The sequence below is a fragment of the Phyllostomus discolor genome, chromosome 4 (genome assembly GCF_004126475.2).
Source record: "Phyllostomus discolor isolate MPI-MPIP mPhyDis1 chromosome 4, mPhyDis1.pri.v3, whole genome shotgun sequence".
In the NCBI taxonomy this organism is placed as follows: Eukaryota; Metazoa; Chordata; class Mammalia; order Chiroptera; family Phyllostomidae; genus Phyllostomus; species Phyllostomus discolor.
This window is the reverse complement of record NC_040906.2, coordinates 121381619-121448120: the sequence shown is the minus strand read 5'-3', so window position 1 is coordinate 121448120 and position 66502 is coordinate 121381619. Positions and strand designations below refer to the sequence as shown.

At 40.0% G+C, this 66502-nt stretch overlaps 2 protein-coding genes across 3 annotated transcripts; both read left to right on the top strand.

Annotated features, from left to right (window-relative positions):
- Positions 1-7871: 7871 nt before the first annotated feature.
- ADGRF2 (adhesion G protein-coupled receptor F2) lies at positions 7872-33134 on the top strand. Its single transcript, XM_028510202.2, has 10 exons — positions 7872-8024; positions 10308-10408; positions 14828-14870; positions 15579-15730; positions 17663-17899; positions 18843-20204; positions 25504-25545; positions 28721-28780; positions 31226-31305; positions 32412-33134. The coding sequence occupies exons 2-9, from the start codon at positions 10337-10339 to the stop codon at positions 31271-31273; spliced, it is 2016 nt and encodes a 671-aa protein (XP_028366003.2). The 5' UTR covers positions 7872-8024; positions 10308-10336; the 3' UTR covers positions 31274-31305; positions 32412-33134.
- A 2434-nt stretch (positions 33135-35568) lies between these two features.
- Positions 35569-59118, top strand: ADGRF4 (adhesion G protein-coupled receptor F4). 2 transcript variants are annotated; one of them, XM_036024216.1, is made up of 11 exons: positions 35569-35964; positions 37156-37195; positions 43954-44062; positions 45165-45216; positions 48012-48163; positions 49332-49583; positions 50411-51790; positions 53920-53961; positions 54389-54448; positions 55475-55531; positions 58340-59118. In XM_036024216.1, exons 3-10 carry the CDS (start codon positions 43976-43978, stop codon positions 55520-55522), a joined length of 2073 nt encoding a protein of 690 aa, XP_035880109.1. In that variant the 5' UTR covers positions 35569-35964; positions 37156-37195; positions 43954-43975; the 3' UTR covers positions 55523-55531; positions 58340-59118. The 2 variants fall into 2 exon arrangements, with proteins under 2 accessions (XP_035880109.1, XP_028364249.1); XM_028508448.2 differs by lacking the exon at positions 37156-37195.
- The last annotated feature ends 7384 nt before the right edge of the window (positions 59119-66502 follow it).

Below are 66502 nucleotides of genomic sequence, written 5' to 3'. Positions count from 1 at the left end.
AGCCAATAATTCCCATTTTCATATTTATTTAAGGATTAGGTTGTCAAACCTTATTGCTTCTGCATATCATTCCTGAAACTTCTGATTTCAATGAACAAGCTCCTAAGTCACACTACTTTAAGCCCCAAATGTGGTTTAATTAGAATGGCATCAGGGTATGAAATACAGGGTCCTGTGAGTCACCAGGACCGTTGAGGCACTGGCCCCATTTTGTCCTGGCCGTCCTACTGCCTGCAGTCAGGCTGCCCTCTGTCACACATTGTTACCACCAGAGGCTGTTTTCAGTTGTGTGTGCTAATATCACCTGGGGAGTTTTTATGAAAAGCCTGTTCATCCCTGAATTGTACTGATTAGTACAGTCTATGTGAAGAGGTATGTAGGTCTCCACTGTACTCTGCTTTCAACTTCTCAGCAGTAATGAAGTTATTCAAAATATAAAGTTTGGGGGGCAAAATCTTAGTGTCCAAAGCCTTACCACCAGAAGTGGATTCAGTGGCCCTGGAGTAGGGGCCAGGCTGGTAGTTGTTTTAAAAGCTCCTCTGGGAATCCTAATGAGCAATCAAAGTTGGAAATTGCTGTTATAGGGATTCTGTATCCTTCAACTTCTCTGAGAGAGGGTCCCTTTTTTGTCCAAGTTTGACAATTCCTGGGGGAGTCTGGGGGGCCCAGCTTGAATCAGTAGCTGCTGACTACTAACCCAGGCAGCAAAGATGAGGCACACCATTCAGAATGGCTGCAGGCATAGTAAAAAAGGCAGGTAAACACTTTCCAGATAAGCATGGAGGGGCTGAGAGGACAGCTAGACAAAATGAATAATAATAACAATAACAACAACAAAGTATCCAGTGTACTCCTCCAACAGAAATGCAAATTGAGTTCTGAACTGCTAAATCTGAGAACATCTGGCTATTGATAAGCTAAAGCCATTATTTCTTACTATAGTGATATTTCAAATTATGGTTTTTAAAATGATGGAATGATGGAGAATTATTCTTTATAAGTTTGAAAGTTTTGTATAGCAAAATACAAATTAAATATATCAATATTTAATAACAAAAATAAAAACTCTGCCCCTGGCAAAGTGGGCCTTACAAATTGGTATGCATTACATAATATATATTAATAAATACCATTAAGGAAGGTCACCTCTAGGCCTAATGTTTTCATGTAGCAGGTATGCATTTTACTTAATAACACATCTGGTCTTTACAATTTCCCATGTCCAAAAGGAAATTCTCTACATCAGTTAGTAGGTTCTGAGTCACCACACCCCCCACAACTGACTTACAGGAAATTCTATCTCAACTTTGTCTTTGAAGGGGCAGCCTCTTGCCAAGGGTCTGGCAAGAATTCTGAGAGCCTTAAGCAGTTTCAAATTGTCTCGTAGTTGGAAGAGAGTGACACTGTCACTTCTGTAAAAGCTTGGGCATAGAGACCTTTTGTGACAGTCCCTATCACCATGGACCTCAGGTTTCCTGTCTTCCTTACACCCTGGTTCTCCCACAGAGGTCCTGTCACTGTCTAGAGGCATTGGGTTGTCGATGACCATGGAGTCTCTTCTCTGGAAGAATGGTTTTGGTGCTGAAAAGCAGGAGATGGATGTATAAGCTGATGCAAAAATGAATGGTGACATTTTTCTAGCTGGTTTTGGAAAAAGAACTGGGCTTTCTTAGCAAAAACTGGACTTTTGGGGGAAAGAAAGGCTCTGTGATTTTTAAGGGAATCAGAGCAGGAAGAGAAAGGAAGAAGAATACTTGAAGATGGATGAGGAGTTTTCCAGGCCCTGGGAAGTGGCTGAAACTGGGTCTGACCTGGGCTGTCTTTGCTTATCGAAACAATAAAGCATTGGTGACCTTCCCAGGTCTCTGTGGACCTGAGAAGTAGAGAGAAAAGTGGGGCACAGACGTTTCAGTGTGTGCAAGGCAAGGCCAAGTACTGAGACCCAAAGCCCAGCAGAAGCTAGCATAGAGGGAGGCTTATCTTTGCATGCCTCTCTCCTGATGCTGATGTCAGAATATTATCATCCCTGGGGAGAAAGGAAGAGGAAAAGAAAGAGGAAATGCTGAATTGATCAAAAGAGACCTAATTTAGACTGACAGTTGATGAGTTTAACATGCATGGGAAAATTTTCCATCATTGGCTCAATTAAGGAATCCAGTACAGATTTAATTTGGTTATAGTGCAAAAAAAGTCAGTTTCCTGACTGCTAAATGTGTACTACTACACATTATCATCATGGTCTTTGCATACTTGTCCTAACTATAGACTTTAAGTACCGATTCTTCCTCAGCTGGTTGATTCAGAAGGCCAGCTTCCCTCCCAAATGCTGGCTGTACCTCTGAGATGCCTGTCCCTTTCACTGGAGCCCAGTGTGCCTTAGTTCTCCTTGGCTGTGGTTCTCCTTCTGGAGCCTTATGTCTTGACAACCACTTCAAAACTTACTTGGTGTAAAAGTCTCTTCCTGCCCAAGAACCAAATTGTAAAGAAATTGCTCTTTGAATAGAAACATTGATGCTTTGGCCATTCTCTTGTTCATTTAATGTGGAGAATGAGAGTAAATTAATATTTTCTGACATTAAAAGATTAAGAGAGTTCGCCGCTCAGAAACCTTCATTAAAAGAACTTTGAAAGGATACAACCCAGTAAGAAATAAAGTGAATGGGGAGACAGGTATGAAATATAAGAAAGAATGTGAAATGCAAGGCACTAAAGGATAAGAGGTGTCTTTTTTTCATTGAACTGATGAAAATATCCTTTCAGGTTTAAGAGTTAGATAGTTCCTTGTTTTTATATTGTTTTATATTTTTGAAGATCAGCTTGGGGGACATTTTCTCTTTCTATTTATACTGGCAAATAATTAGTCGTGACTCTTTCATGTACATGAATTATGAATAAATATTTTCATATATAATATAAATGAGAGAGAATACCAAATGTCAAATGAGATAAAGTTCACAAAATATCATAAAACTACTTCAAAAGTAATCTGATACTCCAATTTACCATCTAATTAAAAGTATCTGGCTGAATAAATATTCATATTTCAGTTTGATCATTAAGGTACTGAGTCAAGAAGTCCACATTTTTAATCCTTTTACTGCTGTACTGATCAGAGGAAAGATGCTGTTTAAAATTTCCTACTTTAATATTCTCAGTTTTGCAAAAAGAAAACAAATTATCACTCATCAATGAGCATAATTGAGGATTTGTACTATATAAATAGTATAGACATCCATATATCAGAAATTATTCTAATGTGATGAGCTGTCATATATTTTTATCTTATAACAGTTACTTTATAACTATTATGCACTTTTTTACACTGTTTTTTTTTTTCACTTCTGAGTCTTCACTCACGTGAATGATATAGTTCTGGGATGCTTTTGCAAAAGTAGTAAGCATTGCAGCCTGATGTGTCCCACTGTTATCAGTTATGGATAACAAGATGGGTTTTTTTAAAGATTTTTATTTTATTTATTTTTAGAGAGGGAAAGGAGGGAGAAAGAGACAGATAGAGAAACATCAATGTGCGGTTGCTGGGGGCCGTGGCCTGCAACCCAGGCATGTGCCCTGACTGGGAATCAAACCTGCAATGCTTTGGTTCACAGCCTGCGCTCAATCCACTGAGCTACACCAGCCAGGGCACAAGATGGTTTTAATAGTAAAAAAAATGCTGAAGTCCATTGAAATCTGAACAATGGTAGAAGTGCTTCAGGCAAAAATTTGCATTGATGGAAATACATAAATCTTGAAACAAATTTTTCCAGCTAAATGCAACTTAAATATCAGCTCAACTATCTCATTTACTTCTCTTCATTTTGAGTCATACTTCTCCTTCTGTATTTCCTCCCTCAATTAATATTATCCAAATTCTCCTAGATGCTTAGTCTAGTATAATCAACATCATCCTTTTCTCTGTTACATTTCCCATATGCTTTCTTCCCTAAACTTTTGCTTATTTTTCTAAATCCAGCCTTTTATAGTATAGACACTTCACTCCTTTTTCTGACTCATTTGGTCATGATAACTTCTGAATCCATCCCCCTGCCGTTTCTGAGGTTCTGGACCTTGTTGTTGATCACCTGGATGAGGAACGGCCTCTTCACTGGATCCTGGTGCACACTGTAGCCTGGAAGAGAGAATGCCCAAAAGGAACCATAGCCAGAGGACAGCAGTCACTGTGGATGGTGACCCTGAGGGAGCACATACTCCCCATGTCCCAATTCTCCCTGCTCTCCCTAACTTGGTGATGACTTTCATTGGAAGAACCCAAATGAAAGCCAGAAGTAGGCTCAGCCCTGTTACTGAGATTTTGTTAAGTGTCCAGTACCAGAAATGACTCCATTTTTCTGGGTGGTCTAAACTAATAGCAGATGTTCTTGGTCTCTGTATTGTTTCCCTGACTTGGGTTGCTCTGGAGTCTTTATTTCCATCAGAGAAAGTCAGTCCCTGTTCTTTTTCCCATTTACAGTGTGTCTCCAACACGCAATTAAAAAATTGTCTAGTTAGAAGAGGAAAAACAAAAGGATTATTGCATTTTTCTTTGCTTTAGATTTCTGGGTACTAGTGGATTTTCTGGACCTTTTTTCTATTCTGTCATCTGACTAAAAGGGTAAAAAGAAAAGGACAGTAAGGGTTAGGAGATGTGCCCTACTTCTACATGCTACTCTAGTTCAAAATTTTCACTTTCTTTCTTTTAGCAGTTTTGAAGTTATTCCCTTAAATTGCACTGTTTTTTCTCATTTTCTTGCAAGTAGTGAAGTTTTCACTGGTTTTTAATATTTTGTTAGTGTTAGATGAACTCTTCTATGATTGATTTCCAGCCAAGCACCTTAACTGAGAAATCCCACTGATGTTTTTTCAATGGATATTGTATATTTTACAGAGCATCTTGGTGACTGTTCTTCCCATTAATATTATAAAATTATAATATACTACTACCTGATACCGACAGGTTATCAAAGCTCTTCATACATGTCGCTTTAATGTTTGTGTAATTTTAATATCAATTTATCTTACTTTCTATCGTTTGGTGATTGTTTGGCATCTATTTTGTTTCCATATTCCTGTTTTTGCCACTTCATATGCAACTGCCATCATTGAGCCGGCATGCTGTTTTTTTCATTTGTATTTGGAGGTTTCTGTATGGCGGAATCCCAGAAGTTGTGCAGCATTGCAATAGTTTGGGTTTCCAAATATTTTATACCATTACAGACTTTTAAATTTACCCTGGAAGCCTTTGACTGTCAGACTGGATTCTCTCTTGGTTTTGTGGTGACTCGAGAGGTCCTCGGGCACACCTTTGCCCAGTGTCCGATGTAGATGCCACAAGTACTTGCTCATTCCCATTTGCAAGTTACCTCCCAGGTGTGAGGGCTCACCATTACTCATCGTTGCTGGAAACCTGCATGCAAAAGAAAAAAGTATCCAATTCCAAAGAGATTTAGAGAAACTGGCCAAGGCTCAGGGGAACCAATGAAAATTATTTCAAGTTTTAAAAAACGGGGCTTCTGGAGAAAAATGAGGATTTATTTAAACATATGGGTAGGTAGCTCTGTGGATATGGGTTGGGACATGGAGAATCATACTTGCTCCCAAAATAGGTCAGTGCCTAACTTTCTGCTGTTGGAGAGGTTACCTCTAGAAAATCCTTGTTAAAATCTATACTTACTTGAAATGACTAAAATTAAAAAAATAGTGTTTGTGTACACATGACTGATAGCTTATTGGATTAGTTAACTCTTCCTTCTTGGCACTCAGGAGTTCTGAAAGATCCAAGAAAGGAAGACTTTGTTATGAGAAAGATTGCTTCAAAAGAGCTTTGTCCCAAAAAATATTCTAGACTGGAGCCAAACAATTCTAGACTGAGACCCTGAGCATCTGGACACAGCATGGGAGATGATCCAGGATAAAAACAGAAGGAGTTTTGAAGGCTATTCTATTTAGTGTGTAAATTTCTTTACGGTTATTTAAACCTAGATATCTCTCTCTGCCCCACCCCCATTCCACTCTCTGTGTCTCTCTCAGTCTCTGAGTGTACATGGATGGATGGATGGATGGATGGATGGATGGATGGATGGATGAATGGGTGGATGGATAGAAAGATGACAGATAGATAGATTTGGTTAGAGATTGTGATCTGCCCTTTCACATTTCCAGTGAGTACAGAAAGAAGGACAGGGATAGAATGATGTAGTTTTACAAAGCCCTGGATCAGGGGTCCAAAGAGAGTCAGGTTCCTCCAATAATTTGGGTTGTAAGCTTGGGAAAGCCACTTACTATCTGGACAATCTCCTCTTTGATAAGAAAAGGAAAATGATAACTTCTCTGCCTACCTCATAAAATCTTATGATGTCAAGGTAAAAGTTACATGTGAATATGTTCTGAAAGAATTAACCCCATACAAAAATCAGCTCTTTATTATTTTAGAAAAACCACATGACATAATGAAAAAAGTCACAAACCTGGGTTCAGATCACAAATGTGCCACTTAGTACCTGTGAGGGTGAGCAGGGTCAACTTTTAGCCCTTTATTTTAGAACGGTGTGGAAATGACTTCAGTTGCACAGAATTACTTGATGGCATTAAAAGAGCTAATGTGGACACAGTGCCAGACACACAGTAAACAAACAATAGTTATTTGTTATATTCTCTTTCCTTCCATAATGTCTGCATCCAGGCAGAAGGGGTGGGACTGGTCATTTGGTCATTGACCAGAGGTGAACTAGTGGGATGGTTGAATAATAGACATTATAGGATCTTTCACCCCTGAGATCATCTGATAGGTATCCCACAGTCTGTCTGAGAACTCTGATAGCATTTTGTGGATCTCACTTAGAGCCTCAGGAATTCATTACAAAACCTAATTATGCAAGTGGTAGCCTCAGACTGTCAGCTGACAAAGCTGGTGACTTTTGGGTGGCTGATAAAGTTCTGTCTAGAGTTTTGTTTGCCTTTGTTTGTGAATGCTGTGATTGCTAGGCCAATAATTTCTTTCTAATTAAGATAGAAGAGTTCAAGTTGTAGAGCTTCTTTTTGGTTGTCTTTTTTTTCCAAAATCACCTCATAAATTGCTCTGGTCTCTAGCATTTATGTGGGTAAATGTGTATTTAAATTAAGCAAATGTTTGTCCTGAGGTAGCCAGCCACATGCCACTCATGTTTTATTTCTGCCAGTTTTGTCTTTCACTAGCAATCTGTGCCAGTTGCCAGACAATGATATGGCTTTGGGTGGAGGAATTCGACATGGAGATAGAAGACATACTTTGAACTTAAATTGTGCACAAAGATGACAATTGTTTTGTGGGACCTGGTACTTTGGAATATTTCCTGTCATGTCTGTTACACTAGCTTTGACTCTGAGGGTCTGCAGGTCACTAGGGAGCAAGTCCCATCCAAGTTCCCAATCCACTGGTGGTGCCTCAGTAGCCCCATCACACTGTGACCTCTCTGAGGTGGTAAGGAGGCAGAGAAGAAGTCACTCTTATTTAATTTCTAGCTGTTAAGACATTGCCTGGAAATGAGGGACTCGTTTTCTTTCTGCTGAATAAACACATCAATGAACACCTTAACCACCTTTGTCAGATTTGGAAAGCAGGTAACAGAGAATGGTAAAACATTCTAGGTTGGATGGTTGGTGATATCTCTTTGCAATGTGATCATTGTATACTTTGCTCTTCCATTTTTCTTTTATAAGGGAAGTAAGTGAAGCAGCTCTTGATTTAAAAAAAAATCCAACACTTTGTATTTGGCATATTTTACTTTGTAGAATTGCAGTACTGATATAGTTACTTTTCTTCCTCTTCTTCTCCTTCTCCTTCTTCTTTGGTGTGAATTACCAGAGGTGACAATTTTTTTAGGTTGTATATTTTTGAAAAATGAGCTTTTTCTGAAGTGAATGTCTCTGATGAATGTTTTGGCTTAGGCTACATGGAACCAACATTTCAAACGTTTGTTTGAGAGGGAAGAGTTATACTCCAGCTACCCCTGCATTTCAGAAAGGTGTGGGCTGACCTGGGAAAGGAGGTGTGAACCATTAGAGACCTATGGCTTTTCAAACCAAAATGGGTACAAAGGTTCTAGGGGATGTGGGGAGAGTGAGTGGTCAGATGATCAGACTTGTGCTACTATACCCTTTTGCTTCATCTAAATGTTCCACTGTCATGGAACTATAAAAAGAGCTAATGTGAAAGAAGATTAATATGAACATATCTGGATGAAAATGGTTCTATTTAAGTTCAGATTAAAATATGCCACTTTATTTAAAGAGCAATCAGTTTTATAACCAAAATCCAGAGTCAACCTTAGCAAATATTCCTTCTAGTTAAAAAAAATGAAAAAAAGTTAAATTTGCACTAAAAATTAGAGTCACACTTTTGCTGAAACTTGGGGAAAGAAAATAGTGTAGAATTGTCATCCCAGTTATTCCATGAAAAAGTAGACCTGGATTGTAAAAACTGTATTAGAAAATTCTGGGTAGCAGCATAACTATCAAAATAGGCCATTCCACAAAATCTGGTGAAGGTCATTACCACATAAAACACAAAGTGCTTATTTTATCATACAGGGAGATATAATTTTGGTAATCAAAAAGCATTTTGATAAAAATGAAAATTTCACTATACTTAAAGTTTAAAACAACATGACAATGTAATAAACAAGAAAATTCTCAATACAACATCTTAAACATTTTAAGCAAACAGAATGATTTTCATGTAGGTTCATCAACCTTAAATAATCATTCAATTCCTCCTCCATTTTTTTAAAAAAATGTATCTATTGAGTATTGGGCTGAGTACTGCTAACTCCATGAGTTTGTTGTCTTGAATCATTCCTTAAATCACTTTTTAAAGATTTTTTTTTAGTTAAGAGAAAGAGCATTCTGCATGATGGAAATTTTAATATACAATTAATGCAATTCAGAAAATGTGGAATCATGCTCAGGTTTCTTGAGAATTGTGTCAACAAATTCATCAGTTTTAATTGTTTCCATTTTTGATGATTTTATCCAGTAACTGCTTTGGTGATGATCCTTATAAGTCACATTCATGATTTGCATCCTGAAATTTCCATCCATTGAATGACTGAGATTGGAATAAAGCACGCAAACATGACTGCCATTTACTTAAAATTGTGTGACCATTTGGGTTGCTACTAAATTCTTTAAAAGTACTGATCAACAAAGTAGTTCCTTTGCTTAAATAACTGTAGACCTTCAGAAAACTGCATTGATAATAAGCTAAAACAGATAATACAAAATATTTTAAACAATCATTGAATTTCAGTGGAATTTCAGCTAGTCAAGTATTTCAATTCAAGAGCCATGGCTTAAAAATACACTTTGCCTAATCTTTAAAATAACGTCATTGTTTGCTACAGAATTACACATGGTTGGGATCAAGACTATTCCCTTTTAGCTAAAAATGGTCAAGTAGCAAATATCAACTATTGCAAAGCCCCTGACCTTTGTTGATGACATCCAAGCCTTCCAAATCATTATGTCTGAAAACAAAGAAACAGCAAATGCCTTTCAAATGGGCTCTCACTCAAGATAAAAAATATTAAAATAATTAAAGTTATGGATTGAAATTTTCAACTTATGTGATTCCTCTATAGAGCATAGACCTGATACAAATTGTCAGCTCTTCCCAACCACCTTCCCCCTCTTCCTCCTTTCTTCTTCCTTTATTGAATATACCATGTTCCTGCCACATGTCCAGCGCTGTTCTAGGTGACAAGGTATTATTTTGATGTCAGTGTTGGCAGAAATACATTGCTTCCTATCTAAGAAAATACCGCTCCAGGGTTAGGTGGGAATGAGGGATAATAGACCAAGCCCAGTGCTTACTCTCCTTAAAAATATATTTCTAGGCGGAGTCTGCACATAAGAATTTCAATTCACGTTTCACCAGAGCCACCCACACATTTCTCAGCCCTGCCTAACCCAGAGAGTGAGCCATCATTCCCATCCCCCGAACCTGGGCTGTTATTTATTACACCTGGGCAGGTAGCTGCTCTCAGAGGGATTCTCCCAGTAGGCATCACATGTAGGTCCACAGAAGATGATTGATGGAGGATATCTCAGCAAGTGCTTGTGCCTCCCAGCGCCAGCTGATGCTCACGTGCAGCTTCCTGGTGAAGTCTATGAATGGGAGACCCCAGGGAGGGTGGCCACCTCGGAAGCAGGGACTTCTTAGTAGACAGCACTAAGGACAGAACCCACTCTCATAGGCTGACTGAATCTGCTGTGGCATTGAGTTTTGAAATATTCAGATTGGAAACCTTTTGTCTTTTCATTTATTTTTATAGAAGCCAGAAAGGCAGCTGTGTTGAAGACAATGACTCATATGTTTTTGCTGTGCTGCTTAGTGTTTCTTTTGCCCACAGAGTCCTGTAGGACATTATGCCAGGTAAGAGAAGGGAGGTGGGGAGATGATATGATGGGGACATGAAATGGAAACTAAAATCCAGCTCTATGTCATCTGAGCTGAAAGGTACAGAGAACATGGTGGTAGAACGGTTCAGCCAGAAAAAAATTGCAACTAAAACATGCAACCAAAACCCATTTTAGCAAGAGCTGCAATTTATTTTCCCATCAACTCTTTCTGTATATTCCTGATATGCAATGAGGATCAAATGATTTAAAGGTGATAAACTCTTCTTTCTATGTCCCTTGATGATGAAGCTTTCAGTTGCATATAACTAGGGCAGTGCCACTTCCTCAGGTGCACTTAGAAATGTGGGTGTGGTGAGGGTGTCACCCTGACTGGAAGATATTTAATGGCATTTCGTGTGGGCAGGGCCTAGGAATGGTCTGCCACAATGAAGCATTGTCTCACACCAAATGGTGTCTCCTTTGCAAAACCTGAGAGTGATCACCATGGGTGGCCTGGAAGGAGCAATGACGAAATCAGACAGTCAATGGCTAGGCAAGGTCTAACTGGGATGGAGTTTGTAGCAATGTACCATCTGTACATTTTGTGGGGCAGTGAGTGCTATGGCTCTCTCTGGAATATTTTTCCTCATACTATATAAGTCATTTTAATTTCCCTATTAGTTACTTATTTAAATTAAGGTGTGGAGAATCAGACAGAGAGAGAGAGAAAGAGAGAATAAGAAAGAGAATATTATTATTGGACCACAAGATCTGAAAGGGAGCTTTGAGATCAACTAGTGAAGCCAATCCCTTATTTTATCATCAGGAAAGCTGAGGCCCATGGTGTGAAATGTGACTTGCTGAGGTAACATTCCAATTTAGCTAAAGGGCAAGCCCAGGACACCTGTCTTCAAATTCTTAGTTTCTTGATCTTTCCATTTTAATATGTACCTTCTTAAGAAAAGCCTCCTCAAGAAAAAAACGACTTTGGAAATTCTTTCTAAGAGTTTCCAAGTGATACTTACTTTACTTTCTGAGTACTTTGTCTTTGGGTGGAACTTTTCCCTATGAGTCCTCTTCCCCCTAACACTGAGTTGGTCCCTAGTTTCTGGAAGAGATTAGGCAGAGACTTCTTCAGAAAGGCCTTTCCCAGGCGGCACCCCAACCCCATTTCCTACTGCTACTTTCTCCTCCATACTTTTCTACAAGACAGAACTTGAAGAGTAATCAGAGTGTTGAAGGTTAGCTTCATTTTCTGTATTATTGGGGATCACCTTACCAGGACATTCGATCCTTTTGTTTTTACTAAGCAAGTTGTGGATGCTGAACTTCTGGGTGCTGCTCCTCTCCTGACCTGCCTACTCACTCAGGCAGCTCTGCAGGTTTAGCAGGTGGCAGGTTTTGAAGTGTTTGTTTGTTTGTTTGTTTGTTTCAGTATTTGGTTGAGGATTGTTGGTATCTGAAGCTAACATAGCTCATATCCAATGCCACCCTAGATATGAAATGACCAGGAGTTGTATATAGGTGTGCTTTGGCAAATTAACCAGTAAGAAGTGAATCAGGTCCTTTACTGAAGAAGGCAGAGTTTCCAGAATTCCTTGTAAATAGCATACCACAGTGGTGTGCCCACATATCTGACTAGTATAATGTCACTTCACCGTAGTCCATTTAATGTGTCAAGTATTATCCAGAGTTGTCTACTCTTATATACTTTATTGTGGTGTACTGGAGATCATGGCCCTCTCAAGATGAGCTTAGGGTTTCTTGAGATGCTTGCACTTCCATACACACCCCTCTACCTTCTTCACTTGGTTGTGGGTTGACTTGGTGGAAACAGCAGTGTTGCAGGCGTTAGGAGAGCTGAGTTCTAGTCCCAGCTCGAAGAGGAATGCCCTGAATGGCCTGGTATGAGTCACCTCATCTATCTAACACTCACTTTCCTTATCTGTAAAATCAGGGGGTTGGACTGGTTCGTCTATAAGGTCTTTCAGAACTCCACAAACATTATTTTAGTGTTCTTGTTTAGTGAAAGGCCTTTACTCTTCCATATGTACAATACAGCTTGATTCTCTTGATTGCAAAATAAGAAAGTCATCTTACATCAGTATTTTGAAGGACGTTGTGTTCCATGAATCAGAGATACATTCCTCTCTTTTGACAAACCCCAAATGCTTAATCAGGTTCCCCATAAACTCTCATTTGGTAGAGAAAACAGAAGATTCATCTTGATAACATAGAGAGAAACAATATTGTGAAGAACAAAGGAATATGAACTCCAAGTGTTAGTCGCATAGCCGTGTCACTGAACGTTCAGTTCCTCCCCAATGACTGAGATCTAGGAATGCAAGTCAGAATAATCGTACCAAAGCTCTTTCCAGCCACTAGAGGGCAAACTTCTGGTGCAAAAGCAGGAAAATATAGACACATTCCACACACGTGTGCACATACACACAAGTGTGCCAGTATATACATACGAATATATATATACATACACACACGTATGTACTGATGTAGTCACTTAGGGGGATATAAAGAAGCACAATACACAATCCATGTTCTTAAGGAACTTTTAATTGAGAAGCTAACACGCATATGTACAAATAATTAGATAGTGAGACAGCAGGTCAGGTGAGTACATGCCAAGTGCTGAATGAGTGGTATGGTGGTATGGATAATAAATTTTACAGGAGCCAGAGAAGAAAAGATGTGTCATTTCAAATTGGATTAGGAAAAACTTCTTAGAGGGGGCAAACTTGAGCTTTGTATGTAACAAACATGCAGTGACATGCATTTTTGGAGAATAATAATGATAGCTAAATCTTAAACACCACTTACAATATTACAAGCTCAGTTCAAGTGTTTTTCATACATGATCTCATTTATTCTTCATAAAAATCATCTGAGGCAAGATTATGGAATTATAGTACTAGAATTCCTACCCTGCTTTATGGATGAGGAAACTGAGGCGCAGAAAGATGAAATTTCTCAAGGTGTCAAGTGGCAATATTGGGATTTGAATCCAGCCATGCTGTTTCCAGAGTCACCCCTTGATCATAATGTGACACTGCTTTTCAGCATCATGCAGATGGGTGGGGAAGAAAGGGACTTCTAATCAGGAAAGGTGAGAATGGTTGTGATAAGGGGAAGCCAAGTTTTGGGGAACTCCTCTTTAAAAAAGGATACACAATTATAAATACAAAATTTATGGAAAAGGGAATATTTAGTTTGGATCAGAAAAAAAAGAATCATTCAATAATTGTTTAACATTATTTTGTAATCAATTCAATAAAATAACAACATTTTTATTAATGAAAACCCACATTTTTGTTCCTACATTTCTGGCTGCATAGTTGTATGTCAAAATTTTATATTTTTTCTATAGAGAGAATAGAAAGATTATGCAGTCTTTCATCTAGCATTGCTGATAATTTTATTATTCTAGTTTAGAAAAATAGCTTTCAGTTTCTCAATTCATTATTACTAAGGCCATGCAAATGTGTAGAACTGTTGTCAAATTTGGGAAAGCCTCTTCGCAAGTTTCTTTTATATGTGACCTATAAGGTTTCAGGGCACTTAGAACTTTCTTTTTCTGTGACTAATTGTAATTACTCCTGGAATCAATGCCACTTAAGTATTGATGTCCTCATTGTAATGCAGGAATGACAGCAAACTATGTAAGTACTATTAAACCCAAGCTGAATGTGTCCCCCAACTCAGCTTCTACTTGTCCAGATTCCATAAATAGCTGCAGCCTCTCTGGTGCTATCCAAAATGAGGAAGAGTGTGAAGGGGGGGAAGTTGGACTGGGAAAAAATAATGTTCTGAACAGATGGTGGTTAAGTAGTTTTGTTTTTGAAAATTTAATAAAACAGGCCTGGCTGGTGTGGCTAAGTAGATTGAGTGCCAGCTTTCGAACCAAAGGGTCACTGGTTCAATTCCCAGTCAGGGCACATGCCTGGGTTGTGGGCCAGGTCCCCAAGGGTGGGGCATGGGAGAGGCAACCACACCTTAATGTTTCTCTGCTCTTTCTCTCCCTTCCTCTCTGTCTAAAAATAAATAAATAAATACATAATCTTAAAAAAATAATAGAACATTTGATCATATGAACCCGTTGCTAGATCCTCTCTCAGGGCTTTGAGGGCCCATACAAGCAGTGGGCCCTCATTAACTTCCCAGTGAATCCACCTCTGCTTACAATGTATTTCTTATAGTAGAATGCAGTTCATCCCCACTAGAGTGGAAGGAGGGCTCCTACTGAATAGCAGTGGGAGAGATAGCTGTCCAGGCTGAAGCGCTCATGGGGTCCTGGGACATGCTTCATGGTCTAAGCTTTGTGTGGCGTCCTGGCATTATAGCCGATGAAGATGTGGCTGTTGGTCCGTGACTAAAGTAAATCATTGGGCTGGAACATCACCGATGGATTTTGATGTGAATTTTGATTTTCCCTCTCTAGGCTGCCAGACAAAGCAAAAAGGAGGTGTCTGCCGGAACACATGGTATGTAGCAGTTACTAATCAACTGAGAATTTTACTGTCCCCTGTTATAATAGAGGGCCATTGTCAGCCCTGTCTCATGGCATGGCTGATGGGACTACCTTATGGCTTGCACTGGGACTCTCTTTTCATTTTTCTCATTTTCATTGTACCTTGACTCCTGCTTCCTTCTCCTGACAGCATGCTCTGCTCTCTTCTGGTCTGACAGTTTCTTGTTATAAATCCTTTTGATTGAGTCAACTCAAACAGGAGCCATGGCTAGCACAGATCTGTGAGAACTCGTTGATGACATAATTCATTATAAGGCTCCAGCATTGGGAGCTTTCTTGAAGAACATCGGGTACTATGGCTTCTAAACTGTCCCTTCATCTAGGAAACTGAGGAGGTGCTCAGGGTATCCCTATGGGGTGTGATGAGGGCCTTGTAGACTTAGCTGTGGGCTCTTCCTTCTCACTTCAACTGGGCGAGTTGCACTTTCATCTGTTTTCTGTATTTGAGTTTGGGACAAGACATTGTTGGAAATAGTAGTAGTTTGTCACTGAAATACAAGGCAATGACTGATCTACTTCAATATTCCTCTGCTTTACAAAGAAAAGGCACCTGACAGCCACAGAATTTGTGTGCCTTCATGTGCTGACACCCTGGTGACTGGCCCGTGCAGCCCAGAGTCCAGACCTCTCCATCTGATGCTGGTGCCTTTTATCTTCCCAGGTGCATGCAATGGTGTCTGTGTGGACAATTCCAACTGCACTCAACCTTGCCCCCCTGACACTCCAGGAAATGTGGGGTTTGTATGCAGGCAAAAGAAATGGTACAAGATCACTGATACCTGCCGGACTCTTACAGCCTTTAACATTTTTGAGGTAATAATATTTTTCTCCCACATGCAAACTAGAGTGCCAAATTAGCAATACATAATGCACTCAATAAAAGAGAGGGATAGTTCCAGGCAGGGTAGTAGGCAGGGGCATTTACAGCTAAATACATAAATACCCACCTGTCCTCTCTCTACACTCGAATGGCATTCTTAACTTTGGTCATCTACATGTTTGTGCTCCAGTCTCCCACACCTGTCATGACACAAAGGAACCTGATCATTTAGGTCAGAGCTAAAAAAGCTGCCAAGAACCCTCACAGCTTACTTCTCCATTCCCACTCTTAGCTCTTTGATGCCCCAAAGCCTGGCTACCCAATGTGTCCTTCCCTGGCCAGCAGCACAGGACATCTCTGAGAACCTTTAGACATGGCCCCACCACAGACCTGCTGAGTCTGAATCTGCATATTACCTAGATCTCTTAGTGACTTCTGAGCTCAGAAAAGCACAAGAATAGAGCTGAGATAGAGGGAAGGACTTCATTGTCACACAAACAACATATTTTCACATATACTTAAGTAGTTACATATGTTAAAAAATCAAATTCTAGTAAATAAAATCAAGTCAAATGTTATTTCTTCTTCTTTTGTTTCTTTTTCTCCTTTTCTAGTAGCAGCTTTAGCTTTCTGAAGTTCAGCCCCTGATTAATTGAGAGAAGTCAGTGCTTTAGCATCTCTTGTGTTCTAGCAACATTCCCATCCCCTGTTTCAGGGAAGAGCCAGGGAGAGAAAGTGGATACTATACCTGAAGTTCCCCTGCCAGGGGGACTTCAAATGGCTGCCCACCCTTGATTTGAAGGACCTGTGCAAAGATACACATGGAGAACAATATATATACCCTCTTATTTAAGTGCTTCAAATCAAACCTATAAACTGATAAATAAAATAGTTTCTGTCAGTCTCCCATTCCAGAATTCTATCCTGCACCTTGAGGGTAGAGGAAAGCCAACCACATATCCCTAAGCCTGAACACAGGTGTCTCTTTGACACCTCTTGGGCCTATGGGTGAGCACACTGGTGACATGGTCAATCCCTAGTAGCACAGACTTTGGCCGGGGAGCGGAAATAGACTTTCAATTGTTGAGTAGAAAATTCAGGTGTCCAGACCACCTGAATTTTCAGGTGTCTAGTCCATGTCTAGGCCATGGACTTCTTGTCCTCTGTCAAGTGGCAGGCTGGAGCAAGGGACCCACTAAAGCAAGGTTTGGCATTTATTTTTCTTGTCAAGAGCCAGATAGTAAATATTCTAGGCATCATGGGTATTATGGTCTCTGTTGAAAGTACTCAGCTCTGCCATTGTTGCAGGAAAGCAGCCATAGACAATACTTATTATAATGAATGAGCAAGTTGAAGCTCAATAAAGCTTTATTTACAAAACAACAGGCAGCCAACCTGGGGCCATAGTTTGCCACTCCTGCTTTAAAGTGTGGGACCCAGAGCCTGAACCTGTGCAAAATACTGACTGTCACGATTTTTTTAGTCTTTCTTCTCTCTTAGTGTTCCCGTTGACTCATCCAAATCTGTTAAGAATTTCTATTTTTGAAACATACTAATGTCTCATGCTTTGCCCCTTAGGAAGAGCAAAAAATAAGCTTACATGACCTGAGAAATGTATCTATATGCACAGTGTGTATACACAGAAGTGGTGTGAAGTGGCATGCCAAAGATGCAGATGCTATTTGGATGTAGGTTGTTCAGAACTAGGCAACTGGCTAGCTGGGACTTCCATTTTCTGTTCATAGACCTTGGTACTGGGCAGATTGTTCCACAGCAGATGTGACTTGGACAATGTAAAATAGCAAAGCATCATGAAATATACAATTATGTAATAAGGCTGTCCTACATTTTAGTAAAGGCACTTTTACATTAAAACAAAGGTAACAGGATAAAAACTTCTTTTTTTTTTTTTTGCTACTTCTTAGGAGGATTCAATTGTACTTGAAGCATTTCCAACAAGTACGAAAATATATGGAAATGCCAAATCTGAGGAGGCTATTGCAGATATGTTGTTGCAGAGGTGTCCGACGGATTTGTCCTGTGTCATCACCAATATTCAGCGTTCTCCGCGGATACCGGGCAACATCGCTGTTATTGTGCAGCTCCTACGCAACATATCAACAGCAGAGCAGCTGACAAATGTGGATGAAACAAAGATGAAGGTGAGTGGACTCTAATTTGGGAGAGCATTTTTGGGTGTGTGTGTGAAAGGAATGGCTGTTAGTTGAAGCTTTTGGGAGTCTGAGTAGACCATGTCTTTTATTTCCATATCTCAAATACCTTGTAAGTACTAAAATGAATAAAGAATTATTCATTATTTTCATCGTTATTGAAAAGAATGAATAAATGAATAGAAAAAGTGAACACATTCAATCAACAAACACTTAAAGAGAGCACTTACTGGGTGCTGGATTGGACATTGAGGCAAGCTTTTCCAATGTATATTTTATTACTGTAAACCTCTAACAACCATCCTAGGTCCCACAGAGAGAAAAGCTTTTATTTGTGAGTCAGAATAGGTTGACAAAATAGAAAATAACTGGTTGCCAAGAAGATAGCCATAGATGTCTGCTGCAGAAAGATGAAACGGAACTGGACCTATTTCCTTTATTTTTTATCTTCAAAGTAGAGGACAGTAAAGAGCAGGTTCAGCTTCTAGGGTCCAATTTGGCATATTCTTCTACAGTGGTATTCAATAGATGTTAATTACCTAGTGGGTGGGTGCTCTGACCAGGATAAGCAAATTGCCAGTTCCACCCAGGTGTGAAGTGGAACTGATGAGGGAAATGAGCATGGTGAAGGCTTCCCACTTGCCAGTCTCACAGGAGGCTTTGCATAAATGGGAGGAGGGCAGCTCCCTTGTAGCTCTGTCCTCCAAACCAAATTTGAGCAGCATGTGAGTCACCTGGGGATTTCATCAAGCTGCTGATTCTAATTCATTAGGTCTGAGGTGGGGCCTGAGATTCTGCATTTTTAAGAGGTTCCCAGGCGATGCCTATATGCCTATATTGCTGGTTGAAGGACCACATTTTATAAAAGGGAAGCTTGAATGTCCTGGAAGATTCAGACAGTGGCTCAATACTAATGCTGGTTCTTCATTGACAGAGTTACAGCATCATGGCCAACCACATTCTTGACAGCAAAAGCATCTCAAACTGGACCTTCATCCCTGAAAAAAACAGCAGCTGTGTGTTACTACACTCAGTCAATACCTTTGCAAGAAGGCTACTTATAAATAAACATCCCATTGACATAGCAGATGCCTTCATTCATACTATGGGAACCATCATATCTGGAGATAACAATGGAAGGAATTTAACTTTCTCAATGAGAGTTAATGACACTCGCAACAACGTCACTGGGAGGGTGTTGATCAGCAGAGACGAAGTTCAGAAGGTGCGTTCCCCTTCTCAGTTAGTCAGCATTGCATTCCCAACTCTTGGAGCCATCTTAGAAGCCAGTCTTTTGGAAAAGAACACTGTGAATGGGCTTGTCCTGTCTGTCATTTTGCCCAAAGAACTTAAAAGAATCTCACTGGTTTTTGAAAAGATCAGGAATTCCGAGGGGCGGCAGACACAGTGTGTTGGCTGGCACTCCTTTGAGAGCCGATGGGAGCAGCACGCCTGTCAGATGATTCAAGAAAACTCCCAGCAAGCTGTTTGCAAATGTAGACCAAGCAAGTTGTTTACCTCATTCTCCATTCTTATGTCACCACACACCTTGGAGAACCCCATCCTGATTTACATCACATACATAGGACTGGGCATTTCTATCTGCAGCTTGATCCTTTGCTTGTCCATTGAGGCCTTGGTCTGGAGCCGAGTGACGAAGACAGAGATCTCCTATTTACGCCACCTGTGTATTGCCAATATTGCGGCCACCTTGCTGATGGCCGATGTGTGGTTCATTGTGGCTTCCTTTCTTAGCGGTCCAAAAGCACACCACGATGGATGTGTGGCAGCAACATTTTTTGTCCACTTCTTTTACCTTTCTGTGTTTTTCTGGATGCTTGCTAAGGCACTTCTTATCCTCTATGGAATCCTGATTGTTTTCCATACACTGCCCAAGTCAGTGCTAGTGGCATCTCTCTTTTCAGTGGGATATGGATGTCCTTTGGTCATTGCTGTTATCACAGTTGCTGCCACTGAGCCTGGCAAAGGCTACCTGCGGCCTGAAGCCTGCTGGCTCAACTGGGACAGGACCAAGGCCCTCCTGGCCTTTGTGGTCCCAGCTGTGGTCATCGTGGCAGTAAACCTGATCACAGTGACACTGGTGATTGTCAAAACCCAGCGACCTGCCATTGGCAGTTCCATGTTCCAAGAAGTGAGAGCCATTGTGAGAATCAGTAAGAACATCGCCATCCTCACACCCCTACTGGGCCTGACCTGGGGATTTGGAATAGCCACAGTCATTGATGATACCTCCCTGGTCTTCCACATTCTCTTCTCCTTGCTCAATGCATTCCAGGTAAGTCCAGGTGCTTCTGACCAAGTAAGTCCAAGTGAAGGAATTCAAAAAGAAGTTTTGTAATCAGGAGGTCATGCCATCATATTTATTTATAAAATACAGTGGATTTAGAATAGCCTATTGGGTCAGGAAATAAGCTTTTGTTCCAGGAAGGCCTGGATTCAAATCTCAAGTCTATCATTTACTAATGTGTAACATTCTCCTGGGATGTTTGTTTAACTTTTCCAAGCCATATTTTCTCATTTATAGAAATGGATATAATCTTCCCATTTTACAGCAGTGTTTGGAAAATGAAATAAAAGAGTGAATGGGAAAGCAGCAAGTATTAAAATGCCCTACAGATCACAAGTAACCTAAAACTAGGCTGACTTTTAACTACTTTAGAGATTAAGCAATACCATTTCCCCAAAAATCTACATATGTAACTGGATATTTACATATGTCAATTTATATTTTATTCCATTTAGAATTTTTGGTTACCTTTGGAAACCATTTTATTTTAATAAAGCAAGTCATATAGAATGGTATTAAAGATGGTTTCCCTTGTCCTCTCCTCTCTTATCTCACCTCTGTCAGTTAAAAAATGTTTAATAGACAAATTTTTATATAATATTGGGGTTAAAATAATATGTAGTATTTTGCAACTTACTTTTTCACTTAAAAATACATCCTAGCACTTTTACCAGATTACTATGGATATGTATGTCTCTTTAATGGATGCATAGTATTCAATATTCAACAATTCCTTTCTTGATTGAATTTTTCTATTTTCATATTTTTTGGTCACAATGTACCAATGAGTCAAAGTTTATTATATTGAATATTAAATATGTAAAAAGCATATAATTGAAAAGAAAGCTTTTATTTTTCTAAAGACCTCTAAAACATTTCTTTTTCTGAATTCATGTTTATGGAAAATTTTATTTTCAAATAAATATTTTACCTAACAAATAACACAAATTTTAAGTCAAATATTTTTTCATTTTTCTCTTTCAAAATTTAAGTATAAGTGATTTTATTTACAATAAACATTTTGATGTCTTAGAGAACAATGTTAACAATAATGGGAGCTCCAATCTTTTGACTTTTTGTTGTTGTTTTTCTACATTTCTATAGAATATATTAATTGTACTGGGTTGGCCAAAAAGACCATATGGTTTTTTCTGTAAAATGAAAGACATAGTTTTCATTTGCACCAATAACTTTATTGATTTGGATATTTTGAGTATGTCAGCAACTCTCAAGTGGCAGAATGTTGATTGTTCTCAATTAATGTCTCAATTTGATCACTATCAGCTTCAACTGGTCTACATGACCATGGAGCATCACCCAATGAGAAATCTCCAGCATTAAACCTCACAAACCACTTTTGACACATTCGATCAGGAACATTTACACTTATCCACACACTGCATAAATCTTGTTTTGTGTGTTTCACTTGCATTTTTACCTTTTTTGAAATAATGAAGCATAATATGCCAAAAATGTTGTATATTTTCTTCCATCTTCAGTATTAAAATGGCTACACAAAAATTCACCAATTTTGGTAAGTTTTTTTAAGTACATGTTGATATGACAGCTGTCATGATACAATCTAATAAAATTGTTTTGAATGAAGTTAAAGACAACTAAGCACTACTATAACCATCTTATGGAAAAAACCAAATGAACATTTTGGCCAATCCAATACCCTACATTTTTGTATAGCTCTTAGTAATTATCAGTTTCCTTACCTGTTTATGCATCTAGCCACTGATAGGATGGACATAAAAACCTAGTATTCCTAAATTTATGTTCAGCATATCCCATGGGTGTTTGTCATGGACTTAATGATTTCATGTCTTACTCCTCAGCATTTTCCTTTCCTTTCCTCCCTTGGGGCCATATTAACTGTGATTTTGTTTTGGACTAGGCTGTCCTTTGGTATCATGAGCTCTTTTACCTGTCATAATAGGACTAACTTATAATTTAATCTCAGCTTCTGTCTTGACCCCTGACAAGGAGGAGGGCAGGGCCCATCTAAGTACCAGTACCAGTGGGAGAGTAAGAAGCCAAGAGCGGGTTTTGGGTAAAGGCCAGACACCAGGGCAGGCCTCAGGCAGTGGTGTGCTGAAGCTGGCTTATACTCGCTCAGCTGACTGTTATATTTTCAGGAATTTTGTGAGCTGGTTGTAAACATAACATCACTAAATTATGTAGAAAATCAGATTAAAAACAACATTCAAATATCCTTAAAACTTATCACTTCCTAATTGTTTGTCCACAGTATACTTTTGAGGTTACTTGAATCTGCTGTATCTGTATGGTGGAAACACTGTATAATGTTATGCCCATCTCTTCCTAATGTTCTGGCCAGTGAGCTCATGTTGCTAGATTTACATTAACTGTGGGGGAAGTACTTAGCCATGGAGATTGGCAAGTGCTACAAATTAGCAGAGTCGATTACCAGCATATCAGTGGATGAAGGTGTTCTAGGGAGAGGAGAGAGGAGAGCCGTAGATCCAGTGAGGTGGGAGACCAGAACAACTGAGAGGGAAGAAGCAGGACGAGCAGAGTTATGGGATGAACTGAGAAGGGAGGAAACTGAGGTTGATGGAACAGGCTGAGAGTAAAGACGAAGCATACCAAGAGATCTAAAAGGTGTGGGAGAAAGGCTCTTTGATAGATTTCCTGGTCCTGGGCCCATAGGATCACCTCCACTGGTTTTAAAGTTCAACCAACCCTTTTACTAGGGAAGGATTATTATACAGGGTAGGGTAAAAGTAGATTTACAGTTGTGGGTATGCAAAACACAGGCTTTATTTTTGTATTATTATTTATTAATTATTGTGTTATTTTCCATATCAACAACTTTAGAACTACTTTTGCCCCACCCAGCCTGTATAGCAAGTCACTGCCTTGAATGCTACTTTGTCAAACCATAACGTCTAGTTGGTGTCTTCTCCTATATATACTGAGAGTAATTGTGAGCTGGTCTAAGTTTGGGGACCTTATAACAATGGGTGGCTTATGAACAACAAAAGTTTATTTCTCAAAGTTCTGGACGATGGGAAGCCCAAGACAGAGGCATGAACAGATCCAGTGTCTTGTGGGAGCCCACTTCCCGGTTTTCAGAGGGACAGTGGCCATCTTGCTACAACCTCCTCTTGTAGAAGGGGTGAGGGAGCTCCCTGGGGCCTCTTTTACAAGGGCCCTGATCTCCTTATTGAGATCATGACCCACTTGCCTCCCAAAGGAGTACCTCCTAATACCTTCACATTGGGTGTAAGGATTTAACATATGAATTTGGGAGTGGGGAACATGCAACCTATAGCAGCAAAGCACATGTTTTTAAACCTGGGAGAACATTTTGGGGTTTTACCTGCTCAAATTGTGCTTTTTCTGTTAAAAGAAATGCAAAGAAGTTGCTACCTCTGAACACATCTCAATTAGAAATTACACCTTATGACTTATATTATATCCAAATTTTCTGAATAGTATTTTGTGTAACTTTTCCCAAGGTGGCGTGGACCAATGTAACATGGTTATAGTGGGGCATTTCCCTGTTACATATTTATAGCTTTGCAGTTGCAGATTGCGTAATGAAGGAAGTGAACACACGCACAGGCATAGACACACAAATGCACAGAGACACCGTGCTTAATGAGTATTTATTTTGTGCCAAGCATTATGCAATGTTGCAGGTATAAATATAATTAGTCTTACCTCAAGAAATTGAAAGTCTCTCAAGAAAATAAATTCCTCTTAGTACTTTAGCCAAAGGAATATATTTTTGTGGAGGAAACAAGCTAGAATTGTGGTTTCTCAGATCTTTTAAAAATTTAATTCTTGGGCAAAATTCATGGAGATTCTGATTTAAAATGTATTCTTAGTGCCAAAACCAGACTGGGATATATTTGTCCCAAGCATCTGTACACAAATGATATTTTGTAACCTTATGGATCGTGCCATCAGTGGCATTTTGTCAGCAGACCAATGACAGACTTCAATAGTTATCTTGTATGCTAAGAGTGTCACACAAAAAAGCAGTCTGATAGAAGCACTCCAAGCTTGGAGCAGTTGTTGGACTGGAAGAATGGAGAGGTGTAGTTTAGAAGGTTTAGGGGAGTGGATGAGTGGATTGGCCATCCAGGTACTTGCTGGTCCCTGTGAAGTCCTCCACCTTTCAGCTGGTCTTTAGCAAATCATGCCAGCAGTGGCTTCAGTGTTATTCCGGCTGATGACCACTTGGTTGTACCGTCTTTATTATTTCGCATTAAACTCATGAACTTTGATAGGCCTCTGCCTGGGTAAAGGTTCACATTTGATTATGAAATCAGAGCAATTTAAAAAGGATGCCTAAATCAGAAGTCATTATCTCACTTCTCTTTTCTGGTGAGCAAAGACCTGCATAACCACACTTCAAAGAGAAATTTTGTCTAATCAATGTTGCTGTCTATCACATTTTGAAAGTTGAGTCTGTGAGCTTCCTTTGTTATATGCAAAATAGGATGAACACTTTTTCTTCTTTTGGGGTGGTTTTGTGCCACTACACATGAAAAAAAGGTTGAAAACTCAGATGGATCCAATGATGGAGGAGCAGCTTCCTTTTGACTTTGATGCTGTCTATCTTTATTATGGATGATAAGAGACATGAGAGCTAATGACTTTCTTCTGCATCATACTCAGAACACTTGTTTCTGAGCACCCATCATGTACTTAGAAATTCAGTCTGCTTGGATCTTGGTTTTTCTGATGATCCATGTACTTGATTTTTCTTCGCATTTTATAACTGATTTTGGTTGTGAATGGGAGAAAGAGGTTGAGGGTATTAAATAAAACTGAGCATGGATGCCTTTTCTTTTTTCTGTGAAAGTTTCTTTTATTACTAATTATTCAGGGATTTAATGGTGCCATCCATTGAGTAACATCTCCTCTGACTATTGCTTGGACCATCATTTTCTGGTGAGATACACAGCTCCTGATAAATGCAAGACACTTTTATTTTGCCCAAATTAAAAAGAAATTCTTATAATACACTTGCATGAATCAGGGATACCCCAAGTGCCTGGAACAGGGGCTGACACAGGGAAGGTGTGCTATCTACCAGTGTCTGTGGAATGGATGAATCTAGGTATTGTGACCTTAACATGAGAGAGCCAATGATTGAATCAAATGATCTTCATTTCAGTTTTCTTTTTATTACTTTTATCAGTTGCAGAACAGGAAGTGATAGTGAGTGCTGGTATTTCTTGTTATTTGTTATTACTATCAATATTATTTTGAAAATGGCCCTTCTTTCCTCTTCTGTCTTTCTCAGGGCTTCTTCATCTTGGTGTTTGGAACAATCCTGGATCCAAAGGTACTGTAACTTCTTCTCTTTTTTTTTCCCCTCATTAACAATACCTGACCCTGAGATACTTATTTGTAAAGTCCACCTATTGGGTGTCTCTTACCTCAATTATTTCTGCAGACACTCGAACAAGACATCACTGTTCTTTGTCATGCAAGTAATGTTGGCCATATTCTAAGCTCTTAAAGGGCTAAGCATTTTATGCATATTAGTTTTAATCCTTAAAACAATCTTGGATATTCCTATTTTCAGTCTTATGGATGAGGAAACATTCAGAGTGATTAAGCAGCTTGTACACAATCTCTACAGAAACTCACTCTCACCAGTTGAAGCAGAAATGGAATTTATTAAATCTCACCAATATCATTTTTGGGAAGATGTCTCTTTGGCTTGGAGGCTTGGAGGCTGCACACCAGGAATGGTCCCCAGCATAGCACAGAAAACTGCTCCACATGCCACACCTTCCCCAGTTTCCTGGACATGAAAGCCTAGCCCACCAAGCCAATGTCAAATAGTGGATGCTAAGCTAGAGTTGCTGGTACTACTGTCTCAGGGATCACCTCCATCCTGCCTGTTGGGGTCCACTGGCAGCTGCTTCTTGAATTGTCACGTCTAATTGGCTGAGCTCTGGTCACTTGGCTGCATCTTAGCTGCAAGGGAGGCTGGGGAATTGAATTCCTCGCTTCTACCTTCAAGAGAAATGGATGCAAAGAAAGCAATTCTCCCAACACAGAGACTGGGTATAGGTAGTGACTGGTAAAACAAGTAAAACCTAAAACAATGAACAAAACACCAAATGTTTACTTAGGATTATAAAATCACTCTCTTACTATTGTATTGAACTGTATCTTGAAATGAGAAAAGCAAATAACCCTCTTAGATGTAGATGTAGACACCTTTGCTGCAGGAATTTTTATTTTTTAATTGGCTAACTACTATCAATGCTATTCTAACAAGTTAATATGCAAGGTTTCTTAAAAAAAAAAGACATTTGACAATGGTCCTTTCACTTTCTTATGAGAATACCATTACCTGATAAAAATTATCCAGAGGTGAAAGTTAGAGTATTAGTCTTTTAGCCTTGATATTTTTCTGTACTAGCTATGTGCCACTGAGGAGTTCCTTAAATCACATGAACTTCAGATTCCTCAGAGAGAATGCAGAGATAATAATGTTTTCCCTTCCTTATTTGCTAGATTATGGTAAAGAACAAAAGTAATTTTGCAAATTAAAACACATAGAAAGCATTTCTGTTATGATATAGTTGTATACCATATTATTGTTTTTCATTAATCTAATACCACAATTAGTATGTTATAGCCAAATCGTCATCAGCATTATTATTATTTATTAGTGTACCAGTGTTATGTATTATGAAGTGTGCAAAAACGCTTACAATATGGAAGCTTCCAACAAGATCAAAACATTTTACCTTTAAAATTGTAATGTAAAAGGTGAACACTGAAAAGTTCTATGATTAATTGACAAAACATTATAAAGTAGTCCCCCCTTATCTGTGGAGAATGCTTCCCAAGATCCCCAGCAGATGCCTGAAACCATGGGGAGTCTAGAACCCTTTTTATACTCTGTTTTTTTCTACATATACATATTTACAATAAATTTCTAAATTAAGCACAGTAATAGATTAACAACAACTAATAATAAAATAGTACGATTATAAGAATGTACTGTAATAAAAGTTATATCAATATGGTTTCTCTCTCAAAATATCTTACTGTACTGTACTCACGTTTTCATGTAAAGGAAGCACTTCACAACTCCTCTCTGGCATATCCCAATGGCCAGCACCACTGCTCTTGTGCTTGGGGGCCGTTATTAAGTAGAATAAGGGTTTCTTGAACACAAGCACTACAGCACTGTGACAGTCAACCTGATAACTGACATGATTATGAAGTGGCTGATGGGTGCGTGGTGTATACATCATGGATACACTGGACAAAGGGATGGTTCACATCCGATGCAGATGAAGCAGAATGGCATGGCAGGAGATTTCATCTCACTACTCTGAATAGCACAGAATTTAAAACTTATAAATCATTTATTTCTGGAATTTTCCATTTAATATTTGTAGACCATGGCAGACTGTGGGTAACTGAAACTATGGAAAGCAAAACCATGGGTAAGGGGATACTACTGAATATACCAACAGTCTTTGAGCTTATAGGACCACCTATCCCCAGGTGTGTTATTAATTTACAAAGTATATATTATGCACATATGAAACACAGAATTAAAAAAAGATGGAAGGACAGAAATTCAAGTAGAGGCTCCAGTATGTCTTCACGTATTGCAATGGGCTTTGAGTGCAGGGACGCCACACCAGGGAGAGCTCCTACCTCTTGGAGCCTGTGTGTGATGGAGAACACTGCATTTTCAGGGAAGGGTGAGGTCACTCTGAGCTAGGGGACTTCAGCCTACATTAAGTGTGAGGACAACACTTCTACATGGCCTTGGGAAGTGAACAACATTTTATATAGCAAAAGGCAAGAGAGTGCCTGGGTGCGATAAGAGAGATTTAGGGAAAATCACAGGATGGCCTGAAGTCAGGCCCCAACCCCTGGCTCTTTCTCTCAGTAGTGGACTAATTCTGCATGCTATGTAATCTCAGAGTCTTAATTTCCTCAGTTGTAGCTATTTTACAGTTCCTCTTTTTTTTGGATAAAAGAAGATGACAGGAGTAAAAAACCCTTTAAAGATATAAAACAAAACATAATGGTTATTCATTATTTTATTTTCTTGGTTCTAAAGGTCTTTGCTATGTTGTGTAGGACTCTTTTTTTTTTTTTAAACCATGGTTAAGCTCACTAGAAAAGGAGGTTTGAATAGTTGACAAATCATGGGGAAAGGTTCAACTGTTCAAGTACTCCCCAAAATACCCTCAAAGCCATGTCAAGGTATCCTCAGACTGCTGGCAAAGTGTTACTTCTTAGCCATTGAGTTCATTTCCAGGCCCTGATTATAAATCTCCTATGCCTGCTCTGCTTTGCCTGTCTCTCCCCATCTCCCCACCTTTTCCTAGACCTCGTCACCAAGTTCCCAATCCCTGTCCCACCAACAGGACCTGGCTGGTAACACACGCTCCTGCCACAGTATTAGCCAGCCCCAAACACATGCTGGTTTCTCATAATCTTTTTAATTCATAATGTTTTTGTTAACTATCCAGATAAGAGAAGCCTTAAAGGATCGAATAACTTCTGCAAAATGGATCTCCAGAGCATCAGAGGTAAAGCCTTCACATTCATTTTGGTACCTAAAAGTTTGACAACATAATGATGCTGGAGTTTCTGGCCTATGAAGTGTTGCTAAAACCATCCTTTAACATTCTGTGGCATGGAGCTGTCACAAGCGCTGGGGGAGGGCCTCTCTGAGCTGTTCAAATTTTTTCTGGCATCCTGGAACCACATCCAAAGGGAGGAAAGCTGACTTAACTGCATTCAGAGGAAAGTGACTCAGTGGCAGGGCCTGGAGGGGTGAACCTCAAACTGGCAGCAGCAGAGCGAGGGATGAAACAGGCAAAAGAGAATGTAAAAAGTCTTGGATTCCCATGACAGCCCACTTGTCCATTATGATTCCTGTTGGTTGAACCACATGCAAACTGAAAATTCAAGGGAAACAATTTCTGGTCCTGTTACAAAGAAATATCCAATAACCTAATTTTCAAGAGAGGCTGCTGGTCATGGTTACTGGCATTGTACAAAAAAGTTAGGGACCTGGTCAGTCATTGGATGGTATGCATGCCCTTTCATTTATTATCACTTGTAGTGTTGTTATGCAAAGTGTGACCCACTAGCTGTTTCAAGTGAGGGAAAAACTGAAAAAAATTTAAATGGCAGCAAAAATGGGGATTCCAGGTCGGCCCAGAAAACATACCCAGAAACAAGAGAAGAGGCCATCTACGGTTTCCCACACCCACATTCAAGGGGATGCACATGGGCCAGCAAGGGCTGGTGTTGCAGGAGATTTGCAGGGAGAGGGTGATGCGTCATTCCAGCAGCTGGGTCCTTGAGGGCCCCTGGATAACAGCACTGGCCCCTCCCTATAATCCTGGCTTTTCCATTCCTTCTCCTTTGCTTTCCTTAGTCTTCTTCTCTTCTTTTTCTTCTCTTCATTTTTCTATCCCTTTTTGTCTTACTCTCACCAAAGCTTTGATCTTATTCCTAGTCCTTGGTCTTCATACCTGGGAGACTGATGACTTTACATCCCTTTCTTCTGAAAAACAAACACAAACAAAAAAATTGGCAGGCCCCACACTGGCCCCCACCAATCCCACCCAGTTTTTCTAAGAATAAAGCAGTGGCTCTAAAGCAGTGGTACTCAACCTTGGCCAAACATTGGAATCAATCTGGAAGCTTCAAATAATGCTGCCTGTGTCCCATCCCTGGAGGTTCTGGTCTGCAGTGTGACTTGGGTTTTAGGTGATTCTAATGTAGTCAAAGTTGAGACCCCCACTCATCTAGGCCTTTCCGAAGAGTGTTGGCAGTATAAACATTTTGTTCAAACCAGCCTGCCTAGTATAGTATTCTCTGCTCCCTCACTCTGGTCTGCCACGGTGCTCTCCCGAGAGAGGCACAACACTTTCAGTCCCTTCCGGTTTAGCACGGCTCCTTTCCCTTCAGGTTTTCGGTATCAATCCATTCGGACACCACAGGGAAATTCTGTCCTTTGGTGCTTTGGAAAATAGTCTTTTTTTTTAATTACATGTCATGGTCATATCCAGAATGTTATTCTCAGCTTTTGATGGTCTGAGTCAGTGGTTTTTAATGCTGGCTGCACCTTAGAAACAACTAGGGAGCTTTTTAAAAATACCACTGTCCTATCCCCACCCAAGAAAAAGTTTACCAGAAAGTCTTAGAGGTAGGGCATAGTCACTTTTATGTTATAATCTCCCCAGTGGTTCTAAGTGCTTCCAGGGTTAAGAACTGCTGGTCTAGGTACTAAGTAAACTTAGCCTAACTTCTTCCAATCCTTCCTTCATTCTGCCCACTAGTTTTTGGTCATTGCAAGTCTGTTTAATCATCCTAACTCAGAACTTATCATCTGTTTTCTCCTCTCCTGCTTTGCAGGTTCTAACCCCTAGGTGGTAATCATGTACAGTCCAGATTTAACTCTTTCTTCTTATGATACTTGCCTGGAGAGTATCAGCCCCTGGTTCCCAAACCCAGAATAATCAGTGTGCCTGTCTGTGTCCCTTTTATATTTGATGTGATGAATGGGTCTATGCTCATGTGTTAATAATTTTACCAGTGAATTAATGCATTACCTATCTTAGGCAACACATACCTAAAACACAAGGTATTTTACACTCTGGTTCATCACAAGGGGGTGACTGTACCATTGAGGAGTTCAGCAGGCCAGTTGAGAAGGAGGAATTTGGGGGCTAGCAAATCTGTTAGTGTTGACCCCTTCCTCTACTCTGCTCACCATCCTCTCCCATTTCCCTTCCAACCAGAGGCTCCTTCTGGATAAGGTGCCAGGCCAGCCATGGAGTAGGGATCTCTCCCACCAGCCTGCCCCGGTGCTGTCAGTGGTTCTGAATACAAACAAGGAGAGGGAGAAATTAAAACAATAAAATAACTTGCTGTGCTCACAATTGTTCATGCATTTTGGATAATTGTAATCATTGTAAACAGACTAATAATAAGTGAAATTACATTTTTGTCTTCAACAGAACCTTTCTTCTGATTATTCTTGTCACCCCACCAAAGGGCCAAGCTAACAAACCAGCCTACTATGCTCCTAATTTGGGAGGTGAGTGCAAAGCAGGTGGGTCCCCATACACATGCCATGTATATGACACTTCTTTAAATAGATCACAGTCTGATGATTTGTGATTAGAAATTATTTTTTTCTTGATTGAAAGGATTTTCCTTCTGCAGTCTCTTCTCATCTAGTGAATGTCAGAGATACATTCACACATCTCATTCTTGTCCTACTGAAATGTTGGCTGTCTCTGTGAAACAGTCAGGCCTGCCTGAGAATGCTCTTAAATTAGCGTGGGTGTATTTAAGAGGAGATTGTGCAGAGCTGCCAGCTCCACACAGCCTCACCCTCTCCTCCTCCTCCTCTAGGTACCCTGCCCCAGGACATCCTCTGTGATATCAACAACATCCCCAGATTTCCCTCTGTGGGAAATCTTTTCCCTCCTGTTAAATGATCAAGGAATTATGATAAACACTATCTATGTGAGACTTCAGGGGTAATGTAGAAGCAAGCAGGCAATGAGAGGATTTAGACTTTGAGAGACAGAGAGAAAGAGTGAAACACCATTAGAGAAGTAGAGCAGCAAGGGGAAAGAGAAGGAGAGATCCTTACCCAGCAGCATGGCAACTCACTATTGGAAGGGAGCCATCCAGCTACACAGACACTTGTGAAAGGTCTCCCAATCTCTGTGTCTATGTCCCTCTAGATCTAGAGAGAGACCAGACAGGGAGACAGAGATACTCAAAGCAGGACACCGACATTCACAGTCAGACAGAGAGATGCAGAGAGGCCAAGGGTTTCAGACAGAGCCCCTGAGAAACTCAGAAACAGAGAGAGAGAAAGGCATACAGACTGAGACTCATACAGAGACACACACAGGATAACAGAGACAGAAACAGAGAGAGATGGAGAGAGAGGCACCCAAATATGTACGGAGAACCTACCACTCCCACCCCAATACATTGGGTTCCAGCAGCCTCTGTCACCAAAACCTTCTGCAACAGCCCAGGGCCTTGTACAAAGACAGGGGTATTTTCCAAGAGGAAAGAAAGTGGTTCAGCTTAAAGAAAGAGTGAATCAATAAATGCAGTTGTTGTGAGGCTCTGGGTCTTGCTGCTTGTACATTAAAGCTGTGATTTTCTGTTCTTGACAAGGTCATACATTCCAGGAATGGCAGAGCCTCCAGGAGAAATGTGCTTATTCCTGTGTTCTTGCCTCTGGGGAGTATGAAGGAAGCCTCCCAGGCTGTGGTGCTGATGGCGGAGGGAGTGACATGAGGAAAGGATGGAAGGCCTCTCTGCCTACCTACTTCTGTGCTGCTAATTGCTCCTCCAACATCAACTGGCAACATCTATGTGCGATTCTTGGCACCCATGAAGGAACAGAAAGACTACATGGGCCACAGCTAGACCTTGGTCTTGTTGGGGCCTCCAGCTCCAGACTGTGGGTCATGTTTACCCCTGGGCTGTGGCTCATCTTGGCAAAGGTGGCCTGGGATGTCACTTGGCTGGATTCTGTGGGTTGCTGAGGGAGAGGCCCTCATGAATAGTCACCAACAACTGGGCTGACTCTAAGTAGGTCATTGATGGCTCTTTGTGCAAGAGGAATCCCACTGCTGGCGTATTCCACCCTCCAGATTTAAACTGATCTTCAGGCTCCCAGTCCTGGACTTTCTCCAAACCCAAGGAGCCACTGAGGGACTCTGTCTGTTCTGACAATGTAAGATTAACCCTCACCAGCAATATGTTTGTTTTTGAAACCTGGGCTGAGGAAGGGGAAATATCATGTTTCAGGTAGAGAGATGCTCATTTTCTTAATCTTGTATGTAAACAAATTCAACATTCAAAGTGGGAGCCACCTGATAAGAAAGCAGTACTGTAAGAACAAGCTCTTTTAGAAAAAAACATTTAAAAGTTCTTTATAAAGGAAGAACACAGGCTGATGCAGCAGAAGAAAAATTAGTGGATAAAGGAAAAAAGGCAATGGGAAACCCCTAATTATCCTACCAGGAAGCCTACATTAATGAAGCTACATTACAAATGAGACCATGAAACTCACTTTGTGAATGACTGGGGAATTTCTCACTCTCTCTCTCCGCCCCCCCCCCCCCCACCACTCCCCTCTCCCACAATGTTTCCTCTAGATAGGAAAGCTTGAGAAATAAAAATAAAATAAAGAAGTCAATCAGAAGGTAAAAAATATACCAACCTGAGGAGTGGATCATGTTTCAAGTTGCACTGCTCATGTTGGAACAACAATTGCCCCTTTCTCACATGAAGTCAGAAAGTGGTTTGAGCTCAGCATTTCCCAATATGTCTGTAGTCTCTCTTCAGGCAAAAGGAATGGGACAGACACAATGCTGGTTTCTCAATGTAGAGATTTCAAGAGCAAAGAAATGTCACTTACACAGAGTAATATATTGAAATGAGGAGGGAATCCCATAAAGTCAAATAGTTATAGTATTATAAATCTGGAACTTTAGAAAACACTGGGTCCAACTGTCTCATTTTACAGATGGGAACTCTGAACACAAGAAAGAGGGGTGGTGGGGGGAGAGAGAGAGAGCACTCTTATATGCATTGTGCATTGAGCAGTTACATCTAGCATGAAAGCACACTCTACTCCAGTAAGATGGCAGGGAAAACATCTCCCTAGGGATTATCATTAACTAAGAAAGGCCTGTGGATGATAAGAGAGATACTCTGGAATTATTTGGGAATCCTTTGAACAAGCTGTTCCCTGTCTCCTGCAGCCCACAGCCTAGTCCACCCCATCCTGAAAGATGTCAATAAACTTGCACAGATTAGGTTGACTGTGGAAGACCCCCCGTGAAGACACATTCCATGTCCTGTTCACACCTCACCTAGGAAGTGACTCAGTCAGGTAGCTCAAGGAAACATTGGTGCTAACAGCATCTATGTCAGATGCATAATTAGAATACTTAATACATGGTGATCTTTGACAGTTATTTAAATTTCTAAGACTTTAATTTCTTCATCTATAATTTGAGCAAATTAGAGACTACCTCTTAGGGTTGTTGTAAAGATTAAATGAATAATTGTAGGTAAATAGTAGAATAGTGCTTGGCAAATACTATTTGCCCATTAAAATATTAGCATCTTTCAGTAGAGTACCTGTGAATTATGCACGCACACAAGCAAACACACAGCTAAACAATGAGTTTGGATATAGACACTCTCGTGGGAGTTAGTCCAGTGACTTCTAAATAAGAGTTAAGCATTTGATTCAACACAAGGGGTTTCATCCAGCAGAATCTGCTGAGCTTGCCATTGAAGGAATCTTTCCCTCAATGTTACCATGGTTGTAAAATATGGTCCCCTGCCTGGGAAAGAGCATCCGCCATGGGTTCTACTCAGGGCACCCTCTGTCTGGGCTCTGATTCACTCTTTGCCTTCCTGCGAAGACTTTCCTGATTAGTCCAACCAGAAGTGCTGGTTCTCCCCACCTGATTTCCTTTAATATTTATAATCTGTGTCATTCACTTCACATTTAGTATTTATTGTTACATGGTTGAACTTCAGTCTTTTTGTGTGTATGTATTTCCCAGACTGTTAACTTCTGGAGACAGGATAACTCATGTGTGTTACCGTATGCTCAATTTTGTAAGCCTTTTTTAAAATTGTATTTTATTGATTATGCTATTACAGTTGCAAGGTATCTTCTGTGTTTAATAAAATTCTTTAATTACACAACCAAAGGTTTGATGATACTGGCTTTTCCAGTTGCCAAATGACCTGGCACTTCACTAGCAACCTCAGTGGAACTGACCTATTTCTGCACATATCACCTTCTTGATCTTCGTTACTGTATAAGATACAACAAAATTGCCTTTCCTTATTCTCTTTTATTGTCAACATTTCCTCTGGTGATGTTTAACTGGAGGTTTGCATTACATTTTGGGGCCAAGAATATACATAAGTAGAAGACACTAGGATGGGGATGTGTGGAGCTATTTGGTGGTGAGGACAATCCAAACTGGCTATGCTGTCAGGTCATGTGATGCATGCTGCAAGCGGAGATGGTGCATTCTGGTCTGAATTCCCCATGGCCGTGGCCCCACTTAGAGGCTCAATAAGAATAATGTGGCCCAATAACTAAAAATTAAAACAAAAATCTCTCTGGTGCTAAGGCAGGGATTATATCAGGATTTACTGATCAATTTCCTAGCCATTTTTTCCAAGTTCAACATCAGTACAAGCAAAGACTTGGTAGCCTTTTAAAATCATCAGGAACAGGGGCACAATCTTGCATTTTATCCCCCACATCCTAATTGCACCAGTGCAACAGAGGCAACAGAGTCTCATGTGATCATCTGAGATAAAGGTGAGAAATTAAAGGACAAACAAGTGACTCATTTAAATGGATATGCTTCAGACAAGAGAAACCTGTAATTTCTCTTAGGCGTGCTTGACTTGACAGACCCATCCAGGGTGAATCACAGACTTACACAAGCCTCGAAACCCTGGGCAGTTTTACAGTTCTCAGGCCAGCCTCTCACAACGCACAGCTGGTTTGCTCGGGGCCTCCCAGATCTCCCTTTCAAAAAAAAATGGAGAAGGAACACTGCCACTGAAGGGTCACGGTTACCCACGGGAGGTGCCAGGGCAGACACCCGTGATGGTGGGGCCCGGTGGTGGGAAGCTCAGCGCCGACCTTCCTGCTGCACTGCTCTGTCTCCTGGATGCTGTGAGTACAGATGCCACACAGACACCTTTTTCCTCCGGAAGACAGGATTACTTTTGCACATATTGCAGAATGGGGAAGCTATGTGATTTAGGATGGTGTTTTCTGGAATGCTTGATTAGCTAGGAACCTTTCCTAATATTATCTAGAAATTAGCTCAAGTTTGGATTATTTTCTGTCTTCTTTACATTTGTTTATCTTTAAAAAGTCATTTGTCAGGCTCTAAACTGCTCACTCCTAGGAGTGAAAATGCAAAACACCTTGTCAGGCAATTAGACTCTCTTCTCCATTTGTCCCCTTGCTTGATAAATGGATGAGCAAACCAGCTTTCGATCCCCTTTCTTTAGGCTGAATGTAAAGCCAGATTTTTTTTTTTAAATAAGACTTTTTTCCCCCTTTGAGCCTTCATCTGAGGGAGGACATGTCTGCATGTCTGCTGACCCTAGAGAGAGAGAGGAAGGAGGAAAGAGAAGGACAGAGTTGGAGGGAGAGTGGCTTGGGGAGAGAGAGAGAGAGAAAGAGAGACACTAATGTGAGAAAGCCATCGATTAGTTGCTCTCTGTATGTGAACTGACTGGGGATCAAACCTGCAACCTACTATGTGCCCTGATGGGGGATCGAATCCACAACCTTCTGGTGTATGGAACAATGCTCCAACCTATTGAGCAACCTGGCCAGGGCAATAAATCATTCTTTAGTAGTTTTTTTTCTCCTAGTGGGCTGACAACGCTGTCTTTATATCAACATACAAGGAAACATTTCTTCCAGTTAGAAATTGCTAAATCCTTTTTGCAAAAGCATCTCCCCTCATTTTGAGTGACCACTAGTACAGCACTGGATGTTTATGTTTCTTTACTCTGAGGACAATTGTAGGAGTGCAAAAATGTTTTGTCACAAGGTGCAAGTTTTTTAAAGTGTCAGCACGCCAGTGAGCTTTCTTCATGGAGCAGAGCAGTTGCTCAGTATGTCAATTTCTTTAAAATCATCTCAGTATCAACATAGTTGGTTAAGATGCTGAATGCCTTCCAACTCTGAAATTGCATGATTCTTCAAACTTGTCAGCATTTGAATCCACACTGCAGTTCTCAGAAAAGATATTGAGCTACAAAGAGATTGGCTGGAAGCCATCTAAAGTAGCCAAGGATGAGATGTTTCTGATTCTAATAGATCTTTTTTATCTTTCTTTCCCCCAAGGCTCTTTATGAAACAGCTCATCCATGGCAAGGGAGAACTGGTAAGAGTGACTGCATACACAGTGCTATTGAGGCCAAGAAACACTAACTCACTAGACCTCCGACCATATAATCAGAGTTCTAATTACACTAATGGAATAGTGGGGCATGCAGTTATGAAATTGGGCTTTGGGGAACAAAGCACATATACATACCTCGAAATGTGGGCCACCTAACTGTAAGTTTCTCATTCCCCACTTAACCTTCCAGAACTGATCCTTCCCACCAATGGGACTGGCCAAGGAGTGTGAGGTGAGATGCCACCTAGAAGATTAGCAAACCACTGAGAATATGCCCTCTCTGTCACCTTGGGTGGAGTTTGATAGAGAGAAACACTTTGGGAAAGTGTTTACTTAGTTTATAGGAATTCCCATGCAGCTTACCTTAGGGTGTCATTTTGCATGAAGAGTTTTGGGAGATCACACCTTTGGAGGTGCTCCTTCCTCCCTGACTGCAGTTACAGTTCCCAGGCTGTACCTCTTTATTTTCTTTGGGAGTCCCAGTGCCAGCTCTCACTCAGCCTGTTCAGACAGGCGGGGTGCCTGAGGCTGTGTGAGTCATGCCCTACAACTCCATCAGAAATCAGCTCCATGACCAACAGAGGCAAATTGTATTTTTGAATTCCAACTCATTCAGAAACTCAGCTCTAAGTACAAGGAAGACGGGACAAATAAGAGATGCTTACACTGCCATGCTCGTGGCTGACATCACTCATCTGGCATGACATTACATCTTGCTAAACCTTGATGGGACCTTACAATCCATTTTAACATGAGGCTCAAGATCCAATGAAAAGGATGTCCGTAGTAGTCTAGGAGCATTTCTACTTACATTACCACGTTCCAAGATTATCTGGAGTCGCAAATATGCTCACACCTGCCACTCTGAGACAGGCCTTGTGATTCTAAAACAAAAACTCTACAAACTGGCATTGCTCTCTGCAAGGGTCATTGGTTCATTCTTTCACTTGTCCACAACTGTGTACTGAGTATCTTTTAAGTACCTTATGCTCTGCTAGGGTATCAGGGACAGAAAAACTTCCCTCCGTGTTCACATCCTCATTGATGGTAATATGATTTATTATTTTATTTTTTTTAATTTTTTGCCTATTCTACTAGATGCAGCCCAATTTCTCTTAGGCTCTGGGGCTAAAGTACTAAGTCTTGTGATCTGTTGACCTCTCGTCATTACAACTTAGAGTCACAGCAGTGGTGTGGGAGGCGCCTTCTCTGTGAATCCCCTGGGAGGTTGATCCTGAGATACATTTCTTCTGGAACTATTGGATCTAGCTATATTTTCCTTTAAGCCTCTGAGGACAGCAAATACTATTTTCTCTTTCTTATAGCAGGGAGCCTGGCTTCCATTCAGCAGTCTAGAATGCTGTTTATTATTAAATGAGAAACAAAAGTGGATGTTAGTGAGTAATCACACTTTTACAAGGAAGCAGAGAGAGAGGCAGGTTGTGGAAGCAGGGGTAAGAAATTTGGGACATTATTTTTATAGGTCCTGAGAAGCTTTCATCCCAGGTTCCTTGTTGCTTTTATCTCTGAAATGTTCAGACACTTTGGGAACAAGATACGGAGTTGCCTTTACTGGATGACTGACTAGTATACAAGCTGGAGGGAACTTCTTTGTAAATGCCACATAACTCTTTAAATGTAAAATTGCCACAGTCTCTGGCAGGAGTTATTTTGCATCTTGTTTCCTCTTGTTTCCTCTTCTTCTGTTTTGTTCTCCATTTCTGAGTCTACCTTCCTTTCCCTGGTGACCATTCCAAACTTCTCATTTCCGTGTCACCCACACCTGCTGTCCCTCACCTCTCCACCCTAAGCTGCATGTGTCAGGGTAATTTTGACTCACTGTACAAGTTAAAGATGACCTGTCCACTGCCGATCAGGATTGACTAAAGCCAGGACTATTACTCTATGATGGGCAACTTTAGGTCCAGAGAGAGGAACTTCATGGAACTTCTCTGAAAGTATCAGCACAGGGACGGGCATGGGGCACATGCCCAACAAGTGCACGTAGAGCCTGAGTTGGGACAGGTTAATGGGTCACACTCCAAGATAACACCTTGTCCTCAAGCAGCAGCCTTAAGTCCTCCCAAAGCACTTTTGGTGACCAAGTAAATTAAGTAAAACCTGGGTCAAACAGTTGTTTTCCTGGAATAATCCCCAGAATTTTTGCTATGCACGTGTTTGTGAGAGGCAGCAGTGGTGATGGTGGTACACATTGTTTCCCAAACTGATCTGACTTTGGAACCTCTTAGGCTTTTGTGAGACCAGTGTTCCACAGAAACCCACTTCAGGACATGATATGTTGGCTAAATATAATATATAAAACTCTATATTGTTTTCCTACTAAAAGTAAAGCAGGCAGACTTACTGAATTCATAGAACATTTAAGTCAGTGTGTATCACTGTCCTCAGTGTTTTTCTTCAATTTTTTAGTTCTTTAGTTTGGTGCCTGCTACAATCTGTCATTAAACAAATGGTGAATCCCAGGCATAACTATGCCTACTACAGCACTATTCTGTCAGGATTGTTGTTTACTGTTTTTATTCCCCCAATGGGTACTAAGATCTTGATTGATTGATTGATTGATTGATTTTTAATGATCAAAGTTTATTTTATGAATGTAACATTTGGGGATCCATACAAAATGAGACCCTAGGATCTTGATTTAAATAACCAGTGATGGTTCTTTCAAACAATGTTCCCAGACACTGTGCCCAAGGAACTTATAGAAGTAGAGATTTCACAAATACACACAATTGTTAGATAAATCTAACACACTGTAGAACCAGAAGTCAATAAATGGTACAAAGGTAATTTGAGCATAATGTAGACAGGACAGCTCTGGAGTTCCCATGTAGGGAAGGATCTGAGGCTGACTCCAGCCCCTCTTTGCTAGGAGCTGCTGGCATACACCTCGGCCAGCAGAGGCTGCCTTGGTTAGAATCACATCTGAAAGCCTCTTACTATGGTCCTATCCGTGCTTCGCTCATATTCTTCTGGACAACCCACACTCTTCCCATCACATTTAATTTAATGTCTTTAGATTTTGTGTCCTTGTTCTTTTCTTTTTCTCATTATTTCAAGAGATAACTTACTACAAGCAGACATTATGCTAGGTATTGGAGAGATACTTTATTTGTATTTGCAGACATTTTTCAGTTTGGAACGATGCCAACTCCACTTTAATTGCTGTATCTTTATCAATGATACATCTAAGAAGGTGTGCTTTCTTCATTCTGTCCTATAAAATGTCAGCCTCTGATTTGAATTAGGCTGGCAATGCCTTTTTTATATTAAAATGTTTCCATTCTCAGAATTTTTAAACACTACTCATTGTCTGCTCTGCAGAGCACTCTGGCTTTGGGCCGCAGCAAGGGTCTGATTCTGAAGGGAGGGCTCCTATTCCACAATTTCTGGTAGGAAGAGAAACAGTCCAGCAGGGGCTAACCTGAAAACATCTATCCATCTGACCCATAGTTGCCAATTAAAATGGGCAAAAACAAGAATGTTACAACTCCTCCTGGGTAGTATCATAAACATTCTCTACCCCTTCCCAGCACACATTTATAATAACTGAAAGGAATTTACCATATAGTTATTATACCAAATGGTATGTGGGTTACTTATAGCAGACTATAGTAACATGAATGATCAAGTAGCAAATTAATCAAAATTAATTAACTGAAACTCTCCAAATAACCAATTATGCTCAATTCAAAGTTTATGTTTTTATGCCCATGCTAATGATTTATATTGCATATATATTTCTGCTTGTGAACTTATTAATTTATATGAATCCATGAAATGCACTGTTATTTAATAAAATTCCACAGAGAGCATAATGATCCACATAAAATGCCATGACTATTGGACCCTCTACTTGAACTCTTTCAGGAGCTGCGCACTTAGAGGCCCCAGCACTGGTTGGGGGAGAAAACATTCATGGACTCCATAATTCACACCACATCCCAACACATCACTATGCTAAATGCCCAACTTTCTTCCAGCAAGGTTAGCTTAAGTAAAATTCCTATATTGAAAACTTAAAGAGTAAAAGTGGTGCTTCTGTGAAACCTTAGATAGCAGGCATTCACCCAGTGAACTGTGCATTTCAAACCATCTCCTCTAGATAGGAGAGATTTATCCTCAGCATTAGTTCTATTATTTGGTCCTAAATGTAGGTATCTTTTCTCCCTGATACAACAAAGAGGTTTCAACAGAACTGTAAACAAAACAAAAGAGAAAGAATTGAAATGACTGCTTTAGTGGGAAAAGTAAACAATTTTCAACTTGATAAGTAATGAATCTTATAGTCTATATTAATTATGCTTTTCAAATTGCAGGTCCCAATCCATAGGGTTATGAATTCAATTTAGTTTTTGAATTCAATTTAGTGGTGGCAACCAATTTTTAAGAGAATTTCAGATAGAACAGAGTGTAACATAAGATAAAAATCACAATATATCATAGTGTTCATTATTTCTTGTAGGTAGGAAGGATAAATACTTTTACAAAAAACTATTTTAAGTATTACAAATACATATTTTTCAGTTTATATAGATAATCCTCTCTCTATACATGTATAATATATATATATACACACACACACACATACATTCATCTGTACACACTGAATCACAATATATAATCTGTTTCTATTGTGTCATAATAAAACGTTTGGTATATAGGTGAAATACATGGATACATTTAAGACAGCCTATACTGGTTTTTCTGGTACTTCTTTTCATGGTCATCAGTTAAAAATTTATCTAAATGATATTATCATTGCAAATTGCTTAGTGTGCCCATACACCAATATGCTGCATGCATGAGAACTTCTTCCCACCCACACTATAAGATCATGAATTCTGCACACATATTCCAACACCTATGCAAATCTATTACCACACTTAGCTCGTCGTCCTGCCATGTCCACTTTCCCCTGCTCAGACTCGCTCTACAAGACTGTGGTATAATTCAAAATACATCCCCCCTGTTCAATGGTTAGGAACTCAAAGGCAACTTTAAACCCAAAGACCATTTGAAAACCTCCCTGTAAGTGTCTGTGTCTCATCGTTGCAACTGAAGGCCACTGGAGTCATGAAAACCCATCTTAGTCTTGATCCAGACAGGAAAAGTTTGACCCCATATCAGTGAGCATTGTCTGTTCCAAGGCCACTGCTTGCCTAGTGAGTCTGGGGAGATCAGAGTCAGTTTATCTTCATGTGACCATAAGGGAATTTCTGTATGCCGGAGGCTGGGCTGCCAGGCCTTGCTCAGTAGGTATGATATGTAGATGACCTTTCTTCTCACGATCAGTTTGACTTTCTTGTATTCCATACTGGATGCCCTTTATGGAAAGGACAGCAGTTTTTATTTATGTATCCCCAGTGTCTGATATATTTCTCAAGGCACTTGAGAAATATTGATTGGTAAAATGAATGATCATCTTGTACTTTATGCAACAAATCTGAAAACAGGCTCAGCAAGAGTCGACTAGTTCATCAACAGCACGGATTAGATTACAATATAGATCTTGCTGATTCTAAAATTCATGATATTTTTACTGTACCTGTACTACCAGGAAAGTCATTCTAAGGGGCTTTCTTCCCAATAAGGGGTCTTCATTGCCTCTATCCTGAAAGAAAACTGTGCTGATAATGATCCTGATCATGTTCATAAATATCAACTGTTGTAAAGATACTTTCTTGGAGATTGGATTTTGAAAGGTGGAACTATCAAGAAGAAGACAAGAAACAGAGATGTGGCAAAAGAATAGAGAGTTACCTCCAGTGCCTCTAGTTTTTCTTGATGGTAGTTTATTAATCTAATAAGGAGCCTTCGTGCTTGTCTAATAGCAAACAATAGTCAATATTCACTTCATTTTAACTTACTTGACTACATATGCTTAGAAAAACAGTATACTGTAGGAGAGTGATTCTCATCTGGGGGCAATTTTTCCCCCAAGGCACAGGTGGCAATGTCTGGAGACATTTTTGGCCATCACAACTAAAGAGGAATCTGTTTCTGGCAACCAGTAGATAGATGCCAGGGATGTTGTTAAACATCCTGTAAGTCACAGGACAAACAACGACAGAGAACTATCCAGCCCCAACTGTCAATAGTGCCATCATTGAGAGACTCTGCTATAGAGATTAAGAACTGATCTCCATGCAAACCATATGGGTTGAACTCTTGTCTCCACCATTTTTTTATCTCAGTGTTTTGCTTATAGTTTCTCAAGTCATTGTGTCTTAGTTTCTCCATTGATAAAGTGAAGACAGTAATAGTGTCTTGTATCGCATGCTTAAATGAGTACTTTTAATGAAACAAAAGTACTAGAATAGTGATTGGCAGATAAAAATGTTTAATGAATTTTACTATTTAAGAAGCTATTAAATAGTAAAGACATCATTGAAGGATAGTAAAGTTACTATTAAAGAAACTATGGGTTAAATAGGAAATGATGCTTTGGTGAACATACATTCTCCCTGGTACTTCCATCATTCTTGCCTACTGTTTGTAAACATGTCAACAGCTAATAGTCTGATTTTTTTTTCACATTTTAGCTGGCTTGAATGTAGATGTTGGTGTCCTTCCCTGGGGTAGGTTGTTTGGTATAAATATTTTGGAGCACCCCGTGGAGTGACTAAGTGGTTGGCTAGTCTTTAGTCTGTTAAGAATTGTGTTATTTTTGTGACATTCTCACCTTCATCTGGATCCACCTTCATTCTCTATTGTAGGGGAAGATCCTAATGTGTGAAAATGAAGCACCTTCCAACCATGATTTTCTGTTTAATGTTATTTGTGGCCACAGAATGTTCTCACTATAGAACCAAGATCCACACAAAAGTAAGTTTGACCCATTCTTATGTGGCCCCATGAGAAAACTGGCAGTTCCCCTAGATGACTAGATGTATGATAAACAACATGTTATATTAAAGAAATTTTCCAGTGATTGCCATTTTACTCTTGCTGATAGTAGTTTTCTAAGGATAGGAACAAAGAAATGTTGAGAGGTGGCTGGCACTTGCAACAGTTTAGTTGCAAGGTGCAACAGGGTGCAACAACACAGTAGAAAAATCGATTGGCAAACCACAGAGAATGTACAGAGGCAGATACTGAGAGGAGAAAATACAGTCATGAGCCTCTTAATGACAGACAGGGATCATTCTGAGAAATGCATTGTTACATGATTTACGTCATTGTGTGAACACCATGGAAGGCACTTACACAAACCTGGGTGGTATAGCCTGCTACACACCCAGGCTATGTGATAGACCACTGTGGTGCACATGGTCTATCATCGATGGAAGTGTGTGACTATACTAGCCTGGCAGGTAAGCAGTTTGGGTTCAGACCTTAACTTTGATTCTTGTTAGTTACACAAGTTGCTTCACTTCCCTGAGTTTTAATTTCCTTATTTATAACATGAAGTGTTTTTCTTCTCTTAAATAACCTTTATAGTCCTTTATAGCTATAAAAGAGTTTATGATTCTATTATTGCAGCCTAATGATTATTTCTAGTATCAGCTTATTTATTCTTTTCTAACAATATATAATATCTGGTGGAGTATATTTGTTGTATTTCACAATTACAGGTAAGAGAATTAGAGAGGAACTTAAGGGGTTTTAATTGCTATAATTGTCTCTGTGCTCTCTCTGGGTATTTAAACTTTCCAAAAGATGTACCCAATTCACTAACCTGACATTCACAGCCCAAGTGACCACTGTCAAGGTTCTAGCCCTGCTTGGAGGGCAGTGCGTTCTCCGTCCATGCTCATATCCATGTTTCCGTCAGCAAGTTCCTACAATATCATCAGCACATGAACCTGATGCATTTTTCTTCCCAGTCCTGAACACATTTTCTCTTCATATCCACATGGAGCCTCTAAATTGAGATGAGAGGAGAGTTCCACAGTAAAGAGGACCTTTGGGGATTTATGTTTTACAGGATGGAGATAAACAACGTTTTGAAGAGAAACCCAAGATTGGAAAGATACAAGGTATGTGGCTACAGAAGAGTCTGCTTCCATCTGGAGACATGGCAAGCATGTCCCCAGACCACAAGTATTCCAATAAAATAAAAATTTCTAATTAAGTTCTCAAGGTTTACCAGTATTGATAGATTTTCTTACAAACGTGCCATTAGCCATAGCATAGTTAACAAAGCAAGCTGGCAAATATTCACATGTTCTAGAATAGTAGATCATTGTTTATTTTTTAAAATATTTTATTTATTTTTAGAAAGCAGGGAAAGGAGGTAGTAAGAGAGGGAGAGAAACATCGATGTGTGAAACATTGATCAGTTGTCTCTCACACCCCCACAACTGGGGACCTGGCCCACAATCCAGGCATGTGCCCTGACTGGGAATTGAACTGGTGACCTCTCAATTCACAGGCCAGCACTCAATCCACTGAGTTACACCAGGGTAAGTGTTTATTTTAAAACCAATAAGGGAAATCTGAATTAGTGAGCTAATAAGAGGCAGAAGAAGATGAGGACAGAATTCATTCATTCCTTCATGCAAAGATATTTTAAAGGTTGCTTACATGTATGTAATGCTTTGGTGCTGGGGGTATGCTGAAATGGTGTCAGATATTGTTTTGCTTGGACTAGTGGTCATCCTTAGGAAGTGAAAGACAAACTATGGAAGTAATCATTAGTTGAAAAGAGTGAAATCATGTGATTTTCACCCAAATAATAGAAATGACTAGATTCTGCACAGTCATGGGCAAGTATAATGTTAGTGGCCAAGCAATCTACTTAGATATAGAACTGAGAAAAGAAAGAGGAAAGAAAGGGAAATAACTTTATTGTGCATTTATGGCCTAAGTGCTATGCAAGTTGCTGTCTCATTAAATGTTTGTAACAACATCATGGTACCTTTCCAAATGTTATGGATGAAGAAATTGAGAAGCACTTAGCTTAAATAACTTGCCAAATTAATACACTGGATAAATGGCAAGCAAAGATGAAAAGCCTCTTGTTTCCTTTCTCTGTGAATGGAGTCATCCACAAAGCTACCTAAGCCTTAAATATAAATGCATTCCTTAATTCATAGCCAAATGAAATGGTCCACACCTTACTGATGTCAACACCTTAATAGCTTTCAGCATCATTTACTTCTTTTCATTCCTTTGCCACTATCCTAGAGAAATTCTTCCTAGGAATCCTTAAACAGGATTCTTCATTTCTGAACACCTTATCCCACGTCAATCCACTCTACTGATGGACGAAGTTAGTCATGCCACCAGATTTTGTCAATAAAGTTTTATTGGAACACAGACATGCCCATTTATTTATATATTTTTTAAAGATTTTATTTATTTATTTATTTATTTATTTATTTATTTATAGAGAGGGAAGGGGGAGAGAGAGAGAGAGAGACATCGATGTGCAGTTGCTGGAGGTCATGGCCTGCAACCCAGGCATGTACCCTGACTGGGAATCGAACCTGCGATACTTCGGTTCGCAGCCTGCGCTCAATCCACTGAGCTATGCCAGCCAGGGCTATATATTGTTTTTGACTGCTTTCATGCTACAAAAGCAGAGTTAATTAGTTGCTTCAGAGACTGTATGACCAACAGTGTTGAAAATATTTACTCTCTGGCTAGTGTAGTCATATTAACACATGAAAAATAGGATGACTGATTAAATTTAAATTTCAGGAAAAACAATGAGTAATAATGCATGGGCCATATATACCCTAAAACATGGCTTACTGTTCATTTTAACAGTTGATCCTCATTATTTGTGGATTCTGTATTTGCAAATTCCCCTGCTCCTTGAAATGTATTTCTAATCTCCAATCAACCCTCTCAGCTTTCTCCATTATTCACAGTCATTCACAGAACAGCAAAAAGATTGAGTTGGCCATGGTGCAGTTCCCAGCTGAGACTAAAGGTGGTGCTCTGCCTTCTTGTTCTCGCTGTTATTATACACTAGCATTAATTTTTTGGGCTGTGTAGTGCCATGTGTTTTGCTTTTCTGTTGATGATCTCGCTGTTTAATATGGCCCCCAAGTTTAGGGTTGAAGTGTTATCTAGTATTCCTAACAGAGTTGTGATGTACCTTATGGAGAAAATATTTGCATTAGATAAGCTTTGTTTATATGTTGTCATGAGTGATAGTGTTATTGACCATAAGTTTAATGTCAACAAATCAACAATATATTTTATATAGGGTGACTTTAAATAGAAACTCATATAAACCAAACATAGATTAATACTGATTTGCTGACAAAAAATGTTGGAAGCAGATGCTCCCAGAAACTAACCTAGGAGCCATGGTTAGTCTGCTGATTCAGTGTGTGTGATGGTGAATTCATAGAAAATAACTATTGTGAATAACATGAATTGACTGTATCTGGAAAAAAAATAAGATTTAACTGAGCTTCCTGTATTTTACTTGCCATTTATCCCACCCTTTACAGAAAATGTTGCAGACCTCTGATCTATGCTACTGTTAATCATTTTTGAAAAACAAATTTAAGCTTGTTTTCTGGTAACCCCTATGTTAGCATAGCATTCAAGGGCCTTCAGAACTCGACCACTGCTTTGCTGCCCCTCCTCATCTCTTGCCACTCTGATGCTCTCTATACTAGCCTTTCTAAATGACAGAGATCCCTTCTTTCCCTGTGCTGTTCACTCTGCCTAGCAGACCTTTCTTACTGCTGAGGATACAGGTCAATGTCACCTCCTCCAGAAGCAACCCAAAATCCCCACTATGAGTTTGATGCCCCCATCAAAGTGTAGAACTGCTAATTAGATTTTTCTCTTCCTCTTTTTTCCTTTTCAGAGAAATGCCACGGACCTTGCTTCAGTCCATCCAACTGCACTGAGCCTTGTGCTCGGCCCTTTCATGGAGAAATAGGATTTACGTGTAATCAAAACAAGTGGCAAAAATCAACTGAAACATGTACCAGCCTTTCTGTGGAAATGCTTTTTAAGGTGAAGCCTTTGTGTACTACTGGCTACAGGAGCTAGTCCTTCAGGGGGTGGCAGAGGCATTTTCAGTGTGTTCTGTTCAGCGTGACAACAAGTCTCAGATCAGGACTTAAGAAAATCTAGAGTGGATTGAATTGGTCTCTCCTTTTTTTACCCAAACTCAGATTCTCTCCTGTGTTCCCACTCTCTTCTTCTCCCTTTCAGAATCGTTTCTCAAAAACAGATCTGAAACTCATTTATATTATGCTAAATGCTTGGAGGTTAAAGTTTTAGCTCTAAAGATGGAATTGCATGCCTCTTGAGCTAATCAATTAATCAACTAAGTGTGTCTAGAATTAAATTTATTTTCATCTTTTTTCTAATACTTTCAATCACTTGACCAAAAGAAAAAAGAAGTGTTTGACCCAAAAGAAAAAGAAACCCAATGAATACAAGAAATCTGAATTCAGATTAAAATATCCTGTCTCATGTTCTTTAACTTAGGCACCATGTCCACCTACCTTCTCTCCAATCCTATAGTAGCACGTGGATCTCTTAGTTTCCTGAAACTCCAGCAGTGATTTTGTAAAGGGGTTATTATGGAGTCTCTGTCACTTAGCATAGATAGTGACATTCAAAAGTGAATTAAATGTAGTGAATTATTGTTTTGACTTATCCAAAGTCATATTCTGGGCCATACTGGGTAAAAGTAGGAGGACATGAGTGAATAATTTCTTCTAATTAGTGAACTCAGCTTTTCGAAATTGCACTTCCTTCCTGTTCCTTGTTTGACCTGCCAACCTCTACCACCACCCCCTCCCCTAAAATTTTATGCAGCTCCTCTTAAAAAAAATAATAGTAATTAGACAAGTTTTGTTTCTAGAATTCCTCCGCATCTCTGGAGAAAATTGCCTTTCTATAATACTTGAGTTAAAGTCACAGTCCTGAAAGCAAATTCCAATAGGAAAAGTCAGAATGCTCACTTCTGCAGGAATTTTGATAGCATCTCCTGCCTGTGAGTGACCACATCTGACGCTCTCTTCCCTTCTTAGCACCAAAACCACTTTCTAGGATCATTTGCTTCTCTGTCTGGTTTCTCCATGTGAATCATTTGTACCTTTAACTCATTTAGTCTGATACATAATAGTTGCTTAATCACTTTTAATAAAACAACTTTTTTTAAAAACAACAGGACTTAAATAGTGCATCACGCCTTTCCATCGCAGCACCCTCTATACCCCTGCACATCCTTGACTTTCGAGCACCGGAGCCCATAGAGAGTGTGGTGCAAGGAATCCGGAAGAACTGTGTGCAGGACTATGCCTGCATAGTCAATGTCGTGAAATCCTCGGAAGCCACGTCTGGAAATATCGCGTTTATTGTGGAGATATTAAAAAATATTTCTACAGACTTGTCTGATAATGTTACCCAAGAGAAAATGAAGGTAGTTGTTTTTTGTTAATGCAATTAAAAAACTGACCCTTATTTTCCATGAAATCTTGCACTTTAACAGTTTCAGATATATGTTTCAGGATAATAACTACTTTCACCACAAGAAGTATAACAACAATAACAGAAATTTCACTTTAGTTTTTCACGTTGATTCATTCTGGCTTATGGAAGTTGTCAAGAAGTTAGAACATTGTTTTTACACATTTTTGTATAGAATTAATATTTTCAGAAAAATATCATGTAGTGATGGCTATGAGCAAGCTCATGTGTACTCCAGTGTTTCCAAATTTTTATTCTGTAGAACATAATTGTCCTGAGGCTTTCATTTTTAACAGAGAGATATATAGCATGGCAGGTGTAGGGACTTTGAGTTAAACAGGTTTCTTTGTGGTAGGACTTTTTAGAGTTTTTAATGTGTTCATGAATATTGGCACTCTTTATAAGAATGGGAGCCATAGTGATATGGCATTTCTCAAACTTAAGTTAGAGAATTGATCCCCAACCCCCTTTATTAAATAGTTATTATTATTTCATGGGAAACTTGGATTATACATACTGCATTTTGGAAATGCTTCCCTAGGCACATAATAAAGCAGATAAATTGTATCAATGATACATTTTATTTTTATTTAGTTTTAGAATTCTTCTACTTTTCTTCCCTGCAGGCTTACTAGCATGAGATGCAATGAACAGGAAATTTGGAGAGAAATATGTCAAATAAGATCAGATCATTAGATTCAGAAAGTTCAGACATTAGAAACCAACTTTGTAAAATAAAGTGCAAATTCGAAGTATAATATCCACTTTTCTCCATTGCAGAGCTATAGCATAGTGGCCAACCACATCCTTGATACAGCAGCCATTTCAAATTGGGCTTTCATCCCCGACGAGAATGCCAGCTCGGATTTGCTGCAGTCAGTGAATGTGTTCGCTCGGCAACTCCACATCCAAAATGAGTCTGAGAACATTGTGGATGAACCCTTCATTCAGACGAAAGGGTTTTACCTCAACCACAATACCTCAGAGAAAAGTTTCAGATTCTCCAGGAACATTAACAATACAACGGAGGATATCTTAGGAATGATAGAAATTCCCAAGCATGAGCTGTGGAAGCTGCCACCAAATACATCCCAAGCCATCAGCATAGCTTTCCCCACCTTGGGGGCTGTTCTGAAAGAAGCCCACTTGCAAGATATGAGTCTTCCCAGGCCGGCAAATGGTCTGGTCCTTTCAGTGGTTTTACCAGAAAGATTAAAGCAAATCTTACTCACGTTTGAGAAGATCAATAAGTCTCGGAGTGCCAGGGCTCACTGTGTGGGCTGGCACTCCAGGAAAAGGAGATGGGATGAGAAGGTGTGTGAAATGACATCAGATACCAGGAACAAAGTGAAGTGCCGGTGTAACTACACCAATGCAGTCATGTCTTTCTCCATCCTAATGTCCCCCAAATCTATAGATAACAAAATCCTGGACTACATCACCTGCATTGGGCTCAGTGTCTCCATCCTTAGCTTGATTCTTTGCCTGTTCATCGAAGCTATGGTGTGGTCCCGGGTTGTTGTCACAGAGATATCACACATGCGTCATGTGTGCATCGTGAACATAGCCGTGTCACTCCTGACTGCTAATGTGTGGTTTATTATATCCTCTAACTTTAGCAAAAAAGCCCAGGACCACAACTGGTGTGTTGCAATGACATTTTTTAGCCACTTTTTCTACCTCTCTCTGTTTTTCTGGATGCTCTTCAAAGCACTGCTCATTATCTATGGAATATTGGTCGTTTTTCATAGGATGATGAAGTCCCGCATGATGGCCATTGGCTTTGTCATTGGCTATGGATGCCCGCTGATCATTGCTGTCACCACAGTTGCTATCACTGTGCCAGAGAAAGGCTACGTGAGGAAGGATGCCTGTTGGCTCAACTGGGATAACACCAAAGCCCTTTTAGCATTTGCCATCCCAGCCTTGGTCATTGTGGCTGTGAATCTACTTGTGGTTTTGGTTGTTGCTGTCAACACTCAGAGGCCCTTTATTGGCAGTTCCAAGTCTCAGGATGTGGCCATAATTCGGAGGATCAGTAAAAATGTTGCCATCCTTACCCCGCTGCTGGGACTGACCTGGGGTTTTGGAATAGCCACTCTCATAGATGGCACTTCATTGATATTCCACATAATCTTTGCTCTGCTCAATGCTTTTCAGGTAAGTTCCAAGAGGGAGACTTATTTTATTAATTAATATTATTAATGAATATTTTACATATGACATTATTATTTTATACTTTGCTATTCTGGTTTTCCAACAAAATGGCTCTGATTTTAAAATATAGAACATAAATATTTCTTCCATTTCCCTCTATAACTTAGGGACATTTAGATATGGTATCTCTCACAATATTGATTATTAAGTTGCATTTAACTGATTAGACTGGTTGGGTGGGAATTTTCTTCTTTCTCTCCACCCTGATCCATCTATTTCCCTCCTAAAGTTTCAATGTAAGAAGAAGTCAACCTGAGTTTTTTAAGGACTAGTCTTTGGTCAAGGATGTGTGAGGCTACACTCACACATCATGCCTCAAAACAAGCATTATTTCTACTCTTTCTCAAGTAGTTCCAGAACTCGGTGAAATGAGTCATTTTCCACGGTGTGCCATTCTGTTTGGGTGTTAGCCAGTCAGGACTTGTCATGCCTCTGTTCCCTGTGATGTAATTGTAGGTTGTTATACATAGAAATAAATCTTACCACATGTCACCTGATCCCAAGAAAGTCACTCTTCTCTGGGCTTCAACCTTCTTACCTATAAGATAAAAAGATGGATCTAATATGATCTGTATTATCATTTTTCCTTAACATACCTGACTGGCATGGTTATCCTTCTCACAGCTGTTTGACTCTATCTCGGCTACGAAGCTTGCACGTTTGGTAAACTGTAATTAGCCACACCGCTTTCCATACCCATGGGTAACAGACAGTTTGGCAAGTTTATAGTCTTAATTATGTTTTTAATAACGGGTTGGCAAACTATGGCCTGCTGACTGTTTTTGAAAATAGTTTTATTGAAATACAGCCATACTCATTCCTTTACATTTTGCCTCTGGCTGTTTGGAGCTCCAGTGGCAAACCTGAGATATTTGCAACAGAGACTGTGTAACCTGCAAAACCTGAAGTATTATTATCTGCTTCTCTGAAGCAAAAAGAAAAAAATTGACTAGTATTTATACAAAATAAATATAACTGCACAACAAAGCAGGAAAGTATTCCTATTAACATACCATTATCACTCTACTTAAAAATGTGGTACAAAATATAAAACAAGCTTCAAATAGATGCCAACTCAGAAACATTATACATCTTACTCATAATTCTTTAATAACTATGGAGAACATTTATTTCACTCTTTTCCTTACATTACTTTAAAGAGAAACCTTTGCCTTAAGTTTTTTGTTATATATATTTTTTAAACCAAAAGCTCTTGGGCTCATGTAAGTCTCCCTAATGCTTGAGAAATGAAAGATTTTCACTAATTACTCTAGTGGCTAATGATCTTATCCTAATTTTACTTTGCAACTTAATTAATCCTCAGAAAATTTCATGTTTTGTTCAGATCATTTATTTTCCTCCTTTCTTAATAGAAAGAAAACGCTAAAACAATTGTGACTTATATGTTAAAATTTCAGTCTTCTGATCAGTGTTTCTTCATCATACAACTGTGTGTAGAAACCCAGGCTTCTGTCCATTCTCATGTCAGGATCCAGAATTTTCTTGAATCTCAACTCCCAGCTTTTAAAAAGATTGCCTTCCAATTGTTGGAACTTTGTAAGCAATTAAATATGTAAACTTGAGGAGACTCTGACTTTATCAGTTTCTATAGTTCTCTTTTATTCAGAAACTTCTTCCACCAACCCTGAGACTCTGGTGTGAAATTAGTTTAGAATACATTTTATTTTCTCAAGACACTTTCCATGATTGTGAGTTTGAGCTACAAGATCCCATGTCATGTCTTATTGTCATCATGAGTGAGAACAATTATCTTAATATTGGGGGAAGAAAATACACAGATTTAATAAGATTGAAAACTCTTCCCTACATCTGTAACCATTTAACAAGTATGAATAACTGCGATGCACAGACATGAAAGAGATCTTCGTTCTTTGAGGTACACTGAAAAAAATAGACCGTCCATCAATGCATTTTTATTTGAATCAGTAGAAAGTAAAGTTTCTAATGTCTGATAATAGTCCTGGAAGATATCGACCAGAGTGGTGTTAATATAACAACTGGGATATTGCCTGCACAACTGTCTCTCATACTTCTGTTGAATTTTGCCACAGGGGTTCTTCATCTTGCTATTTGGAACCATTATGGATCACAAGGTAATTTGAACTTGTTCACTCATTATAAATGATTTCCACAATGGCTGGGAGAAGCAGGAGGGTGAAACAGGTTTGATCAGAGAGCTTTGTCCATGGCAGGTGGGTTTGTAGGGGCGGTTCAGGGTATCAGCTGTGAGGGGGGAAGGAAAGAACTCTATTCTCTCATTTCCTGCACTTCTTCAAGTCAAAAGGAGGCTGCATATGAGTACAGCTGGTGAAAAGAATAAAAACTATAACTGTAATTTTAACCTTAACTGTAAACCTTATTACAACAATACCTCAACACTTATCTAAGCATTACTACTTGCCAAGCACTGTGCTAAGCCATTTGATGCTGCTTCTGCCAGTGTTACTGGTCTCACAGTTTCAGGACAGGGCTCTGGGCATTGGGAATACTGTCATTTCTACACTGTCATTGCTTCTTCAGATAAGAGATGCTTTGAGGATGAAGATGGCTTCACTGAAGGGGCAGCCAAGAGTAGCAGAGGTAAGCCATTGTCTTTCGATCTCAACACTAGAGGGTCAGAGTGCTCAGAAGAGTCACGCAGAAAAATATTTTAGCTCAGCACTCAGGATTTGTTAACAAAGAGAATTATTATCATTCATTCATTTCTTCATTCTACAATTATTGGAGTATCCTAATAACACTTACAATGAGCAGAATATACCCCTCAAGAGAATTTTCCACATTGGATATATTTCAACCTGACATTTGTACCACTGATATGGGTAATGTGGATCCAGGATCACAGGTTCATAAAATGCTAGTGGGCAGAAATGAGAGATGAATGATAAGTGAGATTCTAGTGCACCTCCCTCATTTCACAGGTAAGGAAAGCAAGACTCAGAGTACTTGAAATTTGCCCAAAGCCACCCAGCTCACCATGAGAATTAACATTCTGCTTTCAGGGCTGGTTCAGTAAACCATACTCTGTTGGACTGAAGCATCCGTGTACTTATAGATCTTGAAGGTGACCTTTGTCATCCCTCCAGACACCCAGGAAAATTGCTACCATTGCTATGTTAATTAGAAAGAAGTCATTTACTCAACTAACAGTTTCTAAATAAGAACTACTTCCTTAAAAACAAACAAATAAAAAACTATCTGGGCACTTTGGGAATCAGCATTAATGGTTATCTAGGATTAAGTGTGACTTTTAACATAGTTCACCAATTCAATGACAGCCATTTTCTTCACCTTTTAACATCTCTGAAATTGAAATGTATCTTCCAATCGATGGCATGTATGGTTTAATTGGCAAGTTGTTTTTTTTTCTTTTTCTTTCTTTCTGGAACATAAAAATAATATTGAGCTTCTGATGTTAGCTCCAGTTAAACATGATAATTTAATTCTGTGTAGCTGTGTCAGTCTAGGTCCTTCTCATGTCTTTACCTTTACATGTTTTTCTCTTTACCTTTACATGTTTATCTTTACATTTACATAAATAATGTATGCGCATTTTTGTCAATGCGATTACTCATTGACATCACACTTATTTTTGTTCCTATATAGAATGCATCATTAAGCCCAACCAATGGATCTAACTTAATGAATCGTTGAGCATGAGATGTAAGTATTAAAAACTCAAGGGGAAGCCTCACTTACAAGTTGTGGCAGACCACTCAGTGCCCCTTCTGAGCATGCTCTTCCCTCCCCTGTGATGCTGGGGTAAGCGGGAAGGGAGTAGGGGGACATAGCTTTCAGACATCAGAAACTTCTTTATTGCCCAGCTGGTACACAAAAATATGCACATCTTCTTTAAAAACCTATGTCATCTCAATTTACAGGACCATCTCTTAAACATACTTTTTTTCTGTCCCCAGTGAGAGGATGCTCTCATCACACCTGCACTGCTACAGGATATACCTTGCTGTCCACAGCACTCACACACCTAATTCCATCTTGGCAGTGAGTGGTGGCACTTATAATAGCCCAATTGTCAGAAAGAAGACTTAATTGATTTAAATTGAAGAACAACAAGTCTGTGTCTCCCTAATGAAGTTGCCCTCCCACCCCAAATCATTCCTCAGGGGGTATGGGTGGAGTTGCAACAAATTAGCTGTATGCTCATGTCCAACCTCTGACCTACACAGGAGAAATTAGGGGAAAACAAATATTAGGCAGTCACCAAGCGGAGAAGTTACAAAATGGCAGCCAGAGGCCTGAAAGGCAATAGAGAATAGAGAAATGTCGGTAGGAATAATCAATCTTGATACAGTTTTGTCTTGGAAAGTTTTGCGGTTTCCTGCACGGATATAGATGGGTCTCAGGTTTTGTTTCTGAGCACCACCTGGCAACAGGCACACCCTTTTTTACATTCCTGTCCTCTCTGAGTCATAGCTCATATATTCCGCAATGGGACAAAGCAAAGGCAAATCTCATGGAAGTAAAGAATCCTATAGGGACTTTCTGCGTTAACAGATTGTACAACTGGATGTGCTGGTGTCCCAGAGAGAGGGAGGGAGAATGAGGAAGTCTCTGTTAGATACATTGACTGGCATATGTGGGGTGCTGGGAAACCAGAGGAAAACACTGGATTATTACCCTAAATCAATCATCCTGACATTTGGATTTTTATATGAGAACTTTAAAAAGGAGGTGGGAGGATTTAGTGGAACTTAACAAAGGTTAACCCTTCTAACCTTTGCCCATTTTCTAGCCCATAGGATTCCTCTGTGGTGCAATATCACTATAACTTTCCCTGATTAGTCACTAACCGAGAGGTAGTTCAGATGATCTATTAAAGTTAACCTTTCGATTAAGGCCCCAGTTGGAGCTGTGCAGGACTTTATTCAACTGCCTCAGATGGAGACCCTTCCTCCTGGGGATGGTATAACCAGCCATTCTGGAGAAGAGAGGCATGGTTGTAGTCTTACGCCCAGCTAGTGGCTGTAGTAAAAGTTGGAGAAAACCAGCAGAAGCCAAGATCGGGGACTATGCTACTCGGTAGAGCTGGGGAGGTGCACAAGGCTCAGACCTGTAGTAGGAGCAAGTGTAGGTAGGAATGCACTCACAACTCTCCCCAAAGAAATCCACATAATTCTTCAATTTATATTTTTGAGCCCACAAGGTGGGGGTGAATCAGGGGTTACATTTTTTCAGTACATCCCCCTCTGTAGGCCCAGGGCTTACTGAATTCTCTCAGTAATTGGGCTGTGCTTACCACTTCTGGTTGCATGTGGTATCAGAAGGATTCACAAACAACACCTTACATTGTGGCAGACCATACTAGGACCCAATAAGTGTTCAGAGCAAGGATAAGAAATTCACACTAAGTGATCTTCCCTTGTGAAGAATAGAGAGCTGGCAGCCTGAGGGAAGTCTTTCAGCAGATATCAGAGATCAGGCCTCATCCGGTATCTAGGGCAGAATTGCAACTCAGCGACATGGGTTGGTGGTAAATGCAAAGCAGGGTCATAGTCCGGGGAAGAGCTAAACCACAGGGTAAAGGTCGTATTTCAGACCTTAATTCAGGATACAAAATCGAAGACTGATGGGGTCTCAGGAGATGTGCAGAGTTCAAAGGGGAAGGGAGGTCAGGACTGGACTTGTTTGAGGTCCCTGAAGGTGGTGGAAGCTCTTCATACCCCAGAGACTTCAGATTCGATTGCTCTTAGGAACTTGATGGGAACAGGATTGTCAGGAGGCCCCAGGGTCAGTGAAAGATGGCAGAGCTGTGAAAAACGGGCAGTTCGCTTCAGGTATAGATTCTCATTGGGAGATTCCATCTTGGGAGGTGGGGCCAGGTGGGGGACCCCATTTTTATGGTAAGCCACTGGTACATTGTGCCCTCTGCTGGTTATATGAAGGGTGGGCCTTTCCTAGAACCCCAACAGAGCCAGTTTCACCCAGAACGATTTCAGGTTATGGCTCAGTTCCCTTAAAATCTCTTCCACATGTTTGTTATGCCAGAAACTCACCTAAAAGTTTCTACTCTTTATTACACCATGAAAAATAACACTGTTTGACAACTACCCAGAGAGAAGCAGCACTGTTCTCTATGTGAAGTTGTAAATGCAGAGCTGCAGCCGTTCTAGAGACCAAGCTTAGGGAGCAGCGGAGGAGGGAGAGCAGGCACTGAGCACTGAGTTCAGGGTTCAGGGAGCAGCATGGGGAAGGCTGGGGCACTAACCAACAAACCCAGGAGAATAGCCTTCCTACTGTGTGACCTTCAGGCAATTGCAAAATGCCCTTGTGCCTCCATTTCCTCATCTGCAAAACGGAGCTAGTCAGAGTACACACCTTCTAGGATAGTTTCAGGATTCAATAAGCTAATACATTAAAAACTTGTAGAGGAGTTCCTGGTTCAAATTAAATCATCAGTAAATGCCAGCCATCATTCTTTCTGTTGACCAGTGCTTCAACTGTGTTGCCTAGGCTTTCCCATTTCTCACGGATGTGTTATGCCCTGGACTGAAAACTGAACTCCAGGAGAAGGAAGGCTGGCATGAAAATAGACAGTTATGCTTCCTTGCAAGGCTTCCTCTTCTTGCCCGGAGCAACACCTAAGCTCTGGATGTGAAAGTGTTTCTTGAGGAAAAGTTGGTGCTAAAATTTGATGACTAGGCTTTAAAGAAGCAAATCTACTGACCCTTTGACCTACCAACCCTGTGACCTGCCCTTGACCTGCAAGAGCTTGGCTTCTTGGACAACCTTGGCACAATTAAGACTCAACCTGCAAGCTATTTGACAACCTCTGGAAAAGCTTGAGGCTACTGAGGCCCTGCTGGACTTGATCAGCTCTCACTCCCGAGCTGGCTGGCACCATGCCTCCTGGGCTCAATCACCCACCATTCTGTGTGGGCCCTGGGCATGTGGAGGGACAGGAGTTGGATTTGGTTTCAGAAGTAGGGTTGTGGGTGCAAGTGGGAAGGAAGGTGGCAAGGGAAATATTGAGTCTTCTTGGAGACAGTTAAGTCACAGCAGGCAGGTTTCTCAAAGATAGAGAACAGAGGAGAAATAAGAGGACTTTTAAAGGTGCTTTTGATTTTAGTTTATTTTAAACCTTGAGTAAAATTAATTTAGCTACTAGGACATTAGTTTCCTCATTTGTGAAACAGGAAAAATATCCTTATAGGTGTTACTGTTGTTGTTTTTGTGTGTTGTATGTCTGTTTAAACACTGTATAAAAAGAAGATTCTCACTGTTATTTTAGAAATTAAAATGGAAATATTGACCTTCCACAACTTCTTCATGTGTGAGTTCTTTCAAGATGAACATTTCCATTGGTACCACAACATTCTTGGGTATCAATCCTTTTATCAGTCTACCTGAACTTATTGATCAGATGCACAGGAGGCCAGGGATGCAGTCCTACTGTGTACTGGTAAGGTGAGACCTGGAAATACTTGGCAAATAGCACTACTGTCCTTCAGAGATGTCCCATGAAATTGCTATCACCAGTTTGGTTTTTAACAGAAAACCAGTCAGCAGGGCTGAAGATGGCCATGTACTTATGGGTAGAGTGGTTTGATCAAAGCAGAAACATGAAAGCCATTTGGTCACCTCTTTTCACAAAACACACAAACAAACAAGTGCAGACCTCTTTGTAGGACTGCTTTCAAAACCTTTCAAGGACTTTCAAAGCACTGATACTTTAGGAACAACGCAGGGACTGGTTTCAAACCAAATAGTAATTATTCAAGTGATAAAATTTTCCAGTCAATTGGAAATTATGCTCCTCTTATGAAATTAAAATATATTGTTCATAGCGAGAAACATGAATCTAACTTCCAGATTTATAAAGGTTCCTGAGCACTAATTTACTGACTAACATTTCCTTCCTAATTCCTGCCGTTATAAAAACAACTTTTGTTTCTCTCAATACAAGGTCTAGAAATTCCAGAGCATCATGTAATTCAAGCCAAATAATTGCCTTTAGATCAGTAGATCCATTTGCAACTGTTTACAAGATTAAATTAATAATTTCCTAATGCTGATAGCATTTAAAATGAAACTCAACCACCAACTTACACCATACACAAAAATAAACTCAAAATAGATAAAAGACTTAAATATAAGTTGTGACACCATAAAGTCCTAGAGGAGAACATAAAATTTCAGATATCCCACACAGCAATATTTTCACTGATATGTCCCCTAAAGCAAAGGATATAAAGGAAAGAATAAATAAATGGGACTACATCAAATTAAAAAGCTTCTGTATGGCTGAAGAAACCATCAGCAAAATGAAAAGGGAACCAACCACATAGGAAAATATTTTTGCCAATGATACCTCAGGCAAGGGTTTGATCTCCAAAATATATAAAGAGCTCACATGACTCCACTCCAAGAAGATAAACAATCCAATTAAAAAATGGGCAAAGGACCTGAACAGACACTTTCCCAAGGAGGACATCTAGTCTCCTTTCTTTTCCATATTTTCCTAAGCCCTTCATCTTTTCAGTGCATATTAAGGGGAATGTGGTGCTGAGTATAATTAGTTCTGCAATAACAGGACACAAACATTCTTAAAAATCACCATGTAATGCAAAATTGGCAATAAAATCCATAGAATATATGGGATAAATTGGGTTAGGGATATAACATGCCTGGCATGCACCTTGAAGATAAATGTTCGCCTAGAAATTTTTCTCTCCTAGTAATTTTCATCTTGGATACAACTCAGTGACTCAATGTTTGTACTCCCACTAAGAAATCCATTTTTCATTTGCATTATGTGGCCAGGTAATATTTTCTCATCTCTTTCTACCCTCCTACCTCCAGTTAATTCCATTAAAAGGTGTGACTGAAAGTCTACATTACAAACAGAAGAGATGGCTTACTCTGGATATTTGGTTTCCCAACCCAGCTCTCCAAGAGCTAACAATCTGCTAGGGGGGAGTGAAGAACTGGTTTCCAAAGAGATGCAGGATCTTTGGAAAATAGCCAGTCAAGGAGTGGCACCATTGAAAAAGGCAACCAGAGAATGAAACCTATGTCCAGACATTTTCCCACAACTTTCTCTGGCAGGGGTCTGTCAAGATTTAACAGCCTTCACTGCAGTGTAGAATGAGCCAGCAAAGGGAAGATTTTAGCTAATAAAATGGATAATGCTGAAACTCATTAAATAGGAAGCAATCAAGTTACAGAAGACATTTTAAGACAGTGCGTAGAATCTTTCATTCAGACTCACGAATGGACTGTGAGAGTCAGGGAGTGAAGAGCATCAGTACCTCAGCCTTTGGGTCTGGAGGGTTTAGCATAGGGTAGGTATGGATTGAGGCTTGGTTCTGGGATCCCCACGATATATAAGCAGTGTGGGCCAGTAGAAAAGGACAGGTTTTGGAGACATCCAGATATGTGTTTCAATTCTGTTCTTTTTATACTCTTAGGGATGACATGGACAATTTACTTAGTCCCCAGAAGTCATTCATTTGATGATAATATAAAGCATACCTTATGCTATTGTGGAGAATAAGGAAGATGATGTCTATGAAAGTATTTTCCCCAGTGTCTAACACATGGTAGATGCTTCAGAAATGTTAGTTCCATCCTGGCCAGGTGGCTCAGTTAGTTGGCACATTGTCCTATATACCAAAAGTTTCCAGGTTCTACCCCTGGTCAGGGCACATACCTAAGTTGAAGGTTTGACTCCTGGTGGGGCATGTGCAGGAGGCAACCAGTGCATGTTTGTCTCTCTCTCACAACAAACTCTCTCTCTCTCTCGCTCTCGCTCTTGCTCTCTCTCACCCCCTTCCTCTCTCTCTCAAATCAATAAAAATATCTTCAAGTAAGGGTTAATTTTTTTTTCTTAAAAGATATGTTAGTTCCCTTTCCCCATTGCTCTATTTGTTCAGGGATGGGAGTGTGAGTGTGGAACACCGTTCTCTTTGAAGGTGCTTTTGGCTCTGTGCACAGGAGGGCTAGTGGCACAGACTAGAGAAGTGAAATTGAGAACTTATGTGTCAGAACATTCATTAGGCTCATGAACAAGACTCAGAGGTGGCCTTCAATGTTCTTCTAGCAGGCTGGCCTGGTCATAGGGTAGACAAGGGGAGAAGGTTTCAGAGCAAGGAACCTCCTTCAGGAATAAAAATTATAACTGCATCTGTACCCAGGTGCAAGAGAGCAAAGAATGCTATATAGAATAACAACAATTTCATAGTAACAACTTGTGGAGGAGATACTTTCCATTCTTGGATGATTTTTGTCACTTAATTTCACAATCCAAAGTAAGTTTAATGAAAGATTAGTGTAAGAGCCCTCTGTGTGCTAAACAATTAAGAGTGTACAAAGAATTCCATTGGGGAGAGATGTTTTTACATTGACAATACAGTTAAGAAGACAACCCATTGAGATACGTAATATGAACTGTGTTTTGAGCTGTTCACCTTCCCTGTCTCAGTTTCTCTGTCAATAAAATGGCAATAAAAGCATGAGCCCTCCTCACATGTTGTATAGTCTGAGCTGTGCTCCCTAAAATTCATAGGCTGACATCCTAACCCCCATACTTCAGTATGTATATGACTGTATTGTACTTGAAGAACAGGCCTTTTCAGAAGTAACTAAGTTAACATGAGGTCATAAGAGTGTATCTTAATTCAATATGGCTGGTGTCCTTATAAGAAGTGTACTTTAGGTCACATACCAGTACAAATGAAGGAACATGGGAACACAGGGAGAAGACAACCATCTGAAAACAAAGGAGAGAGGCTTTAGAGGAAACCAGCCCTATGACACCTTGATCTCAGACTTCCAGCCTCCAGGGTAGTGAGAAAATATAATAAATTTCTCTTGTACAAGCCACCAAGTCTGTGATATTTTGTTATGGCAGACATCACAAACTAATACACACACCCAGAGATTTTTTAAAAGGCAATTTTTGTAGAACATTTTTAAATTCATAGCAAAACTGAAAGGTACAGCGATTTCTCATAGGCACTCTGCCCCCACACCTGCACAGCCTCCTGCATTATCAACGTCTCCCCAGGAGTGGGACATTTGCTTCAGTGGATGAGCCTACAATGACTTATCAGGATCACCCAAAGTCCATAGTTTACACTAGTGTTCACACTTGGTGTTGTAAATTCTAACAGTCTGGACAAACACACAGTGACGTGTATCATCATTATTAGTATCATACAGAGTATGAAATAATAATATAGCAATATACCAATAGCAGGGCAGATTTTATCTAAGTCAAATCTAATCCAAATATTTGTTGAAGCTGATTCTTTGTAAAGAGCATCAGAACAGCTAGTCAATTAGATGTGGATAAATAAGATGTGATTCCATACTGCAAAGAGTTTGTTGTGAAAATGTGACACTCGTTTATATTACCAAGGCAACCATCTTGAAGAAGCCTTTCCCCTCAGGACCAGCACACTCACCACCTGCTGCCAGGAGTGTTGCTGGCTGATGCCTCGCAGCCAAGTTCCTCCCTAAGAACTGCTCTCCAAGGACTGAGGAAGCTCCCTCTCCCCAGATCATGTCAAAATCAGCTTGCATCTAAAGGTTGTGTGATGTTGTATATATAGATTCAGCTCCCTTTCCCAAATTTGGAACATTTCTGAAGGACCACTCAAGCTCCAGAGCTTCTCATGGGATTGGCGGAGGCCTCTGTTGCAAACGTATCACAGTTTGATCCTCCTCAACCCTCGCCTGCTTCTCTCAGTCTCTTGTGGGTGCCCTCAGGAGTCTTCCCCAACAAACTTTACGCAAGCAAATCCCCACCTCAAGGCTGTTTTTTAGGGTATGTGGTCAATGATATCATTCATTGTCTGCTATTTTTATTGATATACCAATGCTGTTCTTTACTCAGAGTAAGTGGAAGTAATTGACAGTCTGAATGTTCTGCATGGTGGACTGAGGGGATCTTGGTGAAAATTTCCTAATATTTAATGATGCATTGTGCACTATGGAAGTAAGTCTCACTTAAAAATATATATAGCCACATAGCAGCCAAAGTAATCTGGAGTCTAAATATTTCAAGTTACTCTATCATTATCAGAGACCTACCAACCTTGCAGGCTGCTAGGACCTTGTAAAGAGAAAGCACAGCCCCTGACCTTGAATGTTGCCACACAAGATGATTATGCTTTAGGATGTGATTTCACCTGAAGAGTGAGCAAGCAGTTTAGAAAAGAGGACAGAGACCAGTGTGAAAACAGCCTATCACTCTTGATTTTTAGAGTGATTCTATAGTAATGAAAAACAAAGAAATCCCAGGCTCTAGAAACTGCCGTAAACTCAGAAAGCACCTGAGTGCTACTAATCCTCTGACCTGAGGAATGCCATAACTGTGCCTTCCACCTGTTCCCTTACCTGTCACTGCAGACCAAGAGGAAAGAAGGCTGGCTGCTATCTGGAATCTCTAATTCTTTGACAGACTGCTGTTAGTGTGAAAGGAGAACTGCAGATGGACGCTTTGGCAGTTTCTCCTTCACACAAGCTCTTCTCTAGGCAAACATACTACTGTGTACTTGGGGTCCTCAAAGACAGACACTCTTTGTCCTTCTGGCCTAAGGCCACATGTCCTTTTTGGTTTCTTTCCTCTCTAATCTTGACTCTTAAAGTCCAAAATGAAATTAAAGAAATGTGCTTCAAATCTAGGCAAATATTTCTCTTTAGATCTTGGAGCAGGGGTCTAAACTATAGGCTGCAGGGTTCCTATTTAAACTACTTCTGTGGTCGGTGGAGTCACCTGTGGCCCACACTCTGTTTTAGCCCCCGAGTCCCAGCCTCTGTTGCTGGGGTACTGAAGCCTTTTACTTAGCTCAGCTCCGCCCACCTCTGATCTAATTCCAATCACTTTGGAAAGCACACTCAGAGTTTCGTATGCAGCCAGGGTTAGGGTGAGGGATTTGCGGTCATCAATCTGGTTTAGGTGTGCTGAAGATGAGACCTGAGTCCTAAGCATCTGTAGCCTGTTGCTGTTACCTTTATCCCCAGTATTGGTAGGGTCAGGCTTGCTGAACTTCTTTTGTGTTATGACTAGTTCTGTATGCTGAGGTCTAACTTACAGGACCAGAGTCCTGACTCCCCCTCTGGACAGTTACCCTCAGACACTGTCCCATAACCTGGCTAGAACCCTGGTCCATTAGTCAGCCCCTTGGGAAGGACTGTCACTGTTTATGCCTGTTTTGGCTGCTGCACCCTCTGCCATATATTAAACCCCTCAGACAGTGCTCATGGCCCAGACCAAGCACCAGTTGCCCAGCCTACCTACCCTTCCTTCTTCTTCTTCATTAACTGCTTGTGCTGGGGTCTCAGAATACTTCAGAAAGAGCTTCTTTTTTTGAACCTCCATCTTTGCCATCCCACATCTTACTGTTTCTCTCCAGTGCTAACAGTGCTGAGAGATTGGTAGAGAAGTTCTCAAAAATAACAAGTTCTCTCAAATAACGTTTCATCAAACAGAAATATATATATAATTTTATTTCTTAATTGGTGTATTGAAAGGGTCTCTAATATGTAATGGACCTACTTGGACCTCAAAGTTTTTCCCCAGTTGAGATCACTTGATCTTAAACTTCAACATTAGCCCTGCCTTAGGCTTTAGGACTGATTTTGAGCTTAAGGGGGAATATATAAGAAACCTTATTTACTATGAGCTAGATGAGTTGAGCATCTTACACTGGGCTTATAATTGTCAACAAAACCCTGTCCCTATCTTCAAGGGAGCTTACAGTTTACTGAAGGAGAGAGAAGATTAAATAGGAAGTACAAGTAGAAGATAACTATGAACAGTGTTATGTAAGTAAGGCCACTTTATCCTTACAGGGACCCTATGCGGGAGATGTTATCTCCATTCTATAGCCGTGAAGGTGAGGTTAAGATGTTAAGTGACTGGGCCCAGATCCCATCGACAGGAAGGGGCTGTACTGTTAATCTAACTCTAGGCCGTGATGGGCCAGTTTGCCCCATTGACACACACAAAAACAACGTGCCGACGTTCGGTCGGAACTGCCTTGACTTCACAGGGAATTATTAGCTTTGCAAGCAGTGTCTTCGAATTCATTAACATACTTTATCTTTCCATGTTAGTCTTTTGATCCACTATTCTTCAAATTCTCTACTTGTTTTGTAGTTTTTGTGTAGGAGTCTTGCATCAATTTCATTAGGTTTATTCTTAGGTGTTTGTTTTTTAAAAACTATTTTTGGTATTATTTTCAAAATACTAATTACTAATTGTTTATTAATGTTATGTAGAAATAAAAATAATCTTGTATACTACACCTAGATTCAACAACCTTGCTAAATTCATTTATATATTAATAGTTCATCTATAGGTTTTTTCCTGTGTATGCAATCTAGCTACATGCAAATAAAGATAGCCTTTTTTTTCTAATACTCACATCTTCTATTTTTTTCTTGCCTTACTGTTCTTACATCACTTCATTATCTGAATACATGAAGGATGATTAAGGTGTCCTAGGATACTTTTTTTTCTGACTAATTTCTCAAGTTTCTGTTGCCATTAGCACACTGAGGTGTGTTCAGAAGTGGCCCTTCAGTAGCAGAAGTCAGCAGTGGGTGGTACCCAGAGTTGCTAAAAGTTGAAACTGTGTAGCTGTGTGAGAGCCTCCCTCTATGACA

What these genes read in the sequence shown, in the direction of transcription:
- ADGRF2 (XM_028510202.2), top strand. Translation starts at nt 10,337, where the DNA reads ATGACTCATATGTTTTTGCTGTGCTGCTTAGTGTTTCTTTTGCCCACA. An exon ending in GAACAATCCTGGATCCAAAG is followed by an intron (nt 25,546 to 28,720) that starts GTACTGTAACTT and finishes TTAACTATCCAG; the next exon opens with ATAAGAGAAGCCTTAAAGGA. An exon ending in GGATCTCCAGAGCATCAGAG is followed by an intron (nt 28,781 to 31,225) that starts GTAAAGCCTTCA and finishes TGTCTTCAACAG; the next exon opens with AACCTTTCTTCTGATTATTC.
- ADGRF4 (XM_028508448.2), top strand. Translation starts at nt 43,976, where the DNA reads ATGAAGCACCTTCCAACCATGATTTTCTGTTTAATGTTATTTGTGGCC. An exon ending in CTGTGGAAATGCTTTTTAAG is followed by an intron (nt 48,164 to 49,331) that starts GTGAAGCCTTTG and finishes TAAAAACAACAG; the next exon opens with GACTTAAATAGTGCATCACG. An exon ending in CTCTGCTCAATGCTTTTCAG is followed by an intron (nt 51,791 to 53,919) that starts GTAAGTTCCAAG and finishes ATTTTGCCACAG; the next exon opens with GGGTTCTTCATCTTGCTATT.